This window comes from Lactuca saligna, chromosome 1 (genome assembly GCF_052625555.1).
Source record: "Lactuca saligna cultivar CGN05327 chromosome 1, ASM5262555v1, whole genome shotgun sequence".
NCBI lineage: Eukaryota > Viridiplantae > Streptophyta > Magnoliopsida > Asterales > Asteraceae > Lactuca > Lactuca saligna.
Genome location: NC_136417.1, coordinates 156,345,008 through 156,417,096, shown reverse-complemented (window position 1 = coordinate 156,417,096; position 72,089 = coordinate 156,345,008). Strand labels below are relative to the sequence as shown.

General features: G+C 36.9%; 1 protein-coding gene and 1 pseudogene across 3 annotated transcripts; one reads left to right on the top strand and one right to left on the bottom strand.

Annotated features, from left to right (window-relative positions):
• Window positions 1-29,698: 29,698 nt before the first annotated feature.
• Window positions 29,699-31,423, bottom strand: LOC145045685 (SUMO-activating enzyme subunit 1B-1-like; annotated as a pseudogene). Its single transcript, XR_013681869.1, has 7 exons — window positions 31,222-31,423; window positions 31,036-31,115; window positions 30,824-30,940; window positions 30,663-30,713; window positions 30,280-30,346; window positions 30,087-30,190; window positions 29,699-29,998 (listed from the first exon to the last, which is right to left on the bottom strand). The product of XR_013681869.1 is annotated as an SUMO-activating enzyme subunit 1B-1-like (transcript).
• A 24,653-nt stretch (window positions 31,424-56,076) lies between these two features.
• On the top strand, window positions 56,077-61,371 carry NF-YA7 (nuclear factor Y, subunit A7). Of its 2 annotated transcripts, none has more exons than XM_078993998.1 (6): window positions 56,077-56,252; window positions 57,340-57,403; window positions 57,557-57,678; window positions 57,963-58,070; window positions 59,762-59,926; window positions 60,899-61,371. In XM_078993998.1, the coding sequence occupies exons 2-6, from the start codon at window positions 57,376-57,378 to the stop codon at window positions 61,061-61,063; spliced, it is 588 nt and encodes a 195-aa protein (XP_078850124.1). In that variant the 5' UTR covers window positions 56,077-56,252; window positions 57,340-57,375; the 3' UTR covers window positions 61,064-61,371. The 2 variants fall into 2 exon arrangements, with proteins under 2 accessions (XP_078850124.1, XP_078850127.1); XM_078994001.1 differs by lacking the exon at window positions 56,077-56,252 and adding an exon at window positions 56,348-56,820.
• Window positions 61,372-72,089: the final 10,718 nt, after the last annotated feature.

Here is a 72,089-nt window from a genome sequence, read left to right as displayed (position 1 = left end):
TCCAAACTTCTATCAAATTCTATTTACTACCCATTTTCAATTCATCAATGCTTTTGATACCTTCCTCTAACATCTTTTTTCTAGTCGCATGATAAAATTTTCCAAATTTGATTGCCTCTTTGATAACTCTCTCCTTGTGGTTGTTGATTTCATGTGTAGCAATCTTAACAGAATATAAGGCACACAATTTTACAAATTGAACATCTTGCACATCACTGCCTTTTTCCATTTCCACATTCCACTTTCCTTGCTTTTATCCACAATATTTTTCCATATGTCTCATTAAAAGTGCTCCATTCTCTGTTGTCAACTTCTTTGTGTTCCAATCAATTTTCATCATCTTCACTGTTGTTGATCGCAAACCTTTGATTTTATTGATGATAAATGTAGTTTTCTCCAGATATCGTATAAAGTACAATTTCTGCAATGTATATTAACAAAATTACATTATTCAATCTATTATATTGTAACTTTAATACATTTAATAAAAGTAAATGAAAACTTACTAATGATGTAGGTGTCATTCCATAAGTTTCTTCTAACGATTTTGTTTGTATGTTGTCTATAATATGAACTTGTGGATATGTTAGGTTGAAAACAACAGCATACATCTGATCACCATTATGTATTGGGAAAACCACCTGCAATTCCAACAAATTCATCAAAAAGTCAACATAATTCCTATCCTTTAATAATGTAATATTTTAGTTAATAAAATATTCTTACGAGTTGAAGATCATTGAAATCTACATTTGCGTTGAAATTAGATAGAAACTTATCAACACGAGTCTCAAAAGTTAAAAAACGCTCGTCAAAAGATTTAGTTTCATCTAACAACTCAAAACTCTGTAAACATAGAAAAACAGAAAAATTAGAATATCTTGTTACAATTTACAACTAAAATGTAGAAGTTCCAATTGTAAAAGAATTTACCATAATTTTGGTATTGAAGAACAGGCGGTATGGTTTACTTTTTGATTTTTGTTCCTCGTAATTTAGAGTAGCAGCCCAAGAATCAATCACACGATGATGTATAACATGTTCAGACCGCATGCTCTCAAAATCATGTCTATGCATAATCTCTCCCGTATTTGTTTCAAAAAGTACCTCCCTTAATTTTAAATATGAACAAAAAAATATGTCATCAACATTAGAATAAATATACACATGTATTATACCAAGAGTTAGTGACTTACATTCTATTTTTCTCTTGTGCACATCTTATTAGAACCTGAATCAAAAGAACATTCTGCAAATCGATTCTATCAAATAAATTCACAGCTTTATCCATATATGGTGATTTGTAAGAACTTATATCATTCTCCCCTGTGTCACCATTTTGAGATTCAACCCTGTCATGTGATCCTTTTTTTTGTTTTCATTGTTTTGATTATCAGCACTTGAAAAAATAGGATCTGAAAATAACTTAATGAACTTCTCTTTTAATTCATTTGTTATATTGACATCTGGGAACTTTGATATACCATCAAAAACAATTCCATACATGTCCTCCTTTCTTGATGAAACTTTATTGAACATCTTATCAAAGTTATCTTTATATTCTTGAAAAATAATAAAATAATAGAATTATGAGCATGTAATATTTTATCATCTTAGAATATCTAGAATATATACTATGAACCATAAGCATGTAATATAAGAATATCCAGATTTTTATAAAATCATACTTTAACCTACTATAAAAAGACATTAGAATATTTTTCTTATATTAAGTTAGGATATAATTAAAATGTATTCTAAAACATAATTTAATAATATATTCTACTTAGAATATACCTCAATACGTGTGTCCTGATTCTCATTCACCTGATTTTCATTCTTCTCACGTTCTAAATTTGAACTTTGTTCAATTAGATTCCCAACCCCAAATCCACCAGCTTCAATCTCAAAAGATTGTCTTTCCTTCAACTTATCTATTGTCCACATCGTAACTAATGGTGTTTTGCGTTCTATTTCTTGGAGCTTGCATTCAATTTCATCATAGTAAATTAGTTGCATTATTTCAACATCATATTAGATATCCATTTTTAAGAAAAAAAAATAAGTATATGAAAAAACATACAAATAGCAACAACATCGTGCCTCTATAATAACACTTGGGGGTTGTCTGGATGCCATCTTCCCTTTGAATTTTTCACACAGTATAACAAATATGCACACCAATCGATTTTAGAAATGTCATCTACTTCAACAAGTGCTCTAACTGGAACTAAGTTATTTGTCCCCATAGGAATGGATTCTGCAAACGTATTAACAAATAAAGCTATGAAACCTAGCTTGAAATTCATATCCACTTGATCGGATTTTTGAATAATCTTCTTGTAGTTTGTTGCATTTGCCTTTCCGTCTTCAAGTTCCTTCATCCATCCATCAAACACTTGATGATCTTCACTAACCTTGTCCAAGTCAAATAAGCTTTTTCCAGTTTTGGGTAAACCAAACACTTTATGAATTTTTTTCCTTTGTGATCTTTATTCTTTTTCCTCTAATCAGAATACTGTTTGTGCCTTCATTATAATGCTTAAGCACAAAATGGCAAAGTTTTAAGGGAATACTCTTAATGTTGATCTTCAAAAATGCTTTAAATCCCATCCGTTTCACCTAATCTTTTTGTTTTGATGTCAAAGAACTTACAACATCTGTCATCAATCCAGGTGTCGATCTAGTGTTTATTGAAGGCAACTCCTTCAATATATCTTTCACAGTCTTTTTCTCTTTCACGATTTTTTTTCTTTATTGCTGCATGATTGTCCCCACTATTCCTCTTCCTTTTTGTTTCTTTAATCTTTGGCACTCCTTCAACATATTTTCTATCACCGGTTCTCTTCTTTACATAGATTTCTTCATTAGATTCATCATCTAATTCATTACATCAGTCATAGATGTTAGTAACCCCACAAAAATCCAAAAATCATATATCATTTAATTACAAAGTAATATTCCGAACAGAATATTATACATATACACTTATTATATCAGAATATTCTATGAAATTTAATCCAAAAATACTATATCATCTAAGTAAAATGTAGATATTTATTCCAATTATATTATTTATAAAAAAATAAACTCAAATGTTGCAAAATCCTATATCAGCTAAGTAAAACAACAAAAAATCAAGTATAACATGATTTATGATGTAATAATATATAGAATGTGTAATATCAACCATAAATATTTCATATCATAGAAACATACTTTCACATCAATAAAAAATAGAAAAATACTTTCACATCAAAATACCAAGAATTTCAGTTATGATCCATAAGCAATTCATGTCAAACATAGTCTATGAAAACTATTCTTCGAAGCACTCTAATATTTATAATGTTCCATAATATTGGAATTGTAAAGTATAAAATCATATTTCACGAAAAAAAAAGTTTAGATTATTTTACCCGTTGACTTTGTATATGATTATGTCTCTGATTCTGTTGAAGAATCAGAAACATGTTTTTTTCTTTTTGTGTTTCACATCATTATGGATTAATTTGTTGTGGCGCTTGAAATGTTTTTTGACTTTTCTTTTTTTCTTTTTATTTACTTTATCTGCATCAATAATTATTCTATTAGAAAAATATAATATACTTTTATTAGATGTCAACATATATATTATAAAAGACAACATATTTTACCATATTCATCACTCTCTGTTGTGGATGTCTCTAACATTTATGTCTCTAACTGTGAAGATGAAGAATCTGAAACATAGTGTCTTTTTTTCTTTTCAAGTATTTTCTTCTTTTTTGTATTTTTAGCTGTATGAAGAAATTTAAAAATTGAAATAAATTAGAATATTTATTTTAATCAACTTGAATGTTCATAATAATCAATCAAAAAAAAATAAATCCAAAAAATTATTTTGTTAAGTGTTTTAAAGAATGATTGTTGATACATTTTTTAATTCTTTTTCTATGCTGTGAGGATGAATCAGAAGAAGATTCAGAGTCACTTTCAGAAGTAACTGTTGGATTAGTGTCTAAGTCCATAACTATTTTGGTATGTACTTGATCCGATGGTGCATGGTCCTTTTGGGTTGCCTTCACCAAAGCAACTTGATTGGAGAAATAAATAAAGAGAGAGAGGTTATTATGATTTATTAATATGTTATAAGAATAATATATTAAAGGAGAAATCATATTTGTTTAATTAATATTGGTCAATAATTAATTAGGAATTAATTTTGTGATCAAGTGTAATTAATTAAACTAGAGGGGCTGATTTGTAATTATGTGATAGTTACAAAATAAGGTAAGGATTATCTTAAATATAGGGTGAACGAATTTGAGGTGATAAGGCCTTAGAATTCGTCTATGATAAGGATTCAAGGATTATCTTATGGGTTGCTTTGTGGATAAGCAACTAGATAAGGATAATGACTGAAACATTATCTCTACACCTATATAAACACCCCTTGGCTCATGAATTCATGTATCTCTTCCCAAGAAGTCCTAAGGACGAGTTCTAACCTCTCTCCTCTCTCTTTATACCTTCTCCATTTGCTATTGGTGTCTGTAAGCCATTAGAGGAGTGACACTTGTGACTCTAAGCCTTCCAAAGTCAATTCAAGGAGGAATTAGGATGGTTATTACTACATAACAATCAAGGTAATATCTTAAACCTAATTATATGTTAATATTGATTTCCATATGCTAGAATTAGGTTTTATAGTCTTGGATTCAAAGCATGTACAATAGAGAAACCTAGATCCAAGCATTAGGGTTTGTATGAGCACATAGGATGTCTTATGACCAAAACCCATCAGTGGTATCAGAGCCTAGCTTGGTTTAAATTGTATTGATGCATTGAATAACTGAAAAAATTCAATTTTTGGTGTTCTGGAGGCTGGACTCGCCGAGTCCAAGGTGACTCGACGAGTCCAGGCTTGACTCGACGAGTCAACTCGTCAGATAGTGCTTATCTCAGGATTTCTTGCTGTTTTTGCATATGGATAATTACCTTATCATTTTAGATCAATATTAATCCGATTATATGATATATTTGACTATATTTTTGATCTAATTGAAGATATTTACCAATTAATAAGATAATTGTTTCCTTATAAGATAATTGATTAATTATTTTGAGTAAATTGATAAATTGTTTTGCAAGAAATCATTAAACAAATCAAATATGGATAATTATGTAATTAATTGTTAGTTTAGATTATATGTTATTTGATCCTTGTTGTTATGAAAAGTTTCATATTTTGCCCTTTAGGTTTTATAGTTTAAATTTGAACCCAAAGTTTTGTTGTTTTGAAATTTAAATAGTTGAAACCCTAATGTTTTTGAAATGTTTCAAAACTTGCCCTCAAGTTTTGGAATTTAAAAGTTGATTAAAAGTTAATTAGGAATGTTAAATTCTAAAACCTTAGTAATGTTTTGAAAAGTTCAAATACACCCTTATGGTTTTATAAATTAATTAAGAAATATAATTAAAAGAGATTTAATAAATCCATAAAAGTTTAGGTTAACCATTTACTTGAATTAAAAGTGTAATTGTTAAAGTTAACCTCATAGTATTTTAAAAGTATAAAATGCACCCTATACTATATATAACATTAAAAGTATAACATTATATATATATATGTATGAGTAAAAGTCAGTCTTACTGTTAGTAGGCCTCATTCACGAAGCTGGTCTATAAGGGGTGTTTAAGGAAATTGCCTATAAAATGGCAATTGAATGGGTATCCACTCTTACCCACCGCACTCCTGACTAGTGGAGGGTCGTTAGCCGAACGGGTAGGATAGGACGAAACCTTCCATTATAAGTATAATGAAATACAAAGTATCTAAATGTTTTGCAAATTCCCAATCTTAGTTACTTAGGCAAAAGTGAATTGATGAAATTCCATGAAATTACACTTTGTGCCCTTGCGAAGATGTTAGTGGAGCGTGTGTGGTTTACCGGCACACTAAATGGTTCTAAGCAAAGGTAGCAAAGGGTGACTCAATGTTTGTCATAGTTCTGTGGAGCGTGTGTGGTTTACCGGCACATCGAATAGGTGACTGTAACATGTGAGGGCACCATGTAACTTTGCATGGTTATTCACACCCGCTTTGTGATCCTCGGCATCCCAGTCACAAACAAGAGGGGCATATCGAGATTTAAACATGCCATTGAAATGTTCAATGAATCTCAAAGGATCTAAGAGTTTTCATAGATTTAAAACTTAAATTTCTTTTTCGTTTTTCATGGTGGAAATTAGTGAATCGTCATTCACTTACCTTCAAATATTCTGCAACTAGATTACGACATCCCTTTTCTAGGTTGTAGCGTATTGTGTTGGGTCCTAGCCTTAGTATCTCATTTGGGTGATTTACTAAGGACTCAATCAATCAATCAACTAACTTGAATTTGTTTCTCCCGTTTTGTAGATGTCAAAGTTTGACAACTATGGTCTTCCCAAATCCCGTGGAACAAGCATTCCACATGAAGATGATATTCCACGATTCGATCGAGGAACAAGAATACCACAAAACCCTCCATCCCTTCCGGAAGAGCTAATACCGGAGCTTCACACAACCTCTGGCGAAGCGTCTCAAAGGAGGTCTGCTGCTCGGGACCCCATAGAAATGTAACACCCTTCCGGGTCAATCTGGTGAGTGGAACCGCAATCTTGGAGAAATCCTTAATAAACCTCCGATAATACCCTGCCAACCCAAGGAAACTCCGGATCTCAGAAGGTGACCTTGGCACCTCCCACCTCATCACTGCGTCAACCTTGGCCGCATCGACCAATATCCCCTTCTGGTTAACGAGATGTCCCAGAAACTGGACCTCCCGCAACCAAAAATCGCACTTGGAAAACTTTGCATAAAGTTTCTCCGATCTCAAAACTCCAAGAACCTCCCTCAAATGCTCCTCGTGCTGCTCTCTAGATCTCGAATATACCAGAATATCATCAATGAACACAATCACCGACCGATCCAACATCGGCCGACATACCCTGTTCATGAGGTCCATGAACACAGCTGGGGCATTGGTGAGCCCAAAAGACATCACCACAAACTCATAATGCCCATAACGCGTCCTGAATGTTGTCTTCTGGACGTCCTCGTCCCGTACTCTCACCTGATGATAGCCCGACCTCAAATCAATCTTGGAGAACCAAGATGCTCCATGTAACTGATCGAATAAATCATCGATCCTTGGCAACGGGTAACGGTTCTTCACCGTCAACTTATTCAGTTCCCGATAATCAATACACATGCGATGCGAGCCATCTTTCTTCTTCACAAACAGGATGGGTGCTCCCCACGGCGAGCTACTCGGCCGAATAAACCCCTTCCCCAGCAACTCCTGAAGTTGCGAGGATAACTCTTGCATTTCTGGAGGCGCAAGGCGATACGGCACCTTAGCGATAGGCGCGGCTCCCGGAACCAAATCGATACCAAACTCCACTTGCCTCACGGGAGGCACACCTGGTAACTCTTCGGGAAAGACATCTGGAAACTCACGCACCACCGGAACTTCATCCACCGAACTCGGTCTCTCGGAGATCACTCGCGTATCCATCACATACGCCACAAAACCCTTACAGCCCTGCTGTAAACACTGCCTCGCCCTAGCAGCCGAACAAAAGGCTGATCCAGAACGTGTACCCTCGCCGTAAACCGAAAGAACTCCCCCACTAGGATCTCGTATAGTCACCAGCTGACGCTCGCAATCGATAACCGCGCCGAATCGGCTCAACCAGTCCATGCCCACTATAACACAGACATCACCCATCGCAATAGGAATCAGGTCGATCGGGAACTCAACCCCAAAAATCTCCAATACACATCCCCGGAGGACCTCCGTGGCACAAATCACTCTGTCGGCGGCTATGGAAACCCGCAGGGGCCGACTCAGTGCCCCACGACTAACACTGATATGCTGACTAAATGTCAAAGATACAAAAGATCGACTCGCACCCGAGTCAAATAACACTAAAGCAGGTACAGAATTCACAAGGAAGGTACCTATGCATAGCATAATATAAGCATAATATCTCGACACCATAAATAATTAATAAAAAGAAAGCGTACCAGCCCCAACATCGGGTACAGCGCGGACCTCTTCTGCAGTCAGCTGAAAGGCTCTCCCCCGAGCCCTCGGTGCCTCGGCCTTCACGGGCCGACTCTCTGTAGCAGTAGCTCTGATGGCGGCGGGAGCAGGCCCCTGAGATGCTCCGCGCAGCAGCGGACACTCTGCCTTCCGGTGTCCGGTCTGGTTACAGTGGAAGCACACTGTAAACCCCTTGGGGCAGTCCTTGGCCATATGCCCCTCCTTGCCACATTTGTAGCAAGACCCCGCTCGACAGACTCCATCGTGACCCTTGCCGCACTTTCCACAAGTGCGGCCCTTCTGGCTCCCGGGTCGGGGATCAGCGGGCTTGGCCCGCTTGGCTGCCGGCTGGGACTGTGCCGGCCGCCGATCCCTCCCCAGAGACTCCGCCTCCTCCCTGGCCTGAGTCTCAAGCTCAATCTCCCTCTTCCGAGCATTTGCCTGAAGCTCGGCAAATGTCCGATACGAGGAGTTCGCAGCGAATCCCGAATATCCCGTCTCAGAATGCTCAGGTAACGGCTCATACGTGCCTGCTCGGTGGACACTTGCTCAGGGCAGAACATCGCCCTCTTATGAAACATCCTTGTAATAGCTATGACTGACTCGGTACCCTGCTTGAGGGTCAGAAACTCCTGTGCCAGACGTTCCCTCTCCACCTGAGGAACGTACTCATCTCGGAACATGGTAGTGAACCTCTCCCAGGTCACTGCCGAAAGCTCAGTCGGTGTGAAGTGTGCCGTCACAAACTTCCACCAGTCCTTCGCTCCCAAGCGAAGCTGGTTCAGCGCGAACCGAACCTTCAAATGCTCAGGGGACGAGCAAGTGAAGAAGCATCCCTCCATATCAGATATCCACCTCATAGCTGCCACCGGAGCCTGCGTACCATCAAACTCTGGTGGCTTGGTGTTGCTGAACTCCCTAAACAATGTCGCATCACCTCCCTGGGGTCTTGCCGCAGCAATCGTTGCGGTAGCCGCTGCAACCGCAGCCTCAGAAAGAGCGGCATAGCGCTCGTCAAATGTCTCAATCAACGCGGTCTTAATGGACCCGAACATCTCTGGTAACTCAGCTCTGATGACCGCAGCCACCTCCTCATGAATGATCTGTCGAATCTCCTCATCGCTAGTTCCGGCATCCTCCGGCATGTGACGTGTCCTCACCATGATCAACCTCTGAAATACAACATGCGATAATTAGAATTTACTCGAACACTCTTACATTCGACAATCCACCCCTCCTTGATTCTTGGTATCCCAAGATTCTTATTTGGACTGTGTACCGCACCGGTGCCTTCAGTAGTACGGGCCCAATACTACTGTCCGCACCGTCTCAGTACACACCCCAAATCTTCCTCTTCGGATCCCAATCCCCAAGTACTCTATTATACTTAAATCACTCTGTAACAGGTCTCACACAAAGTCCTAGCTGCTACCTAATTATTCTCAGCATCTCATAGCAGCTCACCCCTCCCTAGGCTAAGGCATCACAAACAGGCCACTCTAGTCCTATTAGCAATACCTAGCCTACTCTAGCATGCAAATACATCACATTAATAATAATTATCACATAATATAAAGGTATTTTGGGAATTCACCGTTCGGGCGCTGGCTGATCGTACACACGTTTCTTCCTGGAAAATCTTTTACTCTTAGAAAACTTTGGTTTTATTTTGAAATATCTCTTCAATTCCTCAGTTTGAGTTCAAATACCCCCGAAGGTGTACCCGAATCCCTCAAACCAAGGCTCTGATACCAATTTGTAACGCCGAAAATTTTCAAAACAAATTTTTCAATTTTTATAAAACATAATTCCATTGATATTCATAAAACAACCATTTTAATTATCCAAACAAGACAATACAAAATCCCAAGATCATGATATCAAGCTCCGAATGTGTGTGTGTATGGATCAAGCCGGCGCCTTCCCGCGGTCGTCACTAGTACCTGAAACAATAACATCAACACTGTAAGCACAAGGCTTAGTGAGTTCCCCAAACTACTACATATAACACATATTAGCCATTCGAGGCTATAACTCTGTGGGTCTGTGCACCCAAACTCTGTGAACCCTCAGGTTCTAACTCTGTAAACATGCACAGCATCAATCACATAGAAGTAATGCAGTACAACACATAACATACATAGCATACAAATACTCTATCACATAACTCTGGTTACCTACTCAAGGTAAAGTATAGTGAGAAGACTCACCTCGCGTGTCTCGGTAAATCGTAAACCTGAAATCGCTAATCACTCGACCTGTCGAGCTGTCGTCCCCCTATAGCACAATACACCTCTAATTAACACTTTCCCAACTAGGGTTGACCACACTATAACAAGTCAATCTAGGTCAACGCTGGTCAACGGTCAACGGTCAACTTTGACCGGACTCGGCGAGTACCCAGGCGACTCGGCGAGTCTGGGCGTGTACACCAATTTCCCTGGAATCCTCCCTTGACACGTCGAGCATTCCCTCAACTCGACGAGTTCCACCTGGTACGAGTTGTGGGGCCACCACGCCTCAACTCGCCGAGTCTCAAGAACAACTCGGCGAGTCCAGTTAGACTCAGTCCACCTGTCCATTCTGACTCCCCCTTGACTCACTGAGTCCACCTTTCCCAACTCGGCGAGGCCACTCACAGTGTGGTCGGGCAACATTCATGCTACTCGCCGAGTCTGTTCTTCGGAGGCGAGTCTGTTCTTCGGACTCGGCGAGTCCATGCCATGCACTAACTCAATCTTGCTCTAAAGGTCAGATCCAGTTCATTAATCCATAGATCCAGTCCCTCCAAGCTCATTTAGCACGTAAAGTTACAATCTTGATGCACATACAACCTCTATATGACCATATATGATGTTTATGACTCAAATACTACAACACAAGGTCAAAGACTCTATTGTCACTCATAAAGCTTGATGAGTGAGGCTCTCTGGACCTCTATGGATCCAGATCCATGGCCTCAACTCAAAGAGGGAACCAATGGGCATCAAATCATCCCATAAATGACCACCACAAGCCCTAAATTGCATCATGCTTCACTAAACAGAAAATGGTCCGAGATAATACCTCTAGAGTGATGATCTAAGCTCCAAATCCACGAAATAGCAACCTCCTTCGCTTCCTCTTGCCTAGGGTCTCCTTCTTCTTGCTAAATAACACACACAAGATCAAGAATGGCTCCTTTCTCTTCACAAATAGCTCAAGAACACAAAGGTCACTCACTGAGGGTTGGGTGAGCACAAATGACGGCCATAAGGCCCTTTAAATAGGCCTCAAACCCGGAGATTTAGGGTTTCATTACACAGCGCAGACTCGCCGAGTCCATATCCTGGACTCGCCGAGTCCAGGCGCACACCAATGTTCAATTCCGCGTCTCTACTCGGCGAGTCTGAGCTCCAACTCGCCGAGTCCCTCTCACAATATGACAAAATTAGATTTACAAGATACCTGGTAAAATCCGGATGTTACAACTCTCCCCCACTAGAACTAGACTTCGCCCTCGAAGTCTCGCTCTAAAATAGCTCCGGATGCTGCTCCCGCATCATACCCTCCGGCTCCCAGGTCATTCCTGATCCCTTCCGATGTTGCCACTGTACCAATACCAGAGGTACCTCCTTGTTCCTCAAAATCTTGATCTTCCGATCCCTAATAGCCACTGGTCTCTCAGCATAATTCAGGCTTGCATCTACCTGAATATCCTCTAATGGAACCACTGCCGACTCGTCGGCTATACATTTCCTCAACTGCGATACATGAAAAGTGTTGTGAATCTGCCCCAACTCTGCTGGTAACTCCAGCCGATAGGCTACCCGGCCTACCCTTTCGATCACACGAAACGGACCTATAAACCGGGGCGCCAATTTGCCCCTCTTACTGAACCGGATCACTCCTTTACAAGGAGAAACCTTCAGGAGAACAAAGTCGCCGACCTGAAATTCCAGCTCGGACTGGCGTCTATCCGCGTAACTCTTTTGTCAGCTCTGAGCGGTCAATAACCTCTGTCTGACCAGCTGTATCTGCTCTGTCGTCTGATTCACGATCTCTGTACTGCCCATTACCCTTTGCCCAACCTCTCCCCAACATATGGGATTCCGACACCTCCTACCATACAACAGCTCAAAGGGCGGCATACCGATGCTCGAATGATGGCTGTTATTGTAGGAAAACTCCGCCAAAGGCAAATACGTATCCCAACTACCCCCAAAGTCCAATACACATGCCCGAAGCATGTCCTCAAGTGTTTGAATCGTCCGCTCACTTTGGCCGTCGGTCTGGGGGTGGTATGCGGTACTAAAATGCAGCTTAGTACCCAACTCCTCATGAAATTTCTTCCAGAAGCGGGAAGTGAAACGCACATCGCGGTCTGAAACGATCGAGATCGGCACCCCATGCCAAGATACAACCTCCCTCACATAAATCTCCGCCAACTTCTCCGCCGAAGAACTCTCACTGATGGCAAGAAAGTGAGCGCTCTTCGTCAACCTATCCACAATCACCCAAATTGCATCGACTCTTCTGGTAGTCCTCGGCAATTTGGTGATGAAATCCATAGTGATCTGTTCCCACTTCCATTCGGGAACCTCCAATGGCTGCAACTTGCCATGCGGTCTCTGGTGTTCGGCCTTTACCCTTCGACAGGTCAAACACCTCTCGACAAACCATGCGACATCCCTCTTCATACAAGGCCACCAATACTCCTTCCTTAGGTCCAAATACATCTTTGTAGCCCCGGGATGGATCGAAAATTTCGATCTATGAGCCTCCTCCATCAATGTAGTACGTGTACCGCCTACAAACGGTACCCAGATCCGGCCCTGATAAGTCATAAGGCCTCGACTATCCGATACGAACTCCGAAACCAACCCAACGACCCGCTCTCTCTTCTGCATCTCCAGACGCACAGCCTCGGCCTGTGCCCCACGAATGGCGTCCAGAACTGGAGCTATCACAGTCAGTCGCAAACATACATTTCGCAGTGGAGCACTCTCCGCCCTGCGACTCAATGTGTCGGCTACCACATTAGCCTTGCCCGGGTGGTACAAAATCTCGCAATCATAATCCTTGACCACATCTAACCACCTTCTTTGCCGCATGTTTAGGTTAGGCTGATCCATCAGGTACTTCAAGCTCTTATGGTCCGTGTAAATCGTACAACGAACCCCATACAAGTAGTGCCGCCAAATCTTGAGGGCGAACACCACTACCCCCAACTCCAGATCATGTGTGGGGTACCTCTTCTCGTGAGGCTTCAACTGCCTCGATGCATATGCTATCACATGTCCCTTCTGCATCAGTACCGCCCCCAGTCCTAAAATCGATGCATCACAGAATACCACAAAACCCTCTATCCCTTCCGGAAGAGCTAATACCGGAGCTTCACACAACCTCTGGCGAAGCGTCTCAAAGGAGGTCTGCTGCTCGGGACCCCATAGAAATGTAACACCCTTCCGGGTCAATCTGGTGAGTGGAACCGCAATCTTGGAGAAATCCTTAATAAACCTCCAATAATACCCTGCCAACCCAAGGAAACTCCGGATCTCAGAAGGTGACCTTGGCACCTCCCACCTCATCACTGCGTCAACCTTGGCCGGATCGACCAATATCCCCTTCTGGACCAATATCCCGCAACCAAAAATCTCACTTGGAAAACTTTGCATAAAGTTTCTCCGATCTCAAAACTCCAAGAACCTCCCTCAAATGCTCCTCGTGCTGCTCTCTAGATCTCGAATATACCAGAATATCATCAATGAACACAATCACCGACCGATCCAACATCGGCCGACATACCCTGTTCATGAGGTCCATGAACACAGCCGGGGCATTGGTGAGCCCAAAAGGCATCACCACAAACTCATAATGCCCATAACGCGTCCTGAATGCTGTCTTCTGGATGTCCTCGTCCCGTACTCTCACCTGATGATAGCCCGACCTCAAATCAATCTTGGAGAACCAAGATGCTCCCTGTAACTGATCGAATAAATCGTCGATCCTTGGCAACGGGTAACGGTTCTTCACCGTCAACTTATTTAGTTCCCGATAATCAATACACATGCGATGCGAGCCATCTTTCTTCTTCACAAACAGGATGGGTGCTCCCCACGGCGAGCTACTAGACCGAATAAACCCCTTCCCCAGCAACTCCTGAAGTTGCAAGGATAACTCTTGCATTTCTGGAGGCGCAAGGCGATACGGCACCTTAGCGATAGGCGCGGCTCCCGGAACCAAATCGATACCAAACTCCACTTGCCTCACGGGAGGCACACCTGGTAACTCTTCGGGAAAGACATCTGGAAACTCACGCACCACCGGAACTTCATCCACCGAACTCGGTCTCTCGGAGATCACTCGCGTATCCATCACATACGCCACAAAACCCTTACAGCCCTGCTGTAAACACTGCCTCGCCCTAGCAGCCGAACAAAAGGCTGATCCAGAACGTGTACCCTCGCTGTAAACCGAAAGAACTCCCCCACTAGGATCTCGTATAGTCACCAGCTGACGCTCGCAATCGATAACCGCGCCGAATCGGCTCAACCAGTCCATGCCCACTATAACACAGACATCACCCATCGCAATAGGAATCAGGTCGATCGGGAACTCAACCCCAAAAATCTCCAATACACATCCCCGGAGGACCTCCGTGGCACAAATCACTCTGTCGGCGGCTATGGAAACCCGCAGGGGCCGACTCAGTGCCCCACGACTAACACTGATATGCTGACTAAATGTCAAAGATACAAAAGATCGACTCGCACCCGAGTCAAATAACACTAAAGCAGGTACAGAATTCACAAGGAAGGTACCTATGCATAGCATAATATAAGCATAATATCTCGACACCATAAATAATTAATAAAAAGAAAGCGTACCAGCCCCAACATCGGGTGCAGCGCGGACCTCTTCTGCAGTCAGCTGAAAGGCTCTCCCCCGAGCCCTCGGTGCCTCGGCCTTCACGGGCCGACTCTCTGTAGCAGTAGCTCTGATGGCGGCGGGAGCAGGCCCCTGAGATGCTCCGCGCAGCAGCGGACACTCTGCCTTCCGGTGTCCGGTCTGGTTACAGTGGAAGCACACTGTAAACCCCTTGGGGCAGTCCTTGGCCATATGCCCCTCCTTGCCACATTTGTAGCAAGACCCCGCTCGACAGACTCCATCGTGACCCTTGCCGCACTTTCCACAAGTGCGGCCCTTCTGGCTCCCGGGTCGGGGATCAGCGGGCTTGGCCCGCTTGGCTGCCGGCTGGGACTGTGCCGGCCGCCGATCCCTCCCCAGAGACTCCGCCTCCTCCCTGGCCTGAGTCTCAAGCTCAATCTCCCTCTTCCGAGCATTTGCCTGAAGCTCGGCAAATGTCCGATACGAGGAGTTCGCAGCGAATCCCGAATATCCCGTCTCAGAATGCTCAGGTAACGGCTCATACGTGCCTGCTCGGTGGACACTTGCTCAGGGCAGAACATCGCCCTCTTATGAAACATCCTTGTAATAGCTATGACTGACTCGGTACCCTGCTTGAGGGTCAGAAACTCCTGTGCCAGACGTTCCCTCTCCACCTGAGGAACGTACTCATCTCGGAACATGGTAGTGAACCTCTCCCAGGTCACTGCCGAAAGCTCAGTCGGTGTGAAGTGTGCCGTCACAAACTTCCACCAGTCCTTCGCTCCCAAGCGAAGCTGGTTCAGCGCGAACCGAACCTTCAAATGCTCAGGGGACGAGCAAGTGAAGAAGCATCCCTCCATATCAGATATCCACCTCATAACTGCCACCGGAGCCTGCGTACCATCAAACTCTGGTGGCTTGGTGTTGCTGAACTCCCTAAACAATGTCGCATCACCTCCCTGGGGTCTTGCCGCAGCAATCGTTGCGGTAGCCGCTGCAACCGCAGCCTCAGAAAGAGCGGCATAGCGCTCGTCAAATGTCTCAATCAACGTGGTCTTAATGGACCCGAACATCTCTGGTAACTCAGCTCTGATGACCGCAGCCACCTCCTCATGAATGATCTGTCGAATCTCCTCATCGCTAGTTCCGGCATCCTCCGGCATGTGACGTGTCCTCACCATGATCAACCTCTGAAATACAACATGCGATAATTAGAATTTACTCGAACACTCTTACATTCGACAATCCACCCCTCCTTGATTCTTGGTATCCCAAGATTCTTATTTGGACTGTGTACCGCACCGGTGCCTTCAGTAGTACGGGCCCAATACTACTGTCCGCACCGTCTCAGTACACACCCCAAATCTTCCTCTTCGGATCCCAATCCCCAAGTACTCTATTATACTTAAATCACTCTGTAACAGGTCTCACACAAAGTCCTAGCTGCTACCTAATTATTCTCAGCATCTCATAGCAGCTCACCCCTCCCTAGGCTAAGGCATCACAAGCAGGCCACTCTAGTCCTATTAGCAATACCTAGCCTACTCTAGCATGCAAATACATCACATTAATAATAATTATCACATAATATAAAGGTATTTTGGGAATTCACCGTTCGGGCGCTGGCTGATCGTACACACGTTTCTTCCTGGAAAATCTTTTACTCTTAGAAAACTTTGGTTTTATTTTGAAATATCTCTTCAATTCCTCAGTTTGAGTTCAAATACCCCCGAAGGTGTACCCGAATCCCTCAAACCAAGGCTCTGATACCAATTTGTAACGCCGAAAATTTTCAAAACAAATTTTTCAATTTTTATAAAACATAATTCCATTGATATTCATAAAACAACCATTTTAATTATCCAAACAAGACAATACAAAATCCCAAGATCATGATATCAAGCTCCGAATGTGTGTGTGTATGGATCAAGTCGGCGCCTTCCCGCGGTCGTCACTAGTACCTGAAACAATAACATCAACACTGTAAGCACAAGGCTTAGTGAGTTCCCCAAACTACTACATATAACACATATTAGCCATTCGAGGCTATAACTCTGTGGGTCTGTGCACCCAAACTCTGTGAACCCTCAGGTTCTAACTCTGTAAACATGCACAACATCAATCACATAGAAGTAATGCAGTACAACACATAACATACATAGCATACAAATACTCTATCACATAACTCTGGTTACCTACTCAAGGTAAAGTATAGTGAGAAGACTCACCTCGCGTGTCTCGGTAAATCGTAAACCTGAAATCGCTAATCACTCGACCTGTCGAGCTGTCGTCCCCCTATAGCACAATACACCTCTAATTAACACTTTCCCAACTAGGGTTGACCACACTATAACAAGTCAATCTAGGTCAACGTTGGTCAACGGTCAACGGTCAACTTTGACCGGACTCGGCGAGTACCCAGGCGAATCGGCGAGTCTGGGCGTGTACACCAATTTCCCTGGAATCCTCCCTTGACACGTCGAGCATTCCCTCAACTCGACGAGTTCCACTTGGTACGAGTTGTGGGGCCACCACGACTCAACTCGCCGAGTCTCAAGAACAACTCGGCGAGTCCAGTTAGACTCAGTCCACCTGTCCATTCTGACTCCCCCTTGACTCACTGAGTCCACCTTTCCCAACTCGGCGAGGCCACTCACAGTGTGGTCGGGCAACATTCATGCTACTCGCCGAGTCTGTTCTTCGGACTCGGCGAGTCCATGCCATGCACTAACTCAATCTTGCTCTAAAGGTCAGATCCAGTTCATTAATCCATAGATCCAGTCCCTCCAAGCTCATTTAGCACATAAAGTTACAATCTTGATGCACATACAACCTCTATATGACCATATATGATGTTTATGACTCAAATACTACAACACAAGGTCAAAGACTCTATTGTCACTCATAAAGCTTGATGAGTGAGGCTCTCTGGACCTCTATGGATCCAGATCCATGGCCTCAACTCAAAGAGGGAACCAATGGGCATCAAATCATCCCATAAATGACCACCACAAGCCCTAAATTGCATCATGCTTCACTAAACAGAAAATGGTCCGAGATAATACCTCTAGAGTGATGATCTAAGCTCCAAATCCACGAAATAGCAACCTCCTTCGCTTCCTCTTGCCTAGGGTCTCCTTCTTCTTGCTAAATAACACACACAAGATCAAGAATGGCTCCTTTCTCTTCACAAATAGCTCAAGAACACAAGGGTCACTCACTGAGGGTTGGGTGAGCACAAATGACGGCCATAAGGCCCTTTAAATAGGCCTCAAACCCGGAGATTTAGGGTTTCATTACACAGCGCAGACTCGCCGAGTCCATATCCTGGACTCGCCGAGTCCAGGCGCGCACCAATGTTCAATTTTGCGTCTCTACTCGGCGAGTCTGAGCTCCAACTCGCCGAGTCCCTCTCACAATATGACAAAATTAGATTTACAAGATACCTGGTAAAATCCAGATGTTACAGATCTAAGAGATGGGAGAATCAAAAGTATGACTACGCTTCAGGTAAAATCCATTATCTAACTCCGTTAACTTCCTATTCATTGATTCTTAATACATGATGTGATAAGATTGCATTTGAATGTTTTGCAGGATCGGTGAAAAGAAAGGAAGCTTGATAAGAGTGCAAGATGAATCTAATCACAAGAGATGGACCTCGATCGCATGGACTTGAAGATTGGATTTTGAGCTTAGATAGTTATGATAGAGTTGTTAGAAATTTTCCTTTTACATAGTTTTCAATAGATTTTGCATTGTAAGGACAAATGTTTTTCAGCTGCTTTTATAAATAAAATAAATTTTGTTTGACTTATTTATTTATTTGTTTACTTCCTTGCAATGAAATTGTTATGAAAATTGATGTTTGCATATTTCTACAACGAATGGATATGATTCTTAGTTATGTTATTTATGGAAATGGCGAGAATTTACCAAATCGGGAGAGTTTCTCATCGCCCAAATTTCAATTGGACTGAAATTTGGAATCACGCAACTTGGTTGCATGATGAATGAGAAATTTCATATTTTGAAATTAGACAAGTTCGTTGACAAAGTGTCAAGTGAAGGACTAGGAGATCAAGTACACAAAGTTGTGTGTTGATCAAGTTCACCATAAGAGTAACAAAGATATTCGTCATGATTTACTAAAGGCTTAGTAAATATGATTACACTTACAAGATTAAGTGTAATTCGGAATTGATTAAAAGGGTTAAAATCAATAGCAAAGCGAATAAGAAGAATCAAGTAGGCAGAAAGATAGAAGTCTCTCCATTCTAAGAAGAAGGGAGAGTAGCTTTTATGCTTTATAATGGGTCTTAATGATTAAGAACCATATCTCAATTGATCCTCTAAGTGAGTCTTAGTACAATTGTATGTTTAAAAAGAGGAATCAAGGATTGAAGAAATGGTTAAATCAAGAAGTCTATCATACTTCGTTCCAATAACAAGTCTTAAAGTTAAGATTGTGACAACGAGTGAAATGTATTAAAGGTTTACAACATCCATCAAATGTGGAAAGTTATGATGTCTTGGATAAGACAAAGGCCAACTAGGACCAATTTATGAAGTGTTTTGATACAAGCTACACTAACTCTTGAAAATTTGTTTGTCAAGAAATATTTATTGACAAAAGAATCTTATATGTCAAGGAGTAAGTGGGAGTCTTAATGGTCTTGAAAGGTTTCAAGAACAAATCAAATAAACCTTATCGATCATCACTAGCACACGAGTTGAGGTTTACAACCTATCGTGTTGACAATATTTTGATTCTATGTTGTTCCAATTGAGTTAATTATGCATGTGAGTCCTATGAGTTCTCATTTTGAACGCATAAAAGGCAAGGCACCTGAATCAATGAAAGGTACATTGATAGGAAAAGGTCAGCTGCTTAACTACTTGGAAGACGTGGTGGGCAGCTGTGATACCATAAGGCAAGAAATCAAGATTAAGAAAGTTCGGTCCATATGAGTTTGAATTTGTCATAAACTTTGTTTTTAACAAATTCACATGGATAGGAACATATACACCATTAAAATCTAAGTGTCATAAGATTTCCTCCTTCATGAAAACGATTGTGAGGAAATGCTTTCACTAAGAAAGATTTTAAGAAGATAGTGATTGTAAAGTTGCATTCTCAAATTTAATTATGGTTACGGTATCCCTCTCCATGATTTGAATTGTGAGGTTTGGCAATTAGTCTTAATAGTTTAGACACACATATGAACTATCTAAAGCAAAGGTGTATAAGCTTAAGAGGCCTTGATAAAAGATTATCAAAGCATTAATTATTAGAAACATGGACTTAAGAAATTCAATAGGTATTGTTTTCTGAAAGTTAAGATGTTTATGAATACATGTCGAAGCTAGTGGGAGCATAAGTGTTATGTTTTGTAATAATCATCATGATAGTGGGAGCATAAATGTTATGATTGTATAATTATTAAGGTACGTATTGCAAGTTGGCAATATTAATTATAGAAAACAAGAGTTATACCTTGCAAAGTCGTAAAGGTTGTAAAGTTGTTTTGCTATAATTAAGGGAGAGAATATTATGCTTTATTTCAAAATCTAAAGGCTTAGGTTGAGAAATGTTAATAAATTTAGTCAAAGGTACATAGTGTGTTCTTAAAATTTCGATTATGATTATGGCATTCCTCTTCACAATTCGAATTTTGAGAACATAGCAAATAAAACATTGTGCGTCGTGTCCCATACGCTTCGGGTAGAGGATCGATTGCAAATGCTTTAATGCTTGAGCATTCTAAAATTTTCCAAATGTCTAGTGCATTTAGAGGGAAAAGTGACTAGAATCGGCTTTGACTAAAATAATTAAACAACTATCAAAGGACAATTCAAAGTTCGACGAGAATTGGTCGCTTGTGAGTAGTTGGAAGTATAGTATTGGAAATATGGAAATGTTTCCATATTGGATGGACAATATCGACATCATTACGAATAGATAAGATTCTATTAAAAATAAGTTGTCATATGGAACATATGGACGCGTGTCCATATTGGGAAGTAAATATTGAAAATCTATGTCTAGATTAGAAACTTTTATGCAAAAGGATGTTCAAAGGAATGTACTTTGAGTGAGAGACATCATATCTAAGGAATTGTCTTGTAACAATCTACGTTAGAGGACTTTGTAATATCATTGGCAATAGTCTTTGAGACTTTGGTGCAGTGACATTACAAAAGGATCGTTGCATAAAGTGTTAGAATCTGGTATGTTCTATAAGTAACAAGAATTTGATATTCTTACACTTAAGAAAATGGATTTGGAGTTGTAAATGAGAATGATTGGAAATGTGTTCAATGTGTCTATTTCACAAAAGTAAGAACCATAAGTAAACATTGTGTGCATGCTAGAGCATGGGACAAGTGTAATAATTCAAGTAAGAAGTTGATTACCCGAAACGACAAATAATGAGTAATCGATATGGTGATAAATAAAACGTGTTTTATTTATACTCAAAGGTTTGAGGCCATATGGGATTAGTATTATTCTTGTGTTTCACCTTGCATGTTTTGACTTCCAGAATAATTGAGTTTATTAAGAATAATCGAATTATTCAAACGGACCACAGTTGTTCATATGTTGGAAGTAGATATGAATGAAGACTGTCGTGAATTGGTGTGTGGTTTGTCTAAAAGAGTATTAGACATAAGCAAATGTTTGTTGCAACGTTCATGAGTGCTTACGAATATGATTTGAGCATTGGATTAAACCCACGCTCACTTGGATCACTATCTCGAGTGATTAGTGAGACGATAACATCTTATATTCTTGAAACCGAGATGTGTGAGTTGTATCTTGCTAATCGGTTGCACATTGATAATATGTAAACGCACTAGTAACTTGGTGTTATAAAACATATTGTTGTGTGTGATTTGGTTAGTAAGTGCAAGCAAGCATTGTATCAAACTTTATCCATTGCTTTTATCCAAGGTAGGATAAAAGCGATATCTTTTGGGCCCCTCGATGATTTAGTGATGACAAACGTAAATGCTCGGCCGGGCTAGGGCTAATTTGATTTGTTCAATTAGTCAGTCGTCATAAATCAGGAATCAAGAAATAGTACAAAGAGAATGATTAGAAATCATGTCTTATACGATATCTAGAATAGAGGAATATATGATCCCTTATCTAAGGACACGCGTTTCTGATAGGATCAAAGTTGACAGCGGATTTGGAAAGCTACGATTACAGATCAGGATCCGAAGTCATATGCATAATAGTTATTAGACTTATCCAAGTGGGAGACTATTGGATTAGTGTCTAAGTCCATAACTATTTTGGTATGTACTTGACCCAATGGTGCATGGTCCTTTTGGTTTGCCTTCACCAAAACAACTTGATTGGAGAAATAAATAAAGAGAGAGAGGTTATTATGATTTATTAATATGTTATAAGAATAATATATTAAAGGAGAAATCATATTTGTTTAATTAATATTGGTCAATAATTAATTAGGAATTAATTTTGTGATCAAGTGTAATTAATTAAACTAGAGGGCTGATTTGTAATTATGTGATAGTTACAAAATAAGGTAAGGATTATCTTAAATATAGGGTGAACGAATTTGAGGTGATAAAGCCTTAGAATTCGTCTATGATAAGGATTCAAGGATTATCTTATAGGTTGCTTTGTGGATAAGCAACTAGATAAGGATAATGACTGAAACCTTATCTCTACACCTATATAAACACCCCTTGGCTCATGAATTCATGTATCTCTTCCCAAGAAGTCCTAAGGACGAGTTCTAACCTCTCTCCTCTCTCTTTATAGCTCCATTTGCTCTTGGTGTTTGTAATCCATTAGAGGAGTGATACTTGTGACTCTAAGCCTTCCAAAGTCAATTCAAGGAGGAATTGGGATTGTTATTACTACATAACAATCAAGGTAATATCTTAAACCTAATTATATGTTAATATTGATTTCCCTATGCTAGAATTAGGGTTTATAGTCTTGGATTCAAAGCATGTACAATAGAGAAACCTAGATCCAAGCATTAGGGTTTGTATGAGCACATAGGATGTCTTATGACCAAAACCCATAAGTAACAACGTTTTTTTTTTGAATTTTTTCTTTGATTTTCCTTCATCTGCCTTCTTTTTCTTTTGATTTACAATTTGCAAATCTTTTATCATGAAATTTAAGAATTAAAATCCATTAGAATATATGATTAAACAAAATTAGAATATTCAAAATAACTAACTTAGAAAAATAAATCCAACCATTTGTTTTTTTTTTATGAATTATTTGAAAGAAAGTATGTTCATACCTTTTTTAACCCTATCTTGACTCGCTGAATCTGTATGAAGAAAATTATCAAATAAAAACAATTAGGATATTTATTAAAAACATTTAGAGGTTAATAAAAGCAATTATAATATTTAATCTAAAAATAGTCACAATTTATACCTATATCGATATAAATTTCTTTCCCTGTTTTTCTTACAGTTGCATTTGTTTGCACTTTTATAGCTGCATCAATAACAACAAATTCCATTAGAATTTGCAAATCTTTTGCAATGAAATTTAACAATTAAAATCAATTAGACTATATGATAAAACAAAATTAGAATATTCAGAATAACTAACTTAGAAAAATAAATCAATTAGAATATATTAGTTTATGATATATAATCTGGTCACAGTTCTATAAATACATAACAAAATATTTCTATTTATCAATCAACATAAGATCTTTCTTCTTTTTCTTTTGATTTACGATTTGCAAATATTTTGTGATGAAATTTAACAATTAAAAACAATTATAAAAATAAATCCAAACATTTTTTTTATGAATTATTTGAAAGAAAGTATGTTCATACATTTTTTAACCCTATCTTGACTCGTTGAATCTGTATGAAGAAAACTATTAAATAAAAACAATTAGAATATTTATTAAAAGCATTTAGAGGTTAATAAAAGCAATTATAATATTTAATCTAAAAGTAATCATAATTTATACATATATCGATATAAATTTCTTTCGCTGTTTTTCTTAGTATTGCATTTGTTTGCACTTTTTTAGCTGCATCAATAACAACAAATTCCATTAGAATTCATATTAGTTTATGATATATAATCTGGTCACAGTTCTATAAATACATAACAACAAATTTCTATTTATCAATCAACATAAAATCAACTAGAATACAAAGTTTTTTTTTTTTGGCTAAACACTATACTACAATCATAATAAGAGATTTGTGTTACCAAAATCTATAGTATTAGACAATTTATGGATCTAATCTAATTAAATGATGAACAATTAGTTAGAATAACATAACATCTTTGCTGATTTTGATTAAGAATATTTAGATCAAATGAAATAGGGAATAATTAGAACACTATGTAGAGTTAACATTTAGATACATAGACTCTATATAAATCACACGCGGAGATTTAGGTTTAGATTGTATGCTTTATAATGCTATATTCTATTACATCCTGACTTCGACATATAAATCGCTAGTGAACTATCTCGATTATTAGACATTTATTGAATACACACAACGATTTAAGGTGAAAAAACTTTCTATAATAAGAACATATAGGTTTATTGAGTAAGAACAAGAGGTTTGTAGTATTATACTTACTTGGAACAGCTGTTGATACAAAATCAGAATCAGAATCTGTAGAATGAGCCATTTGATTCGATATCAAATTCAAAATCAAAAGGTTTTTAATGTTCTAGTTGATTATCGAGTGGTTTTCGTGTAAGAATTGGAAGATGAATTTCAGGTGTAATCAGAATCAGAGTCTGAAACAATGATCGAGATTTGGAAGCAGAACGATGATCGAGATTTGGTTCAAATGGGTTTTAAGGTTTGTACCGGGTGTTTTTGTGTGTTGAAAGAAAAAGAATGCAAAATTCCATTCATGCCCCTCCGTGTCTTGATCTAGTCCCAAAGTTCCATTAATTTACAAAATTGCCACCGCCTATTTTATGGTTTAATCTGAATTAATATCAGCCTTTGATTATTTAGGATGAGTGGTCAAGATTTGGTCTCCCCGTCTCACAAAATCAAGTGGTCTCACATGAACCTAACCTTATGTATATATATATATATATACACACACACACACACATGCCGTTTACCCGCGCCAAGCAACGGGTGTGATAATGGTGGTTGAATGCTGAAAGATGAATTAAACCCTAGAAATGGAAACGTCAGCGATATATATCCAAGATTTGTGAACAGAAATTGCGAGATTTGGGGAAATACGGAGATAAGGAATGAACTGGGTCAAAATAGCCTAAGAATAAGGGATAAGAGATTTGACATTTTCAACTGTTGACCATATGTACTCTACTCTTTTTGTAATGCATAAATTGATTGTACAAATGCATTGTATGTTTGTACGACTTAAAATTCAGCATTTGACCAAAAATGCTTTATAAGGTTATATATATATATATATATATATATATATATATATATATATATATATATATATATATATATATATATATATCAGCCAAAGAGCGATACTTCAAAATTTCATCTGATATTGTTGAGCTAAAACTTGTTGAATCATATGTATGTTCGATTGTTGGCCTTGATGGGGTTGATTGTGTAGATCCATGAGAATTGTGTTGTGATTCAAGGCTAGTAGTGTCTGTTTCAGGTGTGTGTGTGTGTCACATTACATGTCTTCATGAACTTGATATTCTTTCTTTGTGTAACCTTCTACAGTGAAAATCACACTAAGATCGGTTTGAATCTTGGAAGGTTTTCCCCCAATACCATGGCTTATCTTCCTTAAATTGTACATCTTTACTAATTCGGATAGCCAAGTATTAGGATCAAATAATAAATATGCTTTTGATCCTTTTTCAACTCTATGATGTACCACTTTCACACTTCGGTCTTCTAGTTTTGTGTGATAGCTTCCTAGTGATCTCATGTGAGCGACACACCCAAATACCCCCAAATCCTCAATTTTTGGTTTTCTTCCTGCCCACATCTCATATTGAGTCGAGTTGTCAAGAGCTTTTGTAGTTACACAGTTCAACACATAAACAACAAGTCTTACTACTTCACGACATTAAGGATCATGTACACTCATGCCTTTAAGATGCCTCTGGTCATCTCTACTATTATGAGATTGCTTCTTTTTACCACTCCGTTCTGTTTTGGGGAGTAGGGAGCGGTGTAATGCCGATTTAGACCAGTTTGTTCGTTGTAATTAGTGAACTGATTGGAGAGAAAACCCCCTTCCTTGATCGGTTGAGGTTTTTTTTTTTTTAACTTGCTACCTGTTTCGTTTTTAAAGGCTTCATCTTTTTATTTCAAAAGGTAAACCCACATTACTCTTGAGTAATCGTCAACCAATAAAAGAAAGTACATGTTTCGAGCGGGTGTGGGTGGAGTAATTAGACCACATATGTCCCCATGAACTAGCTAGAGTTTTTGCTTGGCCTGAAAGTTTGCTTGTGTTAGGTATGCACTTCGAGTTTGCTTTCTCGCCAAGAAACCTTCACATAAATGTGTAGGATGTTAATCTTTGACAAACCAATAACAAAATTCTTATCTGACATTTGTTTGAGTGTGATAAAGTTCACGTGTCCCATGCAAGCATGCGAATGCCATGTTGATCAGTAGCTTCTCCAAGTAGACATTGAGGCTCAACTTGATTCAAAATTATTTTATAGAGTCGATTTTTATATTGCTTTACTTTCATGATACAATTTTTCTTGTCATCGTGAATCCATAGGAATAAGTCGTGCATAAATATCCGATCCCCTTTTCCGCTAACTGACCCAAACTGATGATATTACTACATAAACTTGGTATGTAGTAAACACATTGAATCTCTTGTTGCTCACCATTCTTACATTGAAAATATACTATGGGACATTTTCCTTCAATTCTTACCTTGGAACAATCTCCAAACTTGATATAGCCTTGAATCTAGCTGTTGAGATCACGAAACTTAGTTTTATCTCCATTCATATGGTTACTTGCCCCATTATGAAGATACCAAGCCTATGATTGATTTACGTTGCTTTCTAGTGGTATTTGTTGGGTTAATCGTTTATTTATCGGGTCACAGATACGGGTCATTGGATCACGGTTCAATAGTTTTGTTTACGGGTCAATGGGTCATGGTCCTGTAGCTTACGGGTATTGGTAAATGATGGAGGATAACCACATATAATAAACATGGAAGATAAGAAAGGTTTACCTGTTCAAAAGTAAGACCGATTCATGAGGGATTTTATCCCATATCTAGCTTTACTTTAGGAGTAAGTTTACATGATTATGATGTATTGATTAGATTAGATAGCATAGTTAGAGTAGTATATATAGCAGTAGCTTTCCTTGCATTACTTGTAACTTTGTTTATTGAATATAAAAAAGAAGTTTCCGTTCACATACATATGTGAGTAGTGTGTGTTGTGTGTGTGTTTTAAAGGGCCTGTACCAACAATTGGTATCAGAGCTTAGGGCTCGTGAATAGGAACAAGGCCGGTTTTAGAGTCGACTTTCGAAGGGGATGAGCCTTCGGGTGCGGGGCTGCCATCACATCGGAAGTCAGGTGGTTGGCAGTGACCTTTTTTGTTGCGGGTAGCAGAAAAGTGAAGGTATTATCGCGCAAGGAGGTTCGAGACACCAGAGGTGGTGAAGGTGCTGGTGTTTGTCAATGGTTAATGGCGGAAAAGGTGTTTTAGTTTGTGGGTTTCTTTGTCGACTGTTTTTAGTTTTGGTGGTGTCCGCCAAGGTGGTGATTCCGGCGGTAGGTTGTGGGTTATGTCACCGGAAAATGGAGAGAGTTACCAGAGATGCATGAGAAAACGAACAGAAAATCGGTCAAAGCAGGTGGCTTTGGGTTTGTTTCGTTTTGCAGGTGAAAGAAGACGGGAAAAGCGGGTTGCTTTGTTTTCTTGATCGGTGGAAGAAGGCTCTCGTATCACAGAAGTGTTAGGTAAAAATGGATTCTGTGTGGTGACAAACAACAGCCGGGTATGGAGGACTTTGAACGTGACCGAGGTGAAAGGACGGGTGTCCGGAAAAAGTTGGGATTGTATGGAGGACTTTGGACGTGACCGAGGTGGAGGTCGGGTGTCCGGGAAAAATCAAGAATCGAGTTGGTTCGAAAAGAAAGTGGTTAAATGTTGCTGTGAGTGAAAAGTGTGAATAAACGATTAAGGGGGTGATTGTTGGGTTATTCGTTTATTTATCGGGTCACAGATACGGGTCATTGGATCACGGTTCAATAGTTTTGTTTACGGGTTAATGGGTCATGGTCCTGTAGCTTACGGGTATTGGTAAATGATGGAGGATATCCACGTATAATAAACATGGAAAATAAGAAAGGTTTACCTATTCAAAAGTAAGACCGATTCATGAGGGGTTTTATCCCATATCTAGCTTTACTTTAGGAGTAATTAGTTTACGTGATTATGATCTATTAATTAGATTAGATAGCATAGTTAGAGTAGTATATATAGCAGTAGCTTTCCTTGCATTAGTTGTAACTTTGTTTATTGAATATAAAAAAGAAGTTTTCGTTCACATACATATGTGAGTAATGTGTGTTGTGTGTGTGTTTTAAAGGGCCTGGATCAACAGTATTAATTTCCTGCATGATTTCTTTCTTTTCGTAGGTTTTACATGTTGCTTCATAATGGCCGAAATCTTGGCAATTGTAATAATGGATTTTGCTTTTGTCTTAATTTTCGTTCGTTTTGTGAGTGTTATGTTGTTGCTGGTTATTACTACATTTTCCTTGGCCTCCACAGTATCCAGAACCTCTTCATTCATCTCTACCTCAACCTTTTCCATGGCCTCGGTAATTGTTTGAGTTTCCCTGGCTATTCTTGTTAGAGGATCGTAACTGATCTTGGCTCTGTTTCTTACTTCTTTAAGTCCATTCTTGGTGGGTAAGCAAGAGCTTATTTTCTTCGACTTCACCATGACCACAGATTCTTTCCTCATGACCTCTTCAGCCTTTAGTGATCGAACCATTGTTGTTCGAACTCGATTTGCACCCATATACATTGTTTTGAGTGTTTCCCACACTTCTTTTGTCGTTTTCTTCTCCACTATCGATAAAAGGATTTCTTCTGGGATAGCTTGGTATATCGTTGCCCACTACAACAAACGAGACCTATAGCGACGACAAATGCCGTCTCTATAGGTTCAAAAAGTCGTCCCTATAGGTGGTTGGGGCGATATGTCGTCCTTATAACTTTCATTTCTATAGCCCCGTCGCGATAGATCTGTATTGCCATCACTAAAAAACTCGTCGCGATAGGTAGCCTTTGGTGACGATATGTCGCCCTATTTTGATTCGTCGCTATAGGTTGCTGGTCTCCTTTGGTAAAGCTATAGGGACGACATGTCGTCTCTATAGATTTATCTATAACAGGAACCCGTCGTCTCCACAAATACAACTATAGAGACGACTTGGCACCTCCATAGATAAACCTATGGAGACACATGTCGTCCTCATAGATGTACCGATAGACACAATTAATCGTCTCCATAGATGGATGCAGACTGGGCAGCACTCACCCTATAGCAACGGTGATTCGTCATGGTTCATGTATCTGTAGAGACGACATGTCGTCTCTATAGATATGCCTATAAAAACATGTCGTCTCTATAGGTATCTGTAGAGATGACATGTCGTCTCTATAGGTATGACCTTGTCATCTCTATAGGTATGTCCATATAGCTCCTTTTAACCACTATAATTTCCCAAATTCTTGAAAGTTTACAAAATAGCTAAATCGGTAAATTTAATTGCAAAATATTAAAATACAATATAATCTCAAAACATTAAAATATAATACAATCTCAAAACATTTACCAAAACATTCATTTGAAATGTATAAAAGTTTCATAGAATTACAAATACTACCTAATTTAATCACTAGAAGTTTGCCAATCAGTACATATCATCATCACTTTGGGTATCATCACTTTGAGCATCACTTTGAGTATCATCATTATATATCACTTGTCTGGTTCGACACAACCAATCTTTCTAGAAGAGTGTCTGGAATCTGGGATTCATTTAGCGACTAAAATAAAATAAAAAAGTTATCATTTTGATTGATTTTATTTAAATAAATAAACAAATAATTAGATTAGCGTGTATTATATCTATACATGTGCAAGGCAAAGTTCATTTCTGAGTTTTAAGACGTTTGCCATGTCAGCAATTGAAGTTTCTCCAGGTTTGCGCTTCTCCACCTCTTCAAACCTTTCTACCACTGTAAAAAAATAAAAATAAAAAGTTAAATTTAATTAAGAAATTGATTAAAAAATAAATTAAAGGATTAAGATTGTGTTAAAGGTGTACCTCTCATAGCAAAGTAAAGCTTTGACATACGCTTAGGAAGAGATCTCCATGGTATTGCAATGGCTTCCTGTAAAATAAATAATCATACACGAATTTTAATTTATTTTTATATATTTGACAAAGTAAAATTTGTAAAAGTTGATTTGAGGATTCAAGAAAAGCAAATATAGAAAATAAAACAAGCTTTGTTGTGTATAAAAGCAAAAGGGCATGTTTGTCTATAAGTGGATAGTAGGTACTTAAATGATACAAACATAAAACAATATTTTCTTTAAGTGGTTGATTATTTATTTATTTATTTTGTTTGGATTGTTGACAATTGCCAAATCTTTGATTATTTAAATATAATTCTAACAAAATCGTATTTTAAAATTAAGTGATACCTCAAATGATGGATATTGCAACTAGCATTCAATTGTCTCATCAATCTTTTTCTACAAAAGAAAGAATTCAAAACATTAATCAAACAAGAGAATTTTTTTATTTTAATTTACGATTTGAGTTTTTATCAAGTAATAAGAAGTTAAAGGATCAAAATTATCACCTTGGCGTAACAATACTTCTGCAAATCAACAAATATTTCACCACAAGAAACTCTACAATCAACACTGTAGAACGCAACTCGTTTTGATAACTTCCTACATTTTTCATTCACTCATTTCTGTAGTATCAAGGAATAAGAAAAAGATTAGTTTTATATGGATTCAAATAAGATAGAATTAAATTAAATCATTAATATGAAAGAGAATAATATACTTTGGCTGCAAGTAAGCAGCAATTGATAACCACAACATCAAACTTCTCAAAGAAATCTACACCAAAGCTTGACAAATCTCCTGTAGAAAGAAAAAAAAAAGCATTATAAGGTCTTAGTAAGAATCAACTTAAACATATTATAAGATTCAGATTAAAGGATTGGATCATCTTCTCTAAAAGGGATACCTTTTTCTACAGAAACATGAACCATAGGATTGAAATCTTTCAGTGAGTCGCAGCAAAGCTCTGCAAGAGAACCTCCACCACCCATGTTTTCATCAAAAGGAACCAGAAAGTTAGCAGCTAGTGCTTCTGCTGTGACTGGATTATCATCATTCGATGTCAAACTTCCTACACCAGCCAGAACAATGTTCTTGCAGAACTGCATTATTAAACACAGATGAAGCTGATAAATTTAAACTGCATTAAAAGACCATATTGTCAAACCCAAATTTCAAGACTAGATTCTCAATATCATAAATAAAATAACAACAAACCATTGAAAATTAAAGTTTAAAAAAGGAATGAAACAAAAGAGAAGTCCCAGAAAACAATAAAACCCTTTTCTTCATCTCCAAAACAAGCTCAAAGAATCAAACCACAAGCTTAGACCATCAATTAACAATGTCAAAGATGGCAATTGGTTTGACTTTTTTTTTTTTTTTTTAATTCGAACCAAATTGTACTTGAGGAACTTATAGAACATAGTTGATGTATAAAAGAAAACAGACATCATCTCTTCCATGAAACCCAGCACTTTTTTATTTCCAAACATGGGGAAAATTAAATTTAAAAAAAAAAAAAAAAAAAACTACAGTTTCAATGAATATCAGGGATGATATAAATCAAGACCCATGAAGGTATATACATGCAAGAGGAAGTTCTACAATCAGCAATTCCTTGATTTGAATCTAAAACTAAGACTTTATAAAGGGAATTTGCCCTTTATTACTACTGGATTGGAAAGCACTAGTGCTAGATTGACTGTTACAGCAGTCAAAGATGGAGGTGAGACTTGTTTGTTTGGTAGCATGGAATTGGAATGGAATCGTTGATTCCACTAGAATTGAAAAAAAAGTTGTTTGTTTTACCTGATGGAATGGTATTGATAGGGTCCCAAAGCTGCAACTGGAGTCGTTGTTGTACTGCCCTAATTGTTGCTGTCCTGTCCGATATTCACTACGCTGATTAATGGATTTTCTTAAGCAAACATAAGAAAGCAATTGTGATTTCAACGAGATATGAGAATAACAAAGGATTTCAACAATTGAAGTAAATTTGTAAATAACTATTGAAGTAAATTTGTGAATACTATACATGAGATAGCAATTGTGATTATCAATGCTGAAAACAAAATACCTTTTAATAAGGTGGGAAATGTGGGAGCAAATTGCGTCTAAGAGAGCAACTAAGAGAACAATTGTGAAATCATAGAAAATCACGCGTTACAGATGGAGAAGAAGGAAAAAAAAACACACAAATATAGAGATGCTCATGAGCTTCAACGAACCTGTACTGAAAGATAGAGCAAAGATTTGCTTGATTTCTAAGCCTTGAAAGACAGATCCTCACAAGCTATTCGATGAGCACCCAAGCTCCAGAGAAATCCGAGACCGGAGACCGGAGCCGAACAAACGGAAAAGGAATCTTACCTATGGGGTCGATCAATCGTCCCTATACCCAAAAAAAACGACACCGTTACGAATTTCCCAGCTGGCATAAAAAGCTATAGGACGACAAGTCCTCCTTATATTTACCCCAAAATTAAAATCAGTTTTGTTATGTATTAGAGTGATACGTCGTCTCTATAGATGTCAAAAGAACACGTCAACCTTTTATTTTTCCCGCTTAACATGTTGAGACAACAAGTCGTTCCTGTATCTTAAAAAGTCAACAAAAAATAGTCAACTTTATTGTAAAGATATTTTGTCCCTGTAGGCTGCCTATAGCGACGACTTTTGTCGTCCCTATAGAGCTCGTCCCTATAGGTACTTATTCTTGTAGTGGCATAGCCCATAGGCCATAGCCATCTTATCTTTGATAAAACTAACTGCATTCAGGGGATTCTTATGTTCAATAGCATCCCAAACCTCCTGTGCTTTCATGAAAACCTTCATCTTAAGTGCCCACGAAAAATAGTTGGTTGTCAAGATAGTGTATTGCATCTTCGGTCCTTCCATGGTGTCGGCTTTTCTGTGCTCTGATAGCAAGATGTAAGAATTAACATTTTTTTTATTCTAATAAAATCCAATCATTGCAGGAATTTATTCACTTGATTCTTGCCGAACTGAAAAGAAAAAAAAAAAACACCTGTGCGGAAAAAAAAAAATAATACAGGGATGCGTAACAGGGGAGAAGAAAAAGAAATATGGTAAATGTACCTTTGCTGCAAGTTTCGTTGTTTATTCAAGGCTAAAAACTTAATTAAAACATTAAACAATTATCCTATATATACAAAAAGTATCGGGATCCTTTTTTAATACAAAATCTTATTTAAATATTAAGTTTCCTATTTTACCATTAGGACATAAATGTCTCAGTTTTCTGGATTAGTCTAACAGTTATAACTCAATATGCAGCTTGCAACTAATAATTGAATAAGAAGGTTAAATTTTGAATACGCTTCGTTGTAGTTTAAATTTCACGTGACGTGATACTTTAGAAAGTAACTAAGATTGGTAAAAGAATTTGAAAAATACTATACTTTTGGACAACGCTCCTTAATCTTGGGGTTCTTTATTACAGTTTGGAAATTTCTGATACCATCTATGCATTCTGCTGCTGTTTTGCTTTTATTGATTGCCATTAAATTTAAAACATAATTTTGGTTACGAGATAAGTCTTTAATTGAAAACTTATATTTGAAAATAGGAGTAAATTCATATTAATTGAAAGTCCCATTCATATACCTATAAATTCTATGCAATTCAGTTTTTGAAGTTCATAAGAGAAACCCATCTCAAATCAAAATCGGCAGAAAAGAATATGAAAGCTTTCACGAAAATCTTGTTTTTCATCGTATTGGTGCTGACTACAGGTTAATATCTCCCTCTTTCTCACATTCTACTTTGAGGTGTATTATATATATATATATATATATATAAAAGTCCTTTCGAGAACCAACTCTTGATCCGCACATTATTTTTCAACACCAAAACTACCAATGTGAACCAAATCTCGTCTAAACCATATCTAGGTTCAAAAAAAAGATTTGATGATTTTTTTTTTGAAAAATGTTCATATACATGAACTATTTATGCATGCATGCATATCTGGATCAACAATCCATATGACTGTTGATGCATGTATGAATATATTTGTTCGTACTTCATATAACTGCTGACGTATAGTTTTTTAACTGTTGATGGATAAGTATGCAAGTTCTCATATTTTTTTTAGTTTGAACAATCGTGTGTGTATGTGTCTATATATATATATATATATATATATATATATATATATATATATATATATATATATATATATATATATATATATATATATATAGTCAAAATCAAATAAGAAGAAAATTATTGGTAGGAAGGTAAGAAGTTTTTTTTCTACATATTTTTTCGCGAACAAACAAAATGAATCATTAGATGATTCACAAGAAAAAATTCTCAAAAAAACATCTAGATGATTCATTTATATAATGATTTTGTTGTTATTCACTAAAATTGTTATAAAAGTGAATTTTTTCTTAATTTATTTAAAAATGAATCATAAAAATGTTTTTTTGAGAATTTTTTCTTGTGAATCATCTTACAAATGAATCATCTAGTGATTCATTTTTTTTGTTCGTCAAATACTATGTAGAAAAAAAACTTCTTACCTTCCTACCAAAAAAAAATTCTTACCGGATATATATATATATATATATATATATATATATATATATATATATATATATATATATATATATATATATATATATATAGGTTCAGGTTCATTTGAAACCATTTTAATTTTGTGAGACCTTAAGACCAAATCTAAAAATAATTTTAAAATGCAAAATGAATGAAAAAAATCCAAAAATTCTTTTTTTAAATATTAATTTCGGAACTTGAATTAACTAAATAAATAAATAAATAAAAATCTCGTTTTTTTTGGAAAATACATGAAATATTCTAATAAATATTACACTGATATATTCTAAAAAATAATTTTAAAATGCAAAATAAATAGAAAAATCTAAAAATTCTTTTTTTAAATATTATTTTTGGAACTTGAATTAACTAAAAAAAATCTCGTTTTTTTTTTTTTTGAAAAATACACAAAATAAATGGAAAAATCCAAAACTTATTTTTTTAAATATTATTTTCGGAACTTGAATTAACTAAAAAAAATAAAAAATAATAAAAAAATGCGTGTTACGGTTTCACAAAATTAGGCCGTCTCAAATGAACTTAACCTTTTATATATATATATATATATATATATATATATATATATATATATATATATATATATATATATATATATATATATATATATATATATATATATATATATATAAACTAATGAAGACTGCATAATAATTTAGATTTGTTTAATATTGTGTTATTGCAGCCTCTGCAGTTGAGTTTGCAATTGGTGGTAGTGGAAACGAAACTCCAATTTCAGTTTCCAACAAACAATGTATAATGTATTTTGATTGTGAAGACTTCCCCTGTCCACCTCACACGGTTCCACTTTGTGTTGATACATATTGTCGATGTATCGATCATCCGTAGAAGAAACATAATCTCAACAAATTGTTGCTTTGTTTAAAGTGATGTTAAAATCATTTGTAGTATGTTTTAAATATGAAAAAACCATGAATTATATATGTTACCTTTCGGCTGTTTAGTAAAATGGAGTTCACGTTTTCAATACAACATCAATACACGACTAGAATCACGTTTTTACCCTACAGAGTTTTTTTTTTTTTTTTTTCGTAAAAGTAAGGTAGTTTTAAAATCAATCGGTAGAAATAGGTTTGTTTGGAAAACCCTTAGAGAAATAGGTTAGTTTTTAAAATCGGCTCACCATCTTTAACAATATAACGTTCCTAACTTTTATTTCTAACCTTTCTAATTAACAAATTATATATATATATATATATATATATATATATATATATATATATATATATATATATATATATATATATATAAAAGATTATATATATATATATATATATATATATATATATATATATATATATATATATATATATATATATATATATATATATATATAAAAGATTAGGTATCCAAAGTTAACATATTATATCGTTTCGTATCATATATATATATATATATATATATATATATATATATATATATATATATATATATATATATATATATATATATATATATAAAGATTAGGTACCCAAAGTTAACATATTATATCGTTTCGTATCATATATATATATATATATATATATATATATATATATATATATATAAGATTAGGTACCCAAAGTTAACATATTATATTGTTTCGTATCATATATATCACTACTAGAAAATTCTTATTTACCTACAAAAATCACCTATGGAATAAAATATGTTGGTAATTACATATGAAATGCCTACGGAATAACCACTAAAGTATTTGCCCTAAATCACCTACAAACTACCTACATATTAGCAACAAAAATAATTTTTGTAGGTAGTCCGTTGATAATCACCTACACATTACCTACGAAAAATAATATTATATTCCAATTTAGAATTCTATAGTTATTCTACCAATCGCATAGCGATGAAAAAAACCCTAATATTTTAGTCGACTTGTTAGTATTGTAGGAATTTTGTAGGCAATTAACTACATATCACCTATATCACCTATGGACATGAAAAAAAGTGCAACTTTTTAATTATTCTTAGCTAATCCGTAGTAAACTATTTTTCATTTCTCTTTTTTATATTAGTGTCATTCATTAATTCGTTATTATAATGATATATATATATATATATATATATATATATATATATATATATATATATATATATATATATATATATATATATATATATATATATATATATATGATTTATTAGTGAAAACAAATAATCAATTTTTTCACAACATTATTATATATTGATTACTTTGTTTTCTACAAGTTATAAATCATATTAATATACATACATCCATGTACACACTTGAAACTCATTACTCATTTCAAGTTTAATCATTTTTGTGTATGTGTATGTATAAAATGGTGTACATGGATGTATGTATGTTTATAAGATTGATAACTTGGTGAAAACAAAGTAATCAATGTATAATAATGTTGTGAAACAATGAAACGAAAATAACAACATTTAACCATTCAAAAATGAAAATTACAAAAAAAAAAAAAAAAAAAAAAAAAAATGTAGGTATCCATAGGTAATTGCGTAAGGATTACCTACGGATTTTGTATTCTGTGGGTAATCTTTACCTACGGAATACAGAATTTGTAGGTAATCCGTAAGTAATTGCCTACGATTTACCTACAATTTTTTTGTATTTTTCAATTTCGGAGGGTTAAATGTCGTTTTTTTCGCTTCATTTTTTCACGACATTATTATACATTTATTACTTTGTTTTCACCAAGTTATACATCATATAAACATACATACATGCATGTGCACCATTGTATACATATACATACACAAAAATGATTAAACTTGAAATGAGTACCCCAGGTTTGATTGTGTACATGGATGTATGTATTTTTATAAGATGTATAGCTTTGTGAAAACAATAAAATTAATGTATAATAATGTTGTGAAAAAAATGAAGTGAAGATAATGACACTTAACCCTCTTAAATTGAAAAATACAAAAAAAAATCCGTAGGCAATTACCTACGGATTGCCTACTGAATTTTTTATAATTTTCAATTTCGAATGGTTAAATGTCATTCTTTTCACTTCATTTTTCTCACAGCATAATTATACATTGATTACTTTGTTTTCACCAAGTTATACGTCATATAAACATACATACATGCATATACACAATCAAACTCTGATACTCATTTCACTTTTAATCATTTTTGTGTTTGTGTATGTATACAATTGTGCACATGCATGTATGTATGTTTATATGATGTATAACTTAGTGAAAATTGTGACAACCTGATATTTCAACTCTTTGTAATGGCCTAATAGGTCAAGTATTGTAACCATTTTTTAGTCAATCAAAATAAACGTTGATAATAAAATATCCAAAAAGTTTCTATTTAACTATCTACTATGTTTTATATCATTAAACCGGGATCGTACGTAAAAGAGAATGCCCGAACCCGAATTCGTATATTGAAATTTAGATTTTTCCAATTTCGGCTTAGCAACAGTCAACTGAAAACTCAAATCAGAGATCGAGCGACTTTTGACCGGAATGACCTAAACGAGAATCGAAGGTCTTGACAATGGTTGTTCAGCGGTAAAAAGTCTGGCAAAAACCGACGTCAGATAAAGAAGTTATGAATTTTTAAAGAAATTCCTTAATCACGTCATTTTAATAAATAAATAATAAAAATAATTTCGGAATTTGCCAACGGAATCTAAACGAAAGTTGTAGATCGTAGTCTCACCTTCGCGGGGATATAAAGAACGTCGAAAACGGAGTTCGTATGAAGGAGATATGAATTTTTGAAGTTTGATAATTAATTTATATATAATTTTTATTGAAAACTTCGGTATTATCCGAAGTCTGAGTCACGCAAGTACGCCCCGCGTACACGAGTACACCCAGCGTACTCGAGGCCACGACCTCGAATCGTCCACGTCGCCCCTATGCGATCCTACCCCCCCCCCCCATCCCATCCGAAGTGCGAGGCAGTCGAGGACTCGGTCATGCGTGACGTACGCGTACGCTCCGCATACGAGCGTACGCCCCGCGTACGGAGGCGGTTCCAGCCTCCTATAAATAGGATGCGAGGGTTCCCGGAAAATTTGCTCATTCTCTCTCACTTTTCTTGCGTTTTACCTCGTTTTCCGTGCCCGCACTACCCCGAAGCCTTGATCATTTTGTGCAAGTCCCGAAGGTCGATTTTACTCCCGAGATTCCTAAGAATCCCGAGGAAAATCCGTTTCCCGAGATGAAACTCTGCCTGGTTTTCCATCTCGCTATCTTCAAACTTTCAAGTGAGTTCATACCCCTTAATTAACCCTTTTAATATTCTAAACGCTTTTATATGCTTTCTAGGGGGGGAAATACAAGTACAACACACGACTACTATCGGGTGTTATATATAAAGATTATTATACACTTTTATTAAGTGGAATCATGTGTGATTTACAAACTTTATGGGGAACTCCCGTATACAAAAATATATTACAATAGATGCTATCTTTAAAAACTATAAATGGTTGTAATGCATGTATAAACTAAACATTTTCTTAGATTTAAAGTATTTTGTGTCTATCTTAGACGCTACGAAAATCTATGTTTTCATAACAAGTTATTCTTTTCTAGATATTCTAAAAACAAACGAGGCATACTTTTAGAAAACTATAATAGGTATAGTTTTATGAGGACATTGCCAACTTTTACATACTAGAAACACGATTTTCGAGAAATCACTTTCATGTACGATAACAAACGAACATTTCAACACGTAAATCTGTTTTTATACTACGGTTTTGTGAGACATTTACTTCACGTACATTCGAGTACACATTTCAAGTCCTATATTATATACCAGAATCCCGTGGAGGGGGAGCATGGTGTTTGTGTATAGATCTATACGGGCTTGACAACCCGCGCCCTGACTGTTAGCTACAGTCCACCGTTTGGGGTGACAAACGTCATAACATTCCAACGCCTGAAGAACGTTGTGTATAGGCAATCCGAGTCAATAGTATGGTTATAAAGCTCACAGGAAGTATTAAAAATACATTGATTTACGAGGTTTTCAAACATATTGGTTACTTTTACACATACAAACATTTTGGAAACAAACTTTGGTCTGGAAGGAATACTACTTTTATACTAGTAGAAAATACAGGATTTTCTAAACACAAACAAACAAGGACAAGATATTTCGTTTCATACAAACATTGTCATTAAATACTTATGAAACTCACCAGCTTAAATGTTGATCTACTCTTTCAAAATTATTTGTATGTCCTAGGGATTCAGTAACTACAGGTATCATTATGCTTTTGATGAAGAGATGCTGCGGCGCCAGTTTAAATCTCATATTTTGACATCATATTTGTAATTGATTTTGCACATGTAACTTTTGACAATGGTAAACTTTCAATTATATATATATGATGGTTGTATTGCTTTCTTTACTATGTATTCACTTGTTACGCTACCACATGAAGTCATCCGCCCCCGAACGTTTCCGCCGTTCAGGTTTGGGGGTGTGACAGATTGGTATCAGAGCAATGTTTATAGTGAACTAAGTATATCGAACCACATAAGATATACAAACTATAAATGCTTAAGGGACTAATACTCTCTGACAAAATGATTTTATTTACGCCTAAGCCGCGTTTCGTATAACTTAAAAATGCTAGTTCATTCAAGTACAAATACATGCATATAACACATTACGTTCATTTTTATTAAATATACAACAAGTATTTAGACAAGTTGGACACTACGATTAAGACTCGATATATGTAATCAGATTTGGGACAAATATAGCGTGATCAACTATATTTGCCCGAAATCGGACCAATGTATATCGAGGAACGCTCGTAGTGAGCAACAAGTCAAAACTTACCAAAAACATCACAAAGATCGAACACAATAATTTAAATACTATAGGAGTATTTGGTGCATACGCTAGATTAATTAGTATTACATGTCTCAAGTTTTATTCAAATCTTATAACCCTATTCTCGTATAGTCAGATGGCTGGATTTCACCCGCATGGAGACCCCTACTACCCACAACAAGGCAACAAAGGATGGATTGAAGAGGATCCGGAGGAGGACAAGGAGCCCATTGATTTGGATGGCGGGGACGACTCCGGGACAGACTCAGAACCGGAAATAGTCAACCCTCCACCCATTAGGAGGAACTTTCAAGGACCGACTCCCGTCTGGGGAAGTCACCTCGTCCACTGGAGCCAACAACAAAGTATACGCTCTCCCTATGGCATGTGCCAAGATTTCTACGATGTCCGAGGTGGAGGTTCAACCGATCGGGCACTCCCGGTTATGGTGAGCAAACTCGCCAATCAGTCCTACCAATCGGGGGTTCAAGCAAACCGAATCCGAGAGGTAAACGTGGAAGTACAAATCCACACGGCCGATATCAACCGCCTAGAGATGTTGCAGAACGACATCCACACCCGCGCCGAGGCATTCCAAGCACAAGCGAATGCAGCCTTCGTAGAATTGAGGGAACAACAAGCCACCCTTGATAGGCGTCTTATGGAGTCGAAGCAGTCAGATGCAGAATCAAGCTCCAAGCGCAACACCCGTCGCAAGTAGTACTTGTGAAAATCCTCAAATTTTGTTATAACTTAGGACCTCGGCTAAAAGTCTTTAAATTTCTCGAACTTTGTAATCGGAGACCCTTATAAGGGTCAAATTTTCATGATCGTTGTATCAGCTTTTATATTAATATAAATGGCACTATTATAACTACGTTGAGTTTTTCGTTCAAACCTTGAAAAGTCATCGAGAAACCAAATACTTGTTTCATACTTTCAGTCTTACAAATAACTTTCATTTTTATGCTATCATCTGTTGTTGAACCATGGCGATTTGGTTCATGAGACACATTCATTTGTCACTTATTCTTATTCATATCATCATCTTTTAAACGTATAGTTAAAGATGCCGCCACGCAGGAATACAAGGCGTAACCCTATCAATGAAACACCGATACCACCACCACCTTCACCTTCACCTCCTCAATTTGATGTTGTCATGTTCCAAGCAGCAGTCACCGCAGCGGTAGCAGCTGCCATGTCACAACTAAATAACTCAAGTACTAATAACTTGAGAACTTGCACACACCTTTCCAACCATGGTGAGAGTCATGGGCAACCCCGAGAATGCACTTATAAGGACTTTACTAATGCCAAACCTCGTATGTTTTATGGAACTGGTGGTGTGATGGCTCTAAGACAGTAGATTGAAAAGACAGAAGCAGTCTTTGAAATCTGCTCCTGCCCCGAGCACAGCAAGGTCAAATTTGCAACCTTCACACTCATTGATAGAGCTTTGACTTGGTGGAACGGCCACGTTAAAGTACTTACTCTAATTGTGGCAAACTCCATTAGCTGGGAGAGCCTCAAAGCCATGATGATGAGAGAATACTGCCCAAGGGGAGAGATTCAAAGGCTCGAACATGAAGTTTGGACTCTCGGGATGGTTGGTACCGACATCGCAACATATACCAACAGATTTTGCGAGCTGGCAATCCTTTGCCCAGATATGATTGCTCCTGAGAGCAAGAAAATAGAGAGGTACATATGGGGACTGACGACCCAATTACGATCAAGCGTGTTAGCTTCCAAACCTGACACCTTTGAAAGTGCTAAGGAACTGGCACAATCTCTGATTGACTACGGAGGCCATCGGAACTCAATTGTTTCTGCACCAGAACCACAGAGAGGAGCCCATTTAAGGACACTTATAGCTTCATTTGCAGCTCACCAGCGGCCTAGCCTTACTGTGTGAAACCCTAAATGATTGTAGTAAGCTAAGAGAGTCTCAAAGCTAACCTTGAAGGATTTTAGTGCATCTCTTGAGTAAGAAGAGGAGTTTGTTCAGCAAGGAACAAGAAGGAGTTGTTGGGTTCAGGGCCATTTCGTCCAGAGCTTCAAGAGGAAGGTAAAAACCTGAACCTTTCCCCTTTATTTGGTTAGATCTTCTGATTTTGAGAAATTAGGGTTTTCACCACCTTTTTATTAGGACTTCGAGCATACTGAGTTACCATGAGGTGTAGACCTCAGATCTGGACCTTATGAGGTCCCTAGAGTCCAAAGGTCCCAACTTTATTCATCCATGTGAGGATTTTTGTATTTAACACCTTGTAAGAGCATGTATTGGTATGTTGGAGAAAAACCACCATGCACGAGCGTAAAGATCGAAGCTTTACGTGACAATCGAGCCTTAGGATGTTATATCTAGTGTTTGGAGTGATAGATCTGCTTTAAAACGTCTTAATGAGAAATCAGATCGAAGGGACTTGTCGAGTCCATGAACTGACTCGACGAGTCAGTGAGGGTTTGTCCCGATGAGCATGATCATGCGATAACTCGGTGAGTTCGAGGTTAACTCAATGAGCTGAGTTGGACCTTCACGAGACTTCTGAGGAAAACGAGTGGACTCGATGAATCACATGAGTGCACTCGGTGAGTCGAGTCAAACATGGACTGTTGACTCAAGTTTAACTTCTGTTGACTCTAGGGTTTGGTGAAATATGAGTACTGGAGAACATAGAGGGGTAAAATGGTCTTTTGTCCATTCCAAGAGTTAGAGAGAGAGAGAACAATCCTTGGTATATTTTTATTATGAGTAGAGTATTGATTAGAGATAATTATCATATATGTTAAGCGGGGGATACTTCGAGATTTTCGAGTACGAGACTTTTACTTGCTTGCTTGCGAGGTGAGTCTTCTTACTATACATACCTAGAGTGGTAATATGAGTTGTGTGTGACCGTAGGGTCTTATGTGTTTATTTGAGTATTGTGATATCCTGCATTATGTCTGCTATTTATGAAACGCCCGCAAATCCAGGCTAGTCAATTTAGAGACAATAAGCATCAAAAATGGTTTTTGATGGAATATTATTTAGAAGTATTAATCTTAACCAAGTTTCAGTATATGTTACAAGGATTTTGTACATATAAAGAATGCCTAAATCCGAGTTATAACAAAGAAGTTATGGCCCATCGAAGTTTTACGGCAAAACCGGCACGACACCGGGAGACGTAAATAATGAATTTATGATAGAGTACTTTTTAGCCTTAGTAATCTAAAATAAAGTAGTAGAATATGTTAAACCAAGAGCGTCCATGAAAAGAACGCCAAAATCTGATTTCGTATAAGGAAGTTATGAATTTTAAAAGATTTGGCATAGCAGTGCACGACCCGAAACTCGAATTTTAGCTCGGGCGATTTTTGGCCTAGGCAACCTACATGAGATTTGAAGATCTCATTAATAGGAACTCAACGGTAAAAATACAGACAAAAACAGAGTCCGTATGTAGAAGTTATGAATTTTACGTGGACATGTAACAGTATAATCTCTTCGTAGTTTTAAATTTAAGATCGACCGAGAATTTGTCACACCCCGACCGTCGGTAGAAACATCGGGCAGTGTAACGTCATTTCTCGTATCATAGTTATCAACTTCCTGAAAACAAATTCAATTTAAAATACGTCAACATAAAGTTGGTGAGTTCACAGGTTTTGACTTCATATAAAAATAACACTTTTTCTCAAGTTCAAAAGTATATTTTTGAAAGTACAATTTTGACTCTCCAACCTTTACTATATATATCCTAGGTATAAAAGTTTACTTACCAAATAAGTATATACCTATAAGTCTCATACACTATAAATATAAGTGTTTGTAATTCCATAGAAACAAAAGTTGCTACGTATAAATCTTATTTCAATTCTATACGAGAAAAACCACTACGTATAAATCTATTTTAATTCTATACGAGTATGTGTGATAGGCATAATTATCTACTTAATATAAGTAGTACCTAGGGTATAAGTAGGGGGGAACTTATACTTAACATTAATACCTGTATAACGACGAAGTATAATGTTTCTAACAAATTGCTACCATGAGTCTGTAACCGCTGCTTGACAACAAAACCTCTGACAAAACAATACACTCATGATTTACCATGAGAAACAACACCATACGCTTCATCGATGCCAGAATAAAAATAAAAGGAACGAATTGTCACTCGCTTGTCTTGGGTTGTAATTAACAACCACGAGTGGGGTCGTCAACACGTATCTTATTCATACACGACTTCCTCGCTCACACGGGATTAACGGTTACAGTTCAGAGGATTTCCATTAAGATCCCTAATCTTATTTGATGAATGAGTTAGCTCATGTAGACTTTGACGACGTTCTATTGTCCTAACAACAAAAGCATTTTCATGTCTAAAACCCTAAGTTACTAGACTATGCTTTTAAATAGTACTCCTAACTTCATAACATTCAGGCAGTATAATAGCTATAACTGGAAGTAAAACTAGGTTTTATCTTGACATAAAACCAATAACAACAACAAAAACATATAACATACCAAGTTTTATCTTGTCATAAAACTAATAATAAAAACATACTTTATAAATTAACATATAGAACTTCCGAATATAACTTCGGATCTATATCGCACACAACATATATAGAATCTTAAGTATAACTTAAGATCTACATTAATATATTTCTCTAACAATAGCATGCTAACAAGTTGACAATAGTTGTATATATTCAAAATATTATATTTAGAGCAACTATATCCCGGTTATTATAACTATCTACGTTGATACTAATATACTATCATATAGACATAACAATAATGTATATATAATATTTAGCATGTGTTTTTCCTTGGAAATATTTGAGAGTGGGGCCGTGAAACTCACCTTAATAGCGTGATTTTATATAATCTAAGCAAAAACGGTCAGTGTACAAGGTCGTCGGGGCTCGGGATGCAAGAGAGCTTCAGCAAAGGAGAGAGGAGAAAGAAGTTCAGGTGTAGGAATGGCTGGGGTCAATCTTGCTATTTATAGTAAGATTTTTGGCCCTCACGATGTGAGAAACTCATTGTTCACATCGTGAGTTTCAAGCTTATCTCTTCGTAGACTTGCCATCCGTCATGTAGCTTCCGAAGGTGGCAAAATGACTCCTCACGTCGTGAAATCTCAATTTTCACATTGTGAGTTTGGATCTTATCCTCCTGCAGCCTCGTCACACCTTCTACATCGAAAATATGGCGGTTTGAGTCCTCTCGTCGTGAGTTTTTATGCTCACGCCGTGAGTCTAGTCAGATTAGGGTTTCTGACACATGTCGTGCACTCAGACAACGGTAACTTCGGAAGGTCGTAACTTTTGCATACGAACTCCATTTTTGACGTTTCTTTATATCCACGCGTAGTTATTTACGAGCACTACAACTCTCCTTTAGACTCAAGTAGCTAATTCTAAGAATATTTTAAATTCCTTATGTTATAGAGATTTTATAGTGTTAGGGTTTATCATAACTTCTTCACGCGAAGTCAGATTTAGATGTTCTCTATATTTTTGGAATCGTATGGACGTATACTTTGAGTTCTATCATAAAATATGTATGAAAGTGCATACTTTAACATGAATTACATAGTAATTTTATCACGTTACTAGTTTAACAAAAATTACATTACATGATTGGCATAATCACATGTGATTGTTTTGTCCTATTTTGACTGGCGTTACATTCTCCCCCCGTTAGAATAATTTCGTCCCGGAATTTATCTTGTGGATGGGGAAACAGTTAATTAGTTGGGTAAAATATTGTGTATATGGTTTATGTCTTGAGGTAACTTGAGTTGGTATGCGATAGAACCAATTCTTGCTAGAATTTCAAAGGTCCTATATATTGTGGTTTTAGTTTGCCTTGTTTCCCGAATCGAATCATAGTTTTCCAAGGAGAGACCTTCAATATTACATTATCTCCAACTTGGAATTCTAAAGGCTTACGTCTTACGTCAGCATAGCTCTTCTGACAATCACGTGCTGCCTTTAATCGATCCTTAATTTGCAGTCTTCGGAGTTGTCTCGTGGGTTATTTCTGGTCTAGTACGTAAGGTATTTCCTGTACATTCTCTGGACATCTGCGTATCTCCAACATCTGCCCAACACATTGGGAAACAATATTTTCGTCCACAAAGAGCCTCAAATGGTGCAGCCTTGATGCTGGTGTGATGACTATTGTTGTAGGAGAACTCAATTAATGGTAAATGAGTATACCATACATTTACAAAGTCAATAACACAGGCTCGGAGCATATCTTCTAAAGATTGAATGGTTCTCTCACTCTGACCCTCAGTCTGTGGATGGTAAGCTGTGCTCATATCTAGACGTGTTCCTAAGATTCTTGTAGAGATTGCCAAAATTGTGAAGTGAATCTACTATCTCGGTCAGAAATAATAGAATTTGGAACTCCATGCAATCTGACAATTTCCTTAAGATAAACTCTAGTTAGCTTTTCCATCTTGTCGTTCTCCTTAATTGGTAAGAAATGGGCGGACTTAGTCAATCTATCGACTATTGCCCAAATAGTGTCAAACCCATTAGGAATTTTAGGTAACTAAGTGATGAAGTCCATTCATATCTGCTCCCATTTCCATTCAGGTATTTCCAGTTGTTGAAGTAAACCTGAAGGCTTTTGATGTTCTGCCTTTACTCTAGAACAAGTCAAGCATGTGCTCACATAAGTAGCAATTTCAGCCTTCATGTTTGGCCACCAATAATGTACTTTTAAATCTAAGTACATTTTGTCAGAGCCTGGATGCACGTAATATCTAGACTTGTGGGCCACTTCTAAGATCATGTCCCTGACTCCACTGAAATTAGGCATCCAAATTCGGTTCAAAAAGTTTCGCGTTCCATCATGTTTTTGTATAAGTTGCTTTTTTATTCCTCGCAAAGCTTTGTTCTTGATGTTTTCTTCTTTTAGAGCCTCAAGTTGAGCTTCTCTAATATGTGCGGTAAAGTTAGAATGGATAGTTATGGCTAATGCTCGTACCCGACAGGGTTTAATATATTCTTTCCGGCTCAAGGCATCTGCTACCACGTTTGCCTTTCCGGGATGATAACGAATCTCACATTCGTAGTCATTCAACAATTTGACCCATCTTCGTTGTCTCATATTAAGGTATTTTTGGTCAAAGATGTGCTGGAGACTCTTGTGGTCGGTAAAAATAGTACACTTAGTATTGTATAATGTCTCCAGATTTTTAGTGCAAAAATTACAGCTCCCAATTCAAGATCATGAGTACTATAATTATTCTCATGAACCTTAAGTTGTCGTGATGCATAGGCGATAACCTTTCCTTTTTGAATCAACACACATCCCAATCTTTGATTTGATGCGTCGCAGTATACGATAAAATCTTCTGTCCCCTCTGGAAGGGATAACATTGGTGCACTACACAACATTTGCTTCGGTTGTTGAAAAGTTGTTTCTTGTTTATCTTCCCAGTTGAACTTCATATCCTTCTGGGTTAGTGTTGTAAGTGGTTTGGCTATTTTGGAGAAATTATCTATGAATCTACGGTAATAACTAACAATTCCTACAGAATTGACATACTTCTGTTGGTGTCTTTGGTGCTTCCAATTCTTAATTGCTTCAATCTTGGAGGGTTGGACATGAATCCCTTTGTTGCTAACTACATGGCTTAAAAATTTGTACTTCTCTAATCCAAAATTCACATTTGGCGTGTAACTTTTTAGTAGTTCCAATATTATTTTCAAGTGTTGACCATGTTCTAACTTGGTTCGTGAATATATCAATATATCATCGATAAATACTATCATGAATGTATCCAAGAACGGTTTGCAAAAACTGTTCATGAGGTCCTTGAACATTGTTAGAGCATTTGGTCAATCCAAAGGCATAACTAACAACTCTTAATGACCATACCGAGTCCTAAATGTTGTTTTCGAAACATCGTCTTCTTGTACTCTGAGTTGATGGTATCCTGATCTGAGATCTATCTTTAATCTTCTAGAATCTTCATGTGTTTTAGTCTATCAAACACCATATCCAATTTTAGTTGTGCATTGGTCTAACCATAATTAAACATAGGTGATCAGTCTACGTTTATTCGTGATTCGGACCATGTACAATAAAACTCGACTAAGGAGCTTTGACCTAAAACATTACGTTGAATTCTTATCGAGGGTCTGGGTTTTCTATATTTTTGGTTTATGCACATGTGTTCTCATCGCGAGACTGAGTTCATACACAACTCTATATCTTTGTGTTTGTTGTATTCACGAGTATTATTAATTATTGTTTGTTACTTCAGGTCTAGCTGATAAGGCACCGGCAAGTCAGGACAGTCGGAGGGCAGGATCATTTTAGCATATAGCCGTTCTGAAATCCAGCAACCCAAGCAACGTGTCTATCCTGTCACCGCTCCCGTAAGTAGTCCTTTAGTAGTATAATTTAATAATACTTTTTATTTGTAGATTAAGGGATATACCTAAACCTAATAGAGTAAGCCCTAAACTATAGTCGTGCTTTCCTAAGAAAGTGCTAATTCACTATAGTTAATAGCTCTGATACTAATCTGTCACACTCCGGCCGTCGGCGGAAACACCAGGCAGTGTAACGTCATTTCTCGTATCATAGTTATCAACTTCCTGAAAACACATGCAATTTAAAATACGTCAACATAAAGTTGGTGAGTTCATAGGTTTTGACTCCATATAAAAATAACACTTTTTCTCAAGTTCAAAAGTATATTTTTGAAAGTATAATTTTGACTCTCCAACCTTTACTATATATATCCTAGGTATAAAAGTTTACTTACCAAATAATTATATACCTATAAGTCTCATATACTATAAATATAAGTGTTTGTAATTCCATACAAACAAAAGTTGCTACGTATAAATCTTATTTCAATTCTATACGAGAAAAACCACTACGTATAAATCTATTTCAATTCTATACGAGTATGTGTGCTAGGTATCATTATCTACTTAATATAAGTAGTACCTAGGGTATAAGTAGGGGGAAACTTATACTTAACATTAATACATGTATAACGATGAAGTATAATGTTTCTAACAAGTTGCTACCATGATTCTGTAACCGCTGCTTGACAACAAACCCTCTGACAAAACAATACACTCATGATTTACCATGAGAAACAATACACTCATGATTTACCATGAGAAACAACACCGTATGCTTCATTGACGCCGGAATAAAAATAAAAGGAACGAATCGTCACTCACTTGTCTTGGGCTGTAATTAACAACCACAAGTGGGGTCGTTAACTCGTATCTTATTCATACATGACTTCCTCGCTCACACGGGATTAACGGTTACAGTTCAGAGGATTTCCATTAAGATCCCCAATCTTAGTTGATGAATGAGGTAGCTCAGGTAGACTTTGACGTCGTTCTATAGTCCTAACAACAAAAGCATTTTCATGTCTAAAACCCTAAGTTACTAGACTATGCTTTTAATTAGTACTCCTAACTTCATAACATTTAGGCAGTATAATAGCTATAACTGGAAGTAAAACTAGGTTTTATCTTGACATAAAACCAATAACAACAACAAAAACATATAACATACCAAGTTTTATCTTGTCATAAAACTAATAATAAAAACATACTTTATAAATTAACATATAGAACTTCCGAATATAACTTTGGAACTATATCGCACACAACATATATAGAATCTTAAGTATAACTTAAGATCTACATTAATATATTTCTATAACAATAGCATGCTAACAAGTTGACAATAGTTGTATATATTCAAAATATTATATTTAGAGCAACTATATCCCGGTTATTATAACTATCTACGTTGCTACTGATATACTATCATATAGACATAATAATAAGGTATATATAATATTTAGCATGTGTTTTCCCCTGAAAATATTTGAGAGTGGGGGCGTGAAACTCACCTTAATAGCATGATTTTATGTAATCTAAGCAAAAACGGTATGCGTACAAGGTCGTCGGGGCTCGGGATGCAAGAGGGCTTCAACAAAGGAGAGAGGAGAAAGAAGTTCATGTGTAGGAATGGCTGGGGTCGATCTTGCTATGTATAGTAAGATTTTTGGCCCTCACGATGTGAGAAACTCATTGTTCACGTCGTGAGTTTCAAGCTTATCTCTTCGTAGACTTGTCATCCGTCTTGTAGCTTCCGAAGGTGGCAAAATGACTCCTCACTTCGTGAAATCTCAATATTCACGTCGTGAGTTTGGATCTTATCCCCCCGCAGCCTCGTCACACCTTCTAGATCCGAAATATGGCGGTTTGACTCCTCACGTACTGATTTTTGATGCTCACGTCTTGAGTCCAGTCAGATTAGGGTTTCTGACACGTGTCGTGCACTCAGACAGCGGTAACTTCGGAAGGTCGTAACTTTTGCATACGAACTCCATTTTTGACGTTCTTTATAACTACGCATAGGTATTTATGAGCACTACAACTATCTTTTAGAATCAAGAAGCTAATTCTGAGCCTATTTTAAATTCCTTATGTTATAGAGATTTTATAGTGTTAGGGTTTATCATAACTTCTTCATGCGAAGTCAGATTTAGACGTTCTCTATATTTTTGGAATCGTATGGATGTACACTTTGAAATGTATCATAAAATATGTATGAAAGTTCATACTTTAACATGAATTACATAGTAAGTTTATCACGTTACTACTTTAACAAAAAATCACATTACATGATTGACATAATCACATGTGATTGTTTTTGACCTATTTTGACTGGTGTTACAGCATGCACCCCTAGATTTAGATCTATGTTTTCAATATTAGATACACAATATTATGAACACAAGAATAGCCCTAGCATGCTCCTAGGCATTTCGAAATCTAGATAGTAGAAGGGATTACATACCTCTTGTTGTTATATTATAGTAACAACTCAAATCTTCAATCTTCTTGTCTTTGAAAGCAAGTACCACAAGTGTACTACCTCTAATGGCTCAAAAACACCAAGAGAAAATGGAGAGGCAAGAGAGATAGAAGGGGGAGGCAAAAAATAAGCTCTAGGTCTTCTAAGGATCAAGTGGTCGATTTCCCTTAGCCAAGGGGTCTTTAAATTGGGTAGAGATTAGGATTTCAGTCCTTATCCTTATCTGGTTGCTTGCCCACTAAGCAACCCATAAGATAAGTCTAGAGGCCTTATCCTTGGACGAATTCTAGGGCCTTATCCCCTTGAATTCATCCACCCTATCCATAGGGCATCCATTGCCCTAGTTGCAACTATCACATAATTACAATTCAGCCCCTCTAATTTAATTAATTACTTTTGATCACAGACTTAATTCTTAATTAATTATTGACCAATATTAATTAAACAAATATGATTTCTCTTTTAATATATTATTCTTATAATATATTAATAAATTATAATAACCTCTTTCTCTATTATTTCTCCAGTCAAGTTGCTTTTGTGAAGGTAACCCAAAAGGACCATGCACAATCGGGTCAAGTACTTACCAAATATGGTTACGGGCTTAAACACTAATCCAATAGTCTCCCATTTGGATAAGTCTAGTAACCATAAATACAAGTATAACTCAATTAGCAATCGTAACACTCAAAGACGCTGTCAAACTCTAATCTTATCAGCAACCTGTCCTTTAGATAAGGTTCATACAGTCCTCTGTTTTAGATATCGTGCAGACAATCACATGGAACATAGTCATACTTATTGTCCAGCAGTTTGTTTCTTGATCTCAGATTCATTTGACATAGAACTTAATTAAACACATCAATTCAGTCTTGACCGGGCCCGACACATAAGTCAAATCAAATCATCGAGGGGACCTGATATCGCTTTTACCCTCTTAGGATAAAAGGAATAAATAAACTTCGACTTATATGCATTTATTATTCACTAATCAAATTATACACAACAATGCATTTTATGACATCAAGTTACTGATGCGTTTTCGCATTATCAATGCACAACCAATTAGCAAACAATAAACCATATATCTTGGTTTTAATACCATATGATATTATCGTATTGCGATCACTCGTGATAAATTCCATGAAGTGATTCCAGCAAACGCGGGTTTATTCCAATGCTCAAAACTTGTTCATAAGCACTCGTGAACGTTGTAGCAAACCTTTCCTATGTCTAATACCTTTCAGATAATCTACACACCAATTCATGATAGTCTTCATTCATACCTACTTCCAACATATGAACGATTGTGGACCGTTTGAATAATTCGATTATTCTTAATTAACTCAATTATTCAGGAAGTCAAAACATGCAAAGTGAAACAATAGTTAAACAATTAACATAAGACAATAACTTTACTTATAAATAATACTCCTTTATTTAATCATCAAATATCAATTACATTTATCTATTACACGTTTCTAAACTATCTTATCCAAACTAATATCGTGCTTCAGCCCAATGCTCCTAGCGTGTTGCAAGTGCTTAACCCTACTCAGTCCCTTTGTAAGCGGATCTGTTGGGTTATCCTCTGACGATACCCTCTTTACTACGAGGAGTTCTTCTTCTACCCGATGTCGAATAAAGTGATATTTTCTGTCGATATGTCGAGATCTACCATGATCCCTCAGTTCCTTGGTCAAGGAAACCGCTCCTTCATTATCACAGAAAATTTCCATAGGCTCTTTTATGGCAGGTACAACTCCAAGCTCTTCAATGAAGTTCTTCAACCATATCGCCTCCTTTGACACTTCGCTCGCTGCAATGTACTCTGATTTGCACGTTAAATCAGCTACGGTTTCTTGCTTGGAACTTTTCCAAGTCACTATTCCTCCATTAAGGGTAAAGACCCAGCCCGACTGTGAACGGTAGTTGTCCCTGTCGGTCTGGAAACTGGCATCATTATACCCTCGCACCTTTAAGTCATCACTCCCTTCGAGGACTAGAAACCATTCCTTTGTCCTCCGAAGGTACTTAAGAATATTCTTGACTACGGTCCAATGTGCTTTACCAGGGTTCCCTTGATATCTACTGACCATGCTCAAAGCGAAGGCCACATCAGGGCGAGTACAAGTCATTGCATACATGATTGAGCCAACCGCCGAAGCGTAAGGTACTCGGTTCATCTCTACTATCTCGGCTTCGGTACTCGGACTTTAAGTCTTACTCAACTTGGCATTACTTTGGATTGGTAATTCTCCCTTCTTTAAGTTTTCCATACTAAAACGTTTTAGTACCTTGTCCAAGTAAGTATTTTGACTAATTCCTATTAGTCTCTTACTTCGGTCTCTCACTATCCTTATTCCCAAAATATAGGAAACCTCTCCAAGGTCCTTCATAGCGAAGCACTTCCCGAGCCAGGACTTAACTTCCTGCAGTTTTGGGATGTTATTTCCTACGAGTAGTATGTCATCGACATACAATACAAGGAAGCTAACTATACTCCCACTGGCTTTAACATATACACATGATTCATCTTCATTTCGTACAAACCCAAACTCTTTGACTTTCTCATCGAAGCAAAGATTCCATCTGAGAGATGCTTGCTTAAGTCCATAAATGGACTTCTCAAGCTTGCACACTCTATTGGGATGCTTCACATTGACAAAAACCTCTGGTTGAGCCATGTAAACATCCTCAGCCAACTTCCCATTAAGGAAAGCGGTTTTGACATCCATTTTCCATATTTCATAATCATGAAATGCAACAATGGCTAGCATCACCGTAATAGACTTTATTTTGGCAACTGGTGAGAAGGTCTCATCATAGTCAACTCCGGGAGTTTGAGTAAATCCCTTCGTAAGCAATCGCGCCTTATACATGTGCACATTCCCATACATGTTGGTCTTCTTCTTGAAGATCAACTTGCACCCAACCGTCTTACATCCAGGCACATGGTCAACCAAATTCCAAACTTGGTTGTCGTACATGGACTGAATCTCTCTATCCATTGCCTCTTTCCATTTCGCAGACTCCAGGCCTGCCATGGCTTCCTTATAGCTGTTAGGTTCATCTAGATTTATTAGTGTACTATCACTAATATACGTGTCCCCTTCTGTAGTAATATGAAAACCATATAACTGGGGTTGAACTCTAACTCTTTCGGAACGTCTAAGAGGTAAGGAATATATTCTTGTGATTGTGGATGATTTTACAAGGTTCACCTGGGTCTTCTTCGTTAGGCTAAAGTCAGAAACAGCCTTAGAACTTATCAATTTTTATCAAAGAAATTGAAGTCCTTGTCAAATTGTTGGTTCGATAAATCCAAAATGATAATGGTTTGGAGTTTACCAATGTCACCATTGAGAAATTCCTATCTAAGAAAGGTATTGACCAAATTTCTTAGCTCCTTACACTCCTCAACAAAACGGTGTGGTTGAAAGATGAAACAGAACACTCATTGAAGTTGCTCGATCGATGCTTAACTTTGAAAATCTTCTACTTTATCTTTGGGCTGAATCAGTGTCCTCTGCTTGCTTCAATCATAATCGAAGCATTATCAATCGACGCCTCAACATGACACAGTATGAAGCCATGAATGGTCGTAAGCTGAGTATCTCCTTTCTACATGTTTTTGGTTGTCGATGCTTTATCAAAAACAATCGTGATCGGCTCACGAAATTTCAGCCAAAAGCTAAGACCCTGTGGGGGTTCCCATGGCAGTTAGGGAAGATCATGTGGGGGTTCCCATGGCAGACAACTAAAACCATGTGGGGGTTCCAATAGCAGGTAGTTAAGACCAAGTGGGGGTTCCCATGCCAGTGGGTTAAGACCACGTGGGGGTTCCAGTGACACCCGGTGTAAGACCTTGGAGGGTTTCCATGACATCCTTATATGTTTATATGCATGGCTTATGTAGCTTTTATGGCTGATATGGTTTATGTGATTATGTGGATTGCGTGAGGTATGCTATAGGGAACTAACTAAGTATTAACTTATAGTTGGTTGGTTGTTGGGGACACCCTGATATTATGAATAAATTGTCTGATATTATAGATTTTAGAAACAAATGTGATTGAGATTTGATATTTTATGAAAATGATTTTGTTACTTAAAAATAATAATAAAAAATTATTAGAAATTTGGGTTGTTACAGTTTTTTTTACTATAACGACAACAAACTTACATTTTTTGTGCTTAATCCTATAATAGCCTTGTAGTTACAACGTTATCAATAATATATATATATATATATTACATGAACATATTAACATATAAGTATTTTGTAAGCTTAGGTGATATATCATTATTATTTTGAAAAAAGAAACAGGTATTTCGATATTACAAGTAACAAATAGAATAATGAATAATGTTTATTTACGTCATTAATATAAATAAAAATTATCATATATTACGTAAAATATATATCAAAGGGGCAAACCTCCCCTAACTGGTTTCCTACATCCTAGTATCCTACTTCGGGTTAAACTGTGACACGAGCCGAGCTTGTCCACAACATTCCTACGCAAAACGACAACTTTCTCATCAGCGGCATAGAATTAAGCAGACCCAGAAACGGAAAACTTCAAATATCAATCTTTCCTTCAAGCTTCTTACTGAGGTAAACTTCTAAATTCCATAATTTAAACCCTAGTTTGTTTATAAAAACATCATCAATTTGGGTAATTTCATATCCTCGATACTTATCCGCGCTCTCTCTAATTTGAATAAGTATTGATCGGAATTCGAATAATGGGTTTCGTAATTTCAATCGCGAGTAGTTGATAATTCTAGGTTCAATTGACTAATTCCTTCTCTCGCTAAAAGAATGATTGTGGAGGTGGTGTTTGTTCGGTTCTAAATCGAATACGATGCGATATCGAGTAGTCCATTTTCCTCGTTTCGGGGTGGGGTTTGGGAAGAGATGAATGATGATATGGGATTTTGTTGGCATATGTGATGAGTTCACTTGATTGGATATTGAGCTTGACTTGAAATAGTTGTTTCCTTAGGGTCTTTCTGCAATTTACATGAATGAATAAGTTCTTTTTTTTAAATGGGGAAGGATTGTTTCTTTGTATCTTGTAGTGCTATTTGGTTCTTTTGATTGAGAGGTAGAGTGGGTATGAAATAGTGATACACCAATTAATTTCCTCAAATAGTTTCTATCGATCTAGAACTTCTTCAAGGTATTAGAAGTTCACCTCTAATTAAAGATTGAAATTTTTTTCCTACCCATAAAGATATGACATGGACTCATTCACAATCTCTTGTTTGTGCAAAAGACGTGAATGCCCTCCTCATGGAGAATGATCTTATGGTCCTAGAAAACATGTCCTCTTATTTCCTGTGTAAGAAACACAGCCTAAATGCTCCTTGAGGAGGAATGCTAGGATCCAACTTATAAAATTGCATTGTATTGTTAGTTTTACTTTCATTTTTCCTAATACAACATTGCACTTCAAAAAATCTACCCAATTATAGCAATTTCATATGTATACAAAGCGATTTTGAACACTACAATTGGATATATTTTTTAAATCACATTGCATCAGTAAGAAAAAAAATCCAAAATACAATGTTGTAACAGAAAGAAATCAAAGTAGGATTCAATAATACCCAAATAAATGAAATCACACGATGTATTTCTTGCATTTAGCCTTAGATTTTGTACTTTTGTGATGCTGATTTTGATAATTTTGATGCAGATTCAAGTTCATCAAAACTGTGGTTCACACAGCATCATGTCCTCCTCTGCTCCTGAGTTTTCGGGTATTTGTGACACTTTTGTTTCAATATTTTCTTTCAAAAGGTCAAAATAACAAGTCATCTGAACTAGCATTTGAGTTGCTTGAAATTATTCAAATCAAAAAGTTGTAATTTGTGTGTGTGTGTGTGTAATGTTATGTGGATTTGGTGAGACAGATAATAGTGAAAGTGAGATGCAGCAAAGTCAAATGGAAGGTCAAATTCAGTGTTCCTCATCTCCTGCAACAACAACAACAACTGGAACATCTCATCCTTCAAACATCCAATACCCAACTTTGGTATCTCTTTGAAGTTGCTGAAAAGTCATTGATTATACTATCCTCTTATTTGTTCATAACTTTGGTAACACTTGCTTTTTATGGTTTCTACATATACATAATTACATACATACCCCTCCCTTTACATACATTTTCAACAAAACTCACTCTTTTTGTAACTTTTTCAAACAAATTATGATTTCAAAAATCCAACTTGATGTAGCTTAGTCATAATCAGTCAAGCAAACGGTTTTTTTTTATTGGTGGTTTTTGTGTGAAGTGCATAATGTCTATTTTAACCTCAGGGGCAAGCAGCTTATCCTTTCCCGGATCCTTACTACAGGGGTACAAATGTCTTTAATCCATATGAAACTCAATCGTATCCAGCTCAGCCATATCCAGGGCAACCTATGGTATAAATTACTACCTTCATGCATTTGGATTCAGACTAGAACTTTTGTCTTGTGCAAAAGACGTAAATGCCCTCCTCATCCTCGTTATATCATATTATCATGTCAAGTCCTGACTCTTGATATTTCCCATGTGACAAAAGCAGCCAATGGGACATGTTGTACTGCGTTTGACCTGCATTGGACTGCAATGGGACATAGGTTGAAATTGTCTTTCAAAAAGACGTAAATACCCTCATTATCATCATTATCGAAAATAGCCCTAGAAAGTGGTAGACCTCCACTTAGGAGGAGGAGGAATTTAATAAATCTAGTAGCTTTTATGTGTTTTGTTATATGTGTGTTAATTAGGGGCATTATTGTCTTTTCTATAGTTAATTCGGTGTATAGGCTAGTATAATCAGCAAGTTGCATTTTTTTAATTACTTTTCTGTTGTGAAAGAACACTAGCCTTTGAATGCTAGGTTACTTTTAATTATTCCATTTCAATCTGTCAATCAATTTCTCAATGATTTAGAATCTGCTATAAGAAATATGGATGAAAAATAGAGTGATTAGTTGCCAGAAATCATTGTATGATTGGAATAATATACACATTTCTATTAATTCAAATGAGTCTAATGGTCTTAACAGAATTCATTAAACCAAGAAAGAAATATGAGATATTGTAGACAAATTTGAGTTTATAGATGAATTTTAGATCAAGAATTACAAGTGAAAAGATCACAAGGCTGTGTTATAGATGTGATGAAAAGTTATCTCCTAGGCATAAGAAAATGAAAGAAAGAGCTTCTTGTTATGCTAATTCTGTTCATATTGATTATAATGAACAAGATGATGAAAATTAGGTGAAAGATTCACACATAGAAGTAAATGATAAAGTTGAGGTTCATCTCTGTGAAAGGAGATTACAATGGATTATTAAACACATTCCTCTTACATAAATGCACTCATTTTATTGGGTGGTTAAAACATCCGTATACAACTCAAGCAAATGCTAAGGCTTTTTTAAAGAAGTAATTAAACTTGATGGCATTCTAGACTCCATTATCACATATAGAAATCGCATTTTCGTGAGCAAATTTTAGAATGAAAATATTAAGCTATAGGGTACTCAATTGAAACATATTAGGCCTAGTTTTGTCCCATGTTATGCAGCCAAAGGGATCGAACTCAACATGCTTTCTAGGGTTATTTCAACGATGAGGATGAAGAGGGTATTTACGTCTTTTGTACAGACCAAGGAGTGAGACCGAGTCTGTGTCGTATTTTTTTTTAGTGGGACAAAAAGTTGCAGTCTTTTCTGTTCTATTCACATCAATCACAGTACAATGCATGTCAAACACAGTACCATCCGTCCAACCTTTTTTGATGGGACAGAAAGTTAGTCTTTTTGTCCTATTCACATTAGTCACAGTACAATGCATGTCAAACACAGTTTAACCTGTCCTACTCTTTTTGATGGGACAAAAAGTCACAGTCTTTTTGGTCTTATTGACATCAGTCACAATACAGAGTCACAATACCGTGCAGACCAAAAACAGTACAACCTATCCCACCTTTTTTGATGAGACAAAAAGTTGCAGTCTTTTTTGTTTGTATTTACATCTATGTACAAGAGGGTTTTAATTTGGTTTAGAGGTTGTTTGATGTTCTGAAAAAGATGATTGCATTTTTTTTTTAAATTTGTATAGGTACATCTTCAATTTATGGGAATACAACAAGCTGGTGTTCCTCTCCCATCAGATACGGTTGAGGAGCCTGTTTTTGTGAATGCTAAACAATATCATGGAATCTTGAGGCGTAGGCAATGTCGTGCAAAAGCTGAATCTGAAAACAAAGCTAACAAGTCTAGAAAGGTATGCACATTCTCACTTGGCTTGTATGTAGGATTTTTTTTTTTTTTTTTTTTTTTTTAATTTTACATAGGGATTGTTAAATCTATATCATATTATCATTATACTAAAAGGGTTAAATGCTTGAATTAACAATGTACTTTCATGAGTTCATCTATCTTTTTCTTATAGCGTCCTACTTTCGTTTATTTTTTATTATAGCATTTTATGTTGGTGTTTTTCTATTACAACAATTGTACTTTGAAAAGTCTATCCAATCATAGCAAATTTTGTCCATATTCGAAGCAATTCACTACTATAATTGGGTAAAATTTTCAAAGTACAACGTGTTAATAAGAAAAATTGAAAGTATGGTTGTAATAAAAAGAAATGAAAGTAAGATGCTTTAATAAACAAATAAATGAAAATACGTTACTATTTCTTGCATTTATCCCTAATAAAAAAAACCTTTTTAAGGCCTTTTCTGTTACACATGACAGAATATGATGTGCATGTCACCCAAAAAGGGGGGACATGGACCGGCTCTCAATCTCTCATGTGTACAAAAGACGTGAATGCCCTTCTCATCGAAATCATCAAAGATAACCCTACATATGTTTTAGTTACAAATTAGAACAACATATAATACCAGAATAACTAAAAAATAGCACAATGAAATAAATGAAAGTTTAGATATTTTGTTAAGGACCCTTTGGAAATATGGTGTGTGTATGCCAAACATATGCCCAACTAGGAAAAACGACCAAAATGTCCTTGAATTTTCTATATATTTACAAAATTAACATTAAGACAATGCACTTTGAAAAATCTAATCAAGTGTAGCAGTGAAAATTGTTGTATTTGAATGACATTGCTACAATCATGTAAGATTTTTCAAATAAATAAAATAAAAGTACATGGTTGTTTCTTGCATTTGACCCTAAAAGTCTTTAAACATAAGTTGATTAAGTTTCTAATTTTGGTCAAAATTTGCAGCCATACTTGCACGAATCGCGACATTTGCATGCACTAAGAAGAAGCCGAGGGTGTGGGGGTCGATTTGAGAAGAAAGATAAGCAACAAAAAGAGAAAGGTTCTAATGACAATAATCCCCAATCACAATCACAAATGAACATCAATCTAAACTCGGATAAAACCTAATCCTTCTTCAATGGTGTATAGACAAGTCGAGGTTTGTGGTGGTAGCTTTCGTGTTGTCTATAACATAAAGCTTCAATGGTGATGTCATTTTGTTTTTTTTAGCCGTTGTTTGTTTTTACGGGTAAAATCGTTATGAAATGTTGTTGAAGTTGAATTGTGTTTGAGAGTAGTGAGGTTTTTTTTTTTCCTTTTTTTATATTTGATTTTGTAGGTTTTGGTAGTTGGTGAAGTATGTGATGTTGAATAAGTTGATGTAGTGTTTTATATTTGTATGATAACCAATGTGTTTTGAGTATTTTTTTTCTTTATATTTGTATGATAACCAATGAGTTTTTTTTTTTTTTTTCATTGTCTTGGGTACATTGTTGTTGGGATTTAGGTTATGTTTGGTGAATTAACTATAAAATTAGTTGATAGCTGATAAAAAATAATGGAATAATGTTTGGTAACTAGTTGAAACATATAAAATAACATAAAATGGCCCTTTAGAAGATTGGATTTTTCAATAATTAATAAAGTGTATATTTGGAAGAATTAAATAATAATAATAATAATAATAATAATAATAATAATAATAATACATAATAAACTTGTTGAAATGTGAGTAGCTTTTTAAAAAAAAAACCTAATTTATAATATATTTTTTTTTGTTTGCCAAACATAACAACCTAAAAGTATTTATATATAAGCTACTTTTAACTCACTATTAGTTCTCAAGTCATTATTCCTTGTTATTGTGTAAAAATATAAAGTTGACTCTACTCTCTATTATCTAATTATAATTAATGAATATTTTGTTTACTGAAATTAAAAATCAAACATAATATAAGATCTCTAAAATGCAAAATAAAAAGGTCAGAATAATTCGCTATTAAAACTAATAACACCGAGGAGCATCATCACCACAATCATCGTCATCGTCATCGCCATTGTCACTTGCCGCCTGAGCCGTTGATGTTGCGTTCGTTTCTACGGGGCGGCCTAGCAGCTACCATTTGTGCTTCAGGTTGTTGCCTGCACAAATCCCAAAAATAAATTGTTTCGGATGAAATTGAAATTTTCCATGCGATTGATTTGTATGAAATGGAATGAAGAAATTACATTTTTATTGATTTTTTGTAAGTATAGTTTATTTTATAAATATAGATATGAAAATCAATTACAAACACATATAAAAAATTAAAATTTTATTAGTTTATGGTTCATGAAGTTTTTTAAAACCATTTTAAAAAAAGCATATTTCAATCACTTACAACATATGTTACCAAAGGGACATTTTGGTCAAACGGAATGGAATATAAACACAATTACATTCATTTATCTGTTTTTGTTTCTTTTGCAACATTGTCAAAGGATTTAGAACGTAACAAACAACAAATTCCATAGTTATCCTCTATTATCAACAACAAATTTCTTTGACTGGTTCACTTTAGAACAGGTAATATGGTTTCTTATACCATGCATATTGTAACATAACATATATATATATATATATATATATATATATATATATATATATATATATATATATATATATATATATATATATATATATATATATATATACACACACGTCTTTTTTCTCGGACCTATGTAAAACTGAAAGCAGGTTGAAAAAAATTCATCTTGTTGGGAGTAACAATCAAGTGGTGCAAAATCTGAAAATGAATGTTAACAAAATCCAGTTAAGAATTTCACTTGTGAAAAGAAAATGACAATGATCCTTTTGAATTAGAATTGTTAACCAAGAGTTTAGCATCAATGGTTTTATGAAAGATAAAAAGAAAGCTTCCGAGGCCTTTAATGACTATAGCTCCAGAAACCAAGAATTTGATCTGTAAACACAATATAAATTATAGATATTTGGAAACTATCATGACTTTAATTAAAATAACAATATGAAATGCATTACCTGAAAATTTAGCACTTGGAAATGGTTTGTAAGCATGTTCAGCTTTGGTGTAAAGACTTTTGCTAAAGATTTTCAAATTTTCAGATTTAACAACACCGTATAAAGATAAAATACTTGGTAAAACATAAAACATAGCTGTAATGAGAGAGAAATTTGAACGGGAACTATACTTTTTTATTACAATTTTCACAAATCATTGAAGTAAAGGTGACATATTTTGTCTCTTTTTTCTTGTTGCAAACATATATAAAAAGAAATAGAGAAGTGATACTTTGGATCCAATTTTAATGTTACATGCCTTATGCTTCGAAAATGAAAGACGTCTTCCTTCTTAGAAGAGGAATGTGAGTGATCCTCTCTGTATAGGATCCCTGTTTAGAGAGAGAAAGAGCAAGCAAAAAAATGATAAGTGAGAGGTATATAGAGCAGCAACTATCAAATTGAATCCATTGGTTCAAGCATAAACTATAGTCACATACCACTTATATGCTCGACTTGGAATATTCTTGAAAAAAAATGTAAATTAGGGTTTATATGTGGGAAAATATGTAAACTTGTGTTTTCTTTTTCCACATCCAGGTCCGACTTCGCTGCATCCCCTGTTAAATATTAGAAAACATATAAGCATATTTGTAATTTCTTATTACATATCTTTTTATTGGTAAGAATTTGTTATATTAGTTACACTAGTGTGAAACCCATGTATTATATGGGTTAATTTTAAAAAAAAAAAGTTAAATATAAAGGTCAAAATATTCAAGAACTTTGAATTTAAAAGAAAATAAGAAAAATAATGAATTATTATAATGCAAATGTTTTTTATCTTTTAAATTTAAACAAATAATTTAAATAAATAAAAAGAAACTAATGAGCTTTAATTTTAGAAAATTTGAAATTAAAAGATAAGTTTATTAATGAAATTTGTATCCATTTATTACTTCATTTATAGCAATTATTACATTAAAATATTATGTGGAATTTAATAAAATAGAAAAACTCATAAAATGACATGTGGAAAAAAAAATTAATTCAAAATAACCATAAAATGATATTTGGCAAATTGAATAAGAGTTTGACAAGTGGCAAAAAAACTTTCATTAATTAGAGATGATTATCTTCTGAAAGAGTTATGCATACTCATTCATGGAACCGCCACCTAGTACATATAACGAGTCCAAATAAGCCTAAAGAACCTTTAGAGAAAACAATAGCAATCCTATTAATACAGATATAAAAGATTGAAAATTCATATCATCTTCTTCATCATCGCCGTTGTCACGATGTGCAGTATCAACTACGTACACATCTCGCTCTTCCCTGTCGTACTCTTCAACTTCAATCTTAACTATAAGTGAAAAAGTGATAGTCATCAAACACAAAAAAAAACCTAGTAAATAAAACACATACCTAGTAAAGAAACACATACGTCAAAGCAAAAACATTGGGAAGGAATTAATCGTAACAAACCTTTGATAATCGTGTATAGATGTTGGTATTATCATCAAATAATATGAGAGGGTTGCTATACAAGAGCCCTAACGGTAAAACAATGAGGAAAATGGAGAAGACAGAAATCCAAGGAAGTGAATTTCAATCAATCTGGGGCACCAAAAAATATGTGGAGCCTTGACCGAATAGAGAAGGAAGATACAGGAAGCGGTGGAGACATAACGGAAAGTTGAAGGTCTGTGGAACGGGCACCGCATTGGAGGCAACAACGATGTTGGAATCCGGAAAAAAAACTCCATGAATGAAGGCGGTGGGCAACACATGTTTCAAAGCATTCTTCTATGTGGCAACGATGGATAAACCAGTCATAAACCCAAAATTGAACCCAAACTTATGGAGTTGTGTGCGGAGACGGAGAGGAAGGGTTTGTGAAGACGTTGAACAGGATCGTCGAGGTTCGGATGAGAGAGGAGAAGGCGTAACATATTTTAAAGGTAGCAGTTCTATGGTCATCTCATTCGAGAAAGTATTGGGTATGTCATTGGAAAAGAGAAGAAATGTTTGTGAAGGATCATCGGTGCATGGGAAAAACCGTATTAAGCTTGTGAGGCGGTGGAGGAAACATGGAAGGATAAGGAGCATAGGAAACATAACAAATAGCCTTAGGGGTCTCCTTAAATAATAATAAAAAAAATAAAAAGAAAAAAATCACCACTAAAACAAAAGTATTGTTCCTAAGGGAACACACACACACACACACACGCACACACACACACACACACACACACACACACACACACACACACACATATATATATATATATATATATATATATATATATATATATATATATATATATATATATAACGTCCCAATATTCAAGACTAAAAATTTCTTCTATAAACCATTACTTAAAACATAATTATCAATTCATAACATAATCAGAGTATGACTTCCAAAACATATTTTCATTACCAGAGTAAAACATTCCCAGGTTGTCTAATCTATGGTGTGTACCATGCGATCACCCCAAGCTCTTCCCTCCGCTACCGGAAGTACCTGAAACCAAAACTAAAAACCGTAAGCACGGAGCTTAGTGAGTTACCCAACCTACCACATACCATGCATAACCACATACTGCACATACTGGGCCATGCCCGCTATTCAGGGCCTCGCCCGCTACAACGGCCCCGCCGCTCCAGGCCTCGCCTGGCTTCGAGCCCCACTCGGATACAGATCTGTTTAACTTAGGCCTCACCTGTCACAGGGCCTCGCCCACTAACATATAATAACACATAAATATATCACAACACATATACTAATGGATCCTGTCCTAAGGCCTCGCCTATCTTGGGCCTCGCCCTTGTCCTGCTACTGATGAGTCATGGAACCCCGTCCACGCCCCTACTGGTTGTGAGATACGGGCCCAACCCACACTCACTCTTTCCCTAACTTGGGCATCACCCCTACTCTGCTGCTAATGAGATGTGGAACACCGTCCACACTCTGTTATTGGTGAGATACGGGACCTCGCCCACCCTTACCTCCCTACCAAGCACATACATGTATCACACAGGCAACAAGTATAAACTATCACATAAACCACTCCTCGGGTACCCCACCCGTTATCATTGGACCTCGTCCTGAATATCATACTAGCATACTGTGCCTAGGGCTAACCCCCGGGTCTTCTACTCATAACTACATGGGTCGGCATTGTGGCCTTAGACCCATTCACACAAAAAGGAAACTCACATGCACTTACTGAACTTGCTGATAGCCCATCTAGCTACTGCGCGACAACTCTCTGAACTCCTGCTCCACTAGCTCCCCGAGTTACCAATATCAAAGCAACTCTTAGCCTAATTGTCCCCTGAAAGTCAACTAAGTCAACTCTGGTCAAAGTCAAAGTCCTAGTCAAAGTCAACCTTCCAGGTCAACCCTACTCGTTGAGTCTGCCTAGTGACTCGCCGAGTCTACCGATTTCCGAGTCCTAACCTGTCCAACTCACTGAGTCCCCACACAACGCACTGATCCGAGTCTTAACTTGAAGGGTTTGGGGTTTCACGACTCGACTCGCCGAGTCCAAGAACAGACTCGCCGAGTCCAAGTCAATCTTCAACAGACTCGCTGAGTTGTTCTTCCAACTTGTCGAGTTCCTGCCCAACTTCACCCAACTTCTTCCAACTCGCCGAGTTCCTGCCCAATTTCTTCCAACTCGCCGAGTTCCTTTCCAGGGCAACGTTCCATAACCAGGCAACGTTCCATAACCAACTATTTCCTTTGTCACTGTGAAGGTCCCATCCTTCACCAACTCCATCACCCCCGTTACTTCCAGTACGGGTCATTACCACCAGTATCCACTTACACACTTCTCTATCATAACTTGGTGTCGAGCACCCCTCGATCAACTAACTGAATTCCACCATAGACCACTTACAAGCACTGTTACTGGCTGAAAATTTCCGCCATTCCTTATCTGCCTTCCGAATGAACCGATACCACCCTAGTCCCACCAGTCTATCAATATCTGGATTACCGGCTCCCACCGGTCGCTAGCCCTAACACAACTCCCAGTCGCTCCCAGCGACTTTCGAAGAAACTCTGACCACCTATAACTGCCCCATCTATTTTGCCATTCAGGTGCTATAATTCTGGGATCCTCGATCCCCTATCTCGACACTAAGGTCCCTACCAGGTCCCCACCTGTGCTGCTAAAACTCACGGGCCTCGCCCACGGGTCTCACCCGCCTCTATCCTTCTAGTCCCACTCGTCTAACCACTCTCGCTCGGGCCTCGCCCACGGGTCTCACCCAACCATACTACTGAGCAACCCTGCTCTCAGGTCTCACCTATACTGCTAAGTGCTACTCTCACACAGGCCTCGCCCACAGGTCTCACCCAACTACATCCTGGAGCGGCCTCTCCCAAGGTCTCACCTCTCTAGGTCTATACAGGCAAACTCCCTATTATTCTCATCCACTACCCATTCCTGATCCTTATCTGATCACTAGGAGATAAGGGCCTTGCCACAAATCCGCTAACGAAGCTACTATGGAATGCTACGGCTTCCTGTAGTCTTACAACACCTTCCATATATGACTGCTACGGCTGCCCTATAGTCTTACAACACCTTCCACCACTGACCGTTGCTGGAGAAAGTTGCGGCTCCCCCGCTGCTGTACCATGCTCTACATGTTGCCTCTGCTACTGTCTACTAACACGAAAGCATCCCATGCTATCTGTCCCCATGATCGTCATTCCGACCCGCTCGAGTCCTACAAGCGATCCTCCAACTTGAATTCCCAATCACGTTGATATGTGTACTTTTATATATATTTTTATGCATTATATCTTAATATTTTAGCCTTTATTATTCTCTTTTAGAACTAAAAAGTACTTATAATGCTTTGAATTATGATTTGCAGCTATTTGTTGTCGATAGATCACAAAAGAAAAGACTGGAGCGGAATCAGGACTTAGAAGCTAAAATAAAGAAAAAAAATGTTGGAAGAGTTAATTATGCCCCGCGTAACTAACATGTACGCCAAGCATAATAGCCAAATACGAGTACGCCCAGCGTAATATATGATTACGCCCAACGTAACTGCTTGCATCCGGATAGCTTCATCGCGCATTGATCTTCAGTACGCCCAACGTAATCCGACTTACGCCCAGCGTACGTAAGTCGGTTACAAGGGCTATAAAAAGCGATATTCGGCTAACCAGAGGGGGGGATTCGACTTCTAACCTAATTTAGTCGATAATTAACTTCTATTAAGCCGTTTTGAGGGTCTAGAAGGCGGCCGGAAGGCCGTTAAGCTAACAGGAGCGGAGATCGGAAGGATCGGAGAGCGGATACATGTCGGTAATCATATAGGTTGTTAACGTGACCATGTTTAGCATTCCATTGTGATACTATTATGTGTGAAGTTTCTGATTTAGGTGTAAAAACCTTTTACTTTTGTTTATGATTGAATGAAACCTTGATTATTGGATTAATTGATATATTGAATTGTTTGTTTATGTTTAATTTATCTTGTCAAGCTTGTTACAAGATCCTCATGTGTTAATGATAATTATTTGCTGTTAATTGTCAAGTGAAATTAATTTGTATGAACATCTGCTTGATTGCTTGTATCTTATTACTTTGATGACCATCAAGATTATAAGTCTAGAAATAGCGAATGCGAAACTAGGGTTAACTTGGAAATAAGTAAGTTAATGTGTGAGCCTTGTTTGATGACCATCAACAAGAGGTTAATTGAACGACCAATTTGATTAACTATTATTACAAGTCTTGCTTGATACGAACTGAACACTAGGAAACATGTTAGTTTAACCAACTGATCACTGTTTGAATTGACTTGTTTGCTAAAGGATTAGTTACAGTGAACACGAATCTAATCATTTTAGGAATCAGTGAACGTGAATAAATGAATTTGTGTATGCAATTGTCTATACTTTTAAGGTGTAATTTATCTAAACCAAAGTACCTAAATAGATTTGCTTTCCTGTTAGTTTATCGAGAATTGTTAATTAATTATTAGTTTGAGATTCAATAACCATTTCTTTATTTCTTTCGTGTGTCCTATAACCTATAATCAAATATTTTAAATTAATTCACCATCGTTCTCTGTGATCGACACCCGACTTACCTAAGCTATACTGTAATCTGACTAGATACACTGCCTATAAGTGCATAGTTAGTCTAAGTTTGTTAGGTTATAAATATTAAAATTAGTGGGTACTTCCGTGCACATCAAGTTTTTAGCGTCGTTGCCGGGGAACGGCTTGTAATTAATTTAGTTTATTTGATTATTCATTATTTGTTTTTAGTTAGTTTTTATTTTTAGTTTGAATTTCGTTGATATCATTCCACTTGTCGGGAAGGTTCTTGTTGTTAATTGTAGGAATTTGGGATTGTACACATTGCTTGACTTTACTTTTTGCATGGGTTATGAGAATGCAAGCGATTAGGGAATTCTTGACCTGCTTAGCCTACTACTTTGTTGATTTGACCGACTCAATCCATGAGGCGTAGTATAGCAAGGCGTATTGTGGTGGTTAAGTGGAAGACCGAACTCTTGCTGTTCTTGACTAGTTAGGTCACTTCTTGTTCTACTTTTAGTTAAAGGTGCGAAGAAAATAAAGGAAATATTCTAACAGGTCCCGAAAGTGGTTGTTTTCACAAACCATTTCTTATGTGCAAGGTTTTTGATCAACCGTTGTTGTTTGATCTCGACAAGGACAAGTGATCATGACGTCACAATTTTTTTTAAATATGTCACTCGTCGGAAAGTCATGGATGTTGTTGAAGCAATTAAAAGAAAATAGTAATTATATTTAGAAGCTCCCAAATTAATTAGTTGGAAAAAGGAATTTCAAATAAGGAAAAGGAAATATTTCAGTTAAAATTACACCCAACGTAATTTTAACTTACGCCAAGCGTAATAAACCATTGATCGCGGATGCTTCTTTCCGGAGTTGGAGGTACGCCCCGCGTACATATGGATTTACGCCCACCGTAAATCGACGACATGTTTTATCATTTTACCCTTTGACTTTTTTTTTTATTCTTTCTATTCCTCTTCCTTCGCATACGCTGTAACAGACAAATTCTCCCAAGAGACCTCCGATTTTTCTTCTTTTCTTGTAAAATCATCACAAAGGTATGTTATTCGATTACTCTATGTCTTTGATTTGTGTTTAAATCAGTGAAATTAGCTGCGTATTGCCTTTGTTCAAATTCTAGGGTTCATCTATTTCTTGAATTGGGGCCGATTTCACAAATGTATGTTTGATTATGGCTTAAATAGGCCGATTTCGGTAAATAGACTAAACCCTGGGACTTAATTTGTCCTTAATCCCGTGCTAGAACCATCGATTCGACCTTATGGGTGTACGCCTAGCGTTCACTAGACGTAAACCCTCGATTGATGGATTGCCCTGCACAATTCTTGGTATAATGCTGCTGAAAGAGTGATATAGTTTAGGGCAGTGACGAATAGCTTCAGATACGATCACTTTAGACGTATACCTAAGTAGTTTGCCCATATTTTGACTACCTTGCATATTTCTCTTGTGAATCTATGTTGACTGTTTTTTAAGACCTTAGAACAAGTAGGGGATACCAGGACAGAATCTGGACGTACGCCCAGCTTATGTTGGATGTATGCCCAGCGTACAGTCATGCCCAAGGATCATTATTTTAGTCTAAAATTGTTAATGCTGTGATATTTTGTTTGGTTTTGTGTTGGTGTTTATTTGTGCAGATTATGGCCCGAAGAACTCAAAGGACCAACCCACCCGAGGACGTAACCGATCACCGGTTCTTACAATTTCCTCAAACTTTAAACGATGCAACCCGGGCACGATATGTCTACAATTTGAGTTTGCTTCTCACTAAGGAGATCGACATAGCACCATCATTCGACTGGGAATTGGCAACCCAGATTGGACTTGCTGCACTGATCAAGGATTTTTTGCAATACACACACTCGGACGCAAGTGGAGTGTATTTGTTTGTTTTTCAGGGATGGGCAAGACTGTTCAGGATCTAGGAGCCTGTATATCGGGAATTTTTGCTAGAGTTTTATGCTACAATTTCCTATGATCCTAGGAAGACACCCGATGATAGGACAACCTTTTCCTTCAGACTGGGTGGTGTGAGCCGGGAGTGCAGTGTCATAGAGCTTGCCACTCGAGTTGGTCTATACACAGCAGACGAGACGAGGAGTGTCCACTTCCCGACACTCCTTGTTGATTGTCTCACAAGCCGGCCAGATGACTATAATGAAAACACTTTTTGGGTCGAGATTATTGGGGGAGTATACACACCATCTAGTGTACGAGGGAGGATGATTTGGTCTACCACATATAGATTGTTGCACCGTTTGATTTCCATGTCTCTTACGCACCATAAGAACAGTGAGAGAGTGCCTTCGACAGACTTGTATTTTTTATGGGCACTTGTTACTCCAGGGAGGCACCTGAACCTTCCAGTTGCTTTAGCCGCGTATTTGGGTAGGAGGGCCAGGGGACTTCGGGAGGATAGCCCAATTTGCGGGGGGAATTTTATCACGCGATTAGCTCGATCATATCAGTTGTTGATGCGTGAGATTATGAGATCGATGGTGTTGCATGATATGAGGCCGATGAGCGTTCAGTTATTAGAGTCGATGCGTGTACTGGCGCAGGGGGAGGATGGTGTCTTGCGGGTACGCCTAGATGACGTGGCGGATGAGGAGGGTGCAGTCGAGCCACAACCGAGACGAGTCCAGCGACGTAGACCTACTCCTCGGGGAGCGCAACAGGGACCTGAGCCGGAGATTGATATACGTTACCTGGCTCAGCGCATGGACGAGGGATTTCAGAGACTGGTGAGCACGTTGCACACGTGGAGAGGCAACAACGGTGGTATGGGGATACGTTGACCGCATTCTTTGCCCACCAGGGGTTTCAGTACTCGGTTCCTTTTCCACCACCATTCCAGCCACGACATGATGGGGCCGGTAATTCTGGGACACAACAGCATGATGACGGGGATGACGAGTGATTTAGTTATCCTTTTTATTTTTATTTTTGTGTTATTTTTAGTTTATTTTTGTGTTTCTTAGTATTAGTATTTTTTTTATTTGGTATGTAATTAAGTTTAATTTAAG

Excerpts from the sequence above, each read along its gene's own strand:
- NF-YA7 (XM_078993998.1), top strand. The coding sequence starts at position 57,376 with ATGTCCTCCTCTGCTCCTGAGTTTTCGG. Across the intron at positions 57,404-57,556 it reads CTCTGCTCCTGAGTTTTCGG|ATAATAGTGAAAGTGAGATG; the intron begins GTATTTGTGACA and ends TTGGTGAGACAG. Across the intron at positions 58,071-59,761 it reads CATATCCAGGGCAACCTATG|GTACATCTTCAATTTATGGG; the intron begins GTATAAATTACT and ends AAATTTGTATAG.